The sequence below is a fragment of the Sceloporus occidentalis genome, unplaced genomic scaffold (genome assembly GCF_023333645.1).
Source record: "Sceloporus occidentalis isolate IW3139 unplaced genomic scaffold, rSceOcc1.0.p SCAF_3, whole genome shotgun sequence".
NCBI lineage: Eukaryota > Metazoa > Chordata > Lepidosauria > Squamata > Phrynosomatidae > Sceloporus > Sceloporus occidentalis.
In genome coordinates this window covers 23,401,801-23,473,889 of record NW_028316983.1, presented here as the reverse complement: position 1 = coordinate 23,473,889, position 72,089 = coordinate 23,401,801, and the positions used below count along the sequence as shown (strand labels likewise).

Below are 72,089 nucleotides of genomic sequence, written 5' to 3'. Positions count from 1 at the left end.
GAGCCACCTTTTTAATTACATAAATTTCTTTTTTGTATTTCTAGAACTGGATGCAGACAAAGGAGTCATACCATTGATTACATTACAGCCATTCAAATTGCTGAGCATGCTGGTTCAATTACTCCCTGAGCCTTTCTGAGTTTAGTATTAAGGTTATACAAATCTCTAGACTCCAAATTAATCACTTCATCTCATCTCAGGAGAAGACAGGTGTCACAGAAAAACAGAGAGCTTGAAGCAGTTATGTCATCTATAGCATGAGCTCACTAATAGCATAAGTTTGGATTAGAGGTGTGGTGTAATGGTTTGAATATTGAACTAGACTAGGGGTGCATCTACACTGTAGAAGTAATGCACTTTGAGTTCTTTTCAAGTATTGCAAATGCATCCTATGGAATCTTGGGAATTGTAATTTTACAAGATCTTTAGCCTTCTCTGCCAAAGAGTGTTGGGGCCTTGAAAAACTGCAAATGCCCCCCATTCTCCCCAATGATGGTGCATGCACACAGCTGTGCCAATGCAGTTCTCCACTCGTCACAACAACATTGGGAAGAATGGGACTTGAGGTCTCACAGTTTTTGCTATCTGGTGGTTTGGAACAGAACAGAACCTCCACAGATATGAAGAGCTGACTGTATTTCTACAGTGCAGATGCACCCTAGGACCCTGGGAGACCAAAGTTCTGCTCAGCCACAGAAACTGGATAATAATAATAATAATAATAATAATAATAATATAGTTTATTTATACCTCCCGCCTCTCCCACGGTTGATCACACCCTCAGACTTAGAGAATGGCAATGGCAAACTTCCTCTGAATAAGAAGAGGAAAGAAAACTCTATGTTAGGGTTTCCATATATGTGTGTTGATTTGAAGCCATATAACAACAAGAACAACCAGGGAACTGTTCCTATTGGAAAGGAGTCTCCAGCCAATGGAAGAATTTATGCCACTGCCTGCCTTGCCCCCAGTCCCTGCCCTGATAGACAAGGTTGTGGTGATGACAGTGGTATTCCAGGACCATAGCTGTGCTTCTTGTTCCTTGCAATAAGCTATGCTTCTTGTGTGCATACTGGTAAAATGAATATTGGTTCAGCTGTCAACCATCCATTCAGCAGAGTGCAATGGCCATCTCAACTGGCAAATTCTTGAAGATAAGAAGCAGGCGCAAAGCATTTGGAAGACAGGGCTGTGCATGTTGCCTAGCCTGCCCAGCATAAGCTAAGCCAGCATCTTGCCCTGATGAGAAGTGGCGGGTGTCATTCTGGTGAGAGTGTTGAAGGTAAAATTTAACAGCCAATCCAATCAGCTCTTGTATGCTGAATAGTGGTGATCTTGTTTTTTCATCTTTGGAGACAAAATGCCTTTCTTTTCTTTCCCTTTTTAAAAACTCAGCATGGACGTTTATGGACATATATATTCATTTTGTGCATGTGCATTCAAGTCATCTCTTGAATGACCCCATGAATTTCTTAGGGTTTTCTTAGGCAAAGAATACTCAAAAATAGGCTTGCCAGTTCCTTCCTTTGAAACATAGCCTACAACACCTGGTATTCATTGACAGTCTTGATGTTATCTTTTTAAAAGAGTTTTTTTCCCCACAGAGGTCCAAAAATGCTGCAGAAGTTGGACTACGTGATTATTTGAGACATCATGAGGGTCAGCCAATCATCCTGCAGGCTTAGTTTCAAACTGATTTTCAAATGTGCAGAACATTCCCATCCCAAACTTCCAATCTCTCTCATTTCTAAAAATGTTTTATCTGTCTTCACCTAATGATAGAAAAATTGTAAGTGAAAAACCTGACTGCATGACTGGTAAACCTACCAGGCCAAAAGCAGACCATCAGATATGGCAACCATGGGAGAATGGATTATCCATTGTTTTTACTGCATGTCTGGGGTAACAAACACAGAGGAGTTGTTAACCACTTGGCAGTGTGTGTGGTGGTGGCGGTGGTGGTAGTGTGTGATGTCTGCATGTAGATGTAAAGTGAGGTTCCCAAGGGTAGAAAGTTTGAGTACCACTGACATAGAATTATCCCTGGCTTTGTCAATATAAAAACTGTGCAATTTCTTTTCACTTTTGTTTTGCACCAGATATGTAGCCTTAGGTGTTTTGCTAGTGCATGGTGACAGGTAAAAGCTGGATTTTCTGTTCTGGGAATCAACCATTGTTTGTTTCCCCAGTTCATGGATGCTCTCATCACGGCCCCTAAAGAAGCCTAATTGGAATGTCTGCTACCTTCTCCCACATTTCTTCTTAACGCGTGAGGAAATGCAGTCAGGAAACTTCAGACTGTTTCACTTCTCTCTCTCCTTTTAGTTTACAGTCTACCCCAATGAAGAGTTCTGGGGAGCATAAAACCTTGCACATTGTTTTTGGACATTTGGTTGGTTGGGTACAGGTATTGCCCTAATATAGAATTTGGATCCCCTCCCCCTATTAATAGTGACCATGAAACTGGTAACAACTGAGATATTTGGTTACATTGATGTAAATGTCCTTTCCCCTTTATCATTATACAAACATCATCCTAATCTATTTCTCTCCTTCACATTTTATTTACAAGACTCCCTTTGTCTTTGAAGATTGTCTTTAAGCTTAGTAGCTAACGAAGCAGCTTGATTCCAAGGGTAAATAACATATTTTACGTGCATCAGAGATTGTTTCATCTGCAAGGCACCTCCCCCCCCCCCCCGGCTTTCTGAGGCAGCTGTCTGCATTGTCCTTTCTCGATTAGTAACACACTTATGACTTGCATAACTTCAGAAATGTAAAAACCAATAATAATAATAATAAAGAATGAATGCATCTAGTTCATTTTGCATCCATTTGTAAATGAGTTTTGGATCAGAAGAAAAGATTTGTGCAAATATTTAAGAATGTAAGGCAGTTGAATAACCAGATTCTATTTCATCTACTTCTCTTTATAGCAAAATTGCATAATGCTATGATACCTCCAGACTAGGAATAGATATTATTTTTCATTTACAATATTCTTATTCTTGTCCTTTCCTAAGAATATAGGGCAGGTTCTTCATGTTATCCTCATGGCAAACCTGTAAAGTAGATCAGGCTTAGGATATTTCTTCTCTGCACATTTACACTAGAGTTATAATAACACATCTTAGAAAAGCTACTTTTCTGAATTGCAACTTTCCCAAGTTCTTGTTTATATCAGTTTCATTGGACTTTCCCCCAAGGAAACTTCAGAGTCATAGTTTATTAAGAGTGCTGACAATTCTTTATTGTCCAAAGTTCCCTGATATTTCTGAACAATCTCTATCAAGTGACCTCTAATCTTAAGCAAAGCCATCTTTATTTCCATCCTAGAGTACATTTCTATTGTTATTTGTTTTTACTGATGCCCAGTTAACATTCCTAGAGGATATTACAAACACTCCAAACTGGGACCAAAAGTGATAAACAGGCTCAGCAAACAATTCTTTAATTGCTATTTAAAGAGGCGTATTTTAAATTATTTTTTTACCAAACTTGTCCCCCTCTGAAAGCTGTTTTATGACTCATTGTATGAGTTGCACATGGGTTGCACATCCAGTACCTAACCTTGGTTGTATATCCAATGTTCAATTAACCCATGACATAAGGAGCTCCCTGCATCCAATGTCCAATGAAGTTACAGATTTGTGCCAATCCAGGAAGATCTTAAGTAGTGTCTAGAAGAGAGTGGGCTTCGGTTTGAAAAACAAGGCAGTTATCCAGTGGTAATCAATGATGGCCAATGTCTTGCTACAAAATATTTTATGACTGCATTGAAATAAGAACAATCTAAAAACATATGATGATAAGAAATCACATTAAAGTCCATTAAAGTCCTATGTCCTTTTTTTTAAAAAAATGTTTGTGATATGCCTTAATATCTTATGTAATCCTGAGTATGCAGATTCCTTTCTCATATGCAGGATCCTTCTGCACATGGGCACATGGAAAATGTCATGTCAGGAAAGGAGGGATCACAGACGGGACAGAACTAGAAAAGTTACATTTTGCATTCCAACTCCAGATCCCCCTTGTAACATGGCTGCTGGGCAATTTATAAGAGCTGTAACAACAACAACAACAACAACTTTTCCAAGCTTTGGCCAGGATTACCTGGCATGCTCTGGCAACCCAAGCAGTCCTGGGAAAAGAGCGGGATATATATAAATAAATAAATAAATAAATAAATAAATAAATAAGGGTTCATACACTAAAAAGCTTGGTGGTAATTATTTTGTTCCTCCCAAGCTGGTACAGGAAGGATTCATTCTAGAGCTCATACAGGTTTTAACCCAATCATATATTAGAAGAAGCTATATGTTTCTTAATTTACGCATGTTGGGAATGATGCACCATGCAATGGAGACTTAACTGGTACTGTAGACCACTTGGGGAGCATTGCTATTTCTCACCTTATATCACAGTATACCATTGTTATATCCCACCCCCCATCACAAGATCTCCTGGTGGAGTGTGTGTAAAAGCAATATAAACAGATTAGAACAATTTAAAACAAGCAAATAATTTAAATAGATCAAAAGCATATTAAACATGCTGGCAGGTTAAAACAGGTGGAAAAGTGAAGTTTGCAAGTTTAAAAAGTATGTCCAAACATTTAATAAACAGCCTAACTGAAGCTGATGCATAAATGAAGCCAATGTATGTGCCAATCAGGCCTCCTAGGGGAAGACATTCCAAAACTGGAGTAACTTCACCACAGAGAAGCCCCTTTCCCATTTCTTTACACGAGTCATTGGTTTCACCTCAATCCCTCACCTACAAACTTCAGGCCTCAGGGAAAGTATATACAGGGAGAAGTGGTCCCTCAAGCAGCACATCAGCACCATGGCACACCACACAACATAGGGCCCCTTCTCTATACTTAGCATAGTTCAGTACACAAATACACCAACATGACTGAGACAACGTACATCCAGTAGGTCACATGGGGCCCCTAGGCTGTTTTTTTGGACTATACATACTTGTCATCTTGCTGCTGCCACTGATAGACTAAAAACACCCACAGTGACACTACAGCAGTGCCACCAGTGCAACCAGCAGAGTGCTGCCCTCTGTTGCATCTATTGTAGAAGACACAGAGGAATGGGAAGCAGGATTGTACTGGCTGGCCCAACTTTCTGCACATTCAACTGCAAATGGGAATATGCTCTGCACATGTATATACAGTTAGAAATCTTGATGTGGGCTCTCAGTTTCTCTGAATGCATGGAAGTTATGGAAATTTAGGGCAGAATTTGTATTCTAGGAATGCATAGAAGAGAAGGTGAGAATAGAGTCAAGGCATTCTTCCTCCAACTAGCCACCCTATGGATGTGTTGGACTAGAATATCCATCAATGTTTTGCCTGCATAATGGGTGTTGCAGTCTGGTACATCTGGACTGTGACAAGTTGAGGGAAGAATCAGACTGGAGACTCCTTTTCCAGCTTGTTGAAATGTTAATCTTTTAAATATAATTTTCTTTAGGCTTGGTGACATCACCATTCAAATGAGGAGAAACTAGAGCAAAACAAAATATTTTAATAACTTTTTGTACTATCTTGTATTCTCAGTCCACAGGTTGCCAAGTCATAATGGAACGTGTGAGGCCAAGTTGCAAAGCAAAGCAAACTATTCAGCAACTTATTTTCCCCCCCACAATGTAAACTCACACAGGCATTTGCATCTGAATGGAATCCGTATTCTTTTAGGCAGAGAAACTGAACATGTCATGTGGCTTATCTCAACAAACACAATTAACCAGCACAGCTTAAAGGAGAACTAGCAAGAAGCATTCCTGGTAATGAGATCTCTATCACTCCAGTAAACATTTCTACATTTTAATAAAATCAGTGTAAGCATGCAAGATAATCCAGTAATTCTCATTCTGATGTTGAACAGAGGTGAGAGCTGGATCTTATTCTTTCTTTCAAAATGGGAAATCTTTTCAGATTTAAGTGGAATAGGGGGGAGATTTTCCATGGGAAGGAGACGCAGGACTGGGCGAGAAACTGGACTGACATCGGAGCTAAAAAGGCCTCTTGGAAATATTCAAGATTCAATTTTTTAAAAAGGCATTTGTTGTGGTTAATTTTCCCTAGTAGAATCAGCACAGGGTATACAGTCTCCCCCTCTCCTCCCGTTGTACACACATTCTCACTGCTTTGACCAAAAGCAAAAAGGTATCTTTCTTTGGTGTGCATACCACTGGAACAGTGGACAACTTCAAGTATCCAAGTTGCTGGACCTGTAAGGCTTGGCACCTTGGATAGGCCCTTCAAAATTTAGACTCAAATCCAGAGTGGATTAATAGCCACCCCACCTCACTGACATGAAAGTCAATCAGCTGCCACTGGGCAATATGTCTATGAATACTAGTCACTGAACAATGAAAGCTGGACAGAGGAATTGCCCTCATGTCCAGCTTGTGGACTTCCCATAGGCAACTGAATGGACACTGTTAGAAACAGGATGCTGTAGTCGATCAGCCTTTTGTTCTGATCCAGGCAGGTTCTTCTTATGTTTTTTATATTCTTATACAATGTCTGAAACACTGAAGGGGCGAGTGGGGGGCGGGATGTGCCTTCCACTGTTTCTGAATGGAAGCCTCCTTGCCAAGTGACAATACCGCATCTCTTAAATCCTTTTATGGGGAGCGAAGAGGTAATTTGTGAAGCCGCTCCAATATTTATTCCAAGCAACAACAACACTGAGCATAATAAGCCTGAGATTAAGGGAAACAAGGTTGTCAGACCTGTGTCTTAAGGCTGGGTTGCCACCAGACTCTAACAAAGCAAGGAGAGTTTTAAAGCTCAGTGGGGTGCTGGGCAGGAGGGGAAGCTGCCCACCCCAGTCACTTCCCTATTGAAAATATGCTTTAAAGCCTCTTCTGTCTACTCTTACAGTTATATGATTGGAAATAATCAGGAGAGAGAAAATGGCCCCAAATTCATTTTTTTCGATAAGCAGGCATGTGTATTTTCCAAGGGGAAGGGAAAGAATAAAGATTCATGTTTTCTTTTACCTCTTACCCCACATCGTAGAAAGTTGGTACCACCAAAGCTGGTTATGAAATGGATGAAATAAGTGGATGAAAAAAAAATCAAAATGGCTTAAAAAAACTCCAGAGTTAGTCATCTTTCTGCTACCATTACTATCCATTTACTATACACAGTTTTCACAATCTGTTTATTGCTGCAACCATTAACATGTGGACTATTGTCTATGGCATGTGGAAATATATTTCTGAATCAGAGATTAGGAAGATCTGAGAGAGTACATTCCACTTCTGTCTGCTACCTGTCTACCATTTGTGGAGCAATTTGCCATCTACTGCTTGTGAAAATTATTTTACTGCAATAGAGGTTGTCAGTACCAGAGGAAGCACATTGACATAGTTTGGAATATATACATCACTACAGCACTTTTTATTATGTATTATGCATTTTACAGTATTATTGCAACGTGGTTACTACATATACATATATGATGGTTTTATTCTTTTGGTACAGTGTTGTGATATAGATCATTATATTGTCAGTTTCTCCTTGCTGTTCTTTCTGTGGATCTAAAATTGCCACTGAGATTTTTTGAGGGGGTGATTGTGGGCTAGCTATTTTTTAAAACATGTTTTTAAAAGTGTATAATATTTCTTATGGACCAAGAGATACATCTGTGCTGTAGAAATAATGCAGTTTGACACCACTTTAGCTGCTGTAGTTCCATCAAAGGGAATCCTAGAATTTGTAGTTTTTACAAGGTCTTCCGCCTTCTCTGCTAAAGAGTGCTGGTGCCTCACAGAACTACAAATCCAAAGATGTTGTAGGATGGAACCATGGCAGCTAAAGTGGTGTCAATTTGTATTATTTCAACAGTTTAGATACACCCAAGGCGGCATAGTGGTTAGAATGTTGAACTGGTCCTGGTGGAATCTGGATTCTAGCTCCTCCCATGCCATGAAACTGCCTACACAACTTTGAACTAGACACCCTCTTATGCCTTGATCAACCTCGAAGTGCTCCTATGACAAGGACAGCTATGTTTGATACCTGGAACTACTTTGGGGGCGGGGGGAGGATAGGTATAACAAACTGAAAATAAACTTTGATATACCATCTGGTTTACTTTCTCTTCTGGCTTGCCTCTGATTATAAGACCAGACAGTCTGCTTATTTGCTGAATTTGCATACAGGCAGCCCTCCAAAACAATTCATTGTTTATCCACAAATTCCAGCATCCAGAGCTTGAAAATATTTTTAAAATTTATACATTCCAAAAAGAAAACCTTTATTTTCCCATTTTGTATAAAGGACAGCATTTTATTATGCCATTGTATTTAATGGGACTTGAGCATCCACTGATTTGGGTATCCACTAGGGAGGTCCTGGAATCAAACCCCAGTGGACACCAAGGGCCCACTGTATATGCATATGTAAACTCACATCACATATGAAAAATTTACAAACAGATCTTTTATAACCTTTCAACCATATATATGTGTGTGTGTGTGTGTGTGTGTGTGTAATTTTGCTATTATGTTAAATCAGCTTTAAATCACTGGCTGAAATAATATGACACCCAGTGATATACAATAATGTATAAATCAGCTTTAATATCTTTATTACTATGACATACAGCATTAGGCTACTTGTGGGGGCAAAGATATCACAAATAATCTCAACTATAGACCTTCAGCTGTTTTATAAAGCTACTTCTCCCAATTCAAACTGAAACACCTCAAAATCCAGGTGTCTATAAAATATTCCCACATTAATCAGTCATGAAAAGAGGAATAAACAGATAATTTCTAAGTTAAACAGATCATGTGTGTTTTTATTCAGAGCCTGTGCCCTTTACATAAAGCTATGTTTTCAACTAGGCATTCTATGGGTCAAAGGAGTTCCAGGTTCCTCTGGTAAGCATGGCAGGCCTATGACCTCTTGCAAATGCAGATATGCATATTTTATTGCCTTGTTATACCAAGAGTTTATTTTCAGACCTGAGGCTTAAAGGGCTGCAATGTATTTGGGTGTGGGCAGAATTTTTTTTTTAAAGGTTAAAGGTATCACTCTTAATGCACTGCATGAGGAGGAACACCTGGCTTTAGCAACATTTTAGTAAAACTTTGTTATCCTCTTGTTTGACAAAAGGGCACAGTAACCCCCCTGACTTTTTTGTCATGACCTTTGCTTTCTGAAATGAATTAAAGGTTTATGTGCAGGAATGCAGTGAGCAGGAAGACAGGAAATAGCTTGGGAAATGACTTTCCTGTCCCATTTCACTGGTTTACGTACTGTAATGTCATCAAGGACAGCACCCATGAGTTTATGGTGGCATCAGTTGTTAGAGTTGCAGCAGCTGCATCATCACATGCAGAGAAAAAGAGGGCAACAATTAAAAAACCATTGAGCCCATTGTATTCAACTTGTAATTTCTTCCAATTCCTCTGCATGTCCACTCAGAAATGAAACCCTCTGAGATCAAGAAGGCATGCTTCTGGATAAAAGTGTTAAGAAGATGAAGTTGAGAAAAACCCCTGTTGAAAACAGTCAGTGAACAAAATCCAATTGCTAGTATCAATCAGAATAGATGGAAACTAATGGTTGTTTTTCTTGTTTGCCTTCAAATAGATTCCAATATATGGCAAACCCATCATGGGATTTTCTTGGCAAGTTTTCATCAGAGGAGGTTCCCCTTTGCCTTCCTGTGAGGCTGAGGGTGACATGCCCAAGGTCACCCAGTGGCTTTCATGGCCAAATGAGGATCCAAATCTCGGTCTCTAGAGTTGTAGTCCAACATTCAAACCACTACTCCACACTGGCTCTCTCTACACCACACTGATTATAGTTTTAGTCAAAGTTTCAAAATGTAGTTAATTACTTATGTGGTAAAAAACTTCCAACTTATGGCAGATCTAAGACAAACCTATCATAGCATTTCCTCGGCAAGATTTATTCAGAGTATGTTTGCTTTAAATTCCTCTGAGGCTGAGAGAGTGTGACTTGCTCAGAATCACGCTGTGTGTGGGGGGGGCACCAAATGGGGATTCAAACACTTGTTTCCAGAGTTATAGTCCAGCACCCTAACCACTATATTATGCTGTCTCCCTGGAACAAATGGACAGTAATAGAAAGAGAGTGCTCTCTGGCCAGATAATTTTACTACTATATCTGCTGTTATTAATATTGACTAATCAAAATGCCCCAAATCTCTACCTTTGCTTAAAATTCACTTAAGTAATTGAAACAAGCTTTAACTTCATCATCATCAACAATAGTATGTATGAGTGTATGTTTGCTTGTGTTTATAAAATTTAAAAAGCTTGAACCTTGAGCTACTTAATCCAGAAAGTGACCTCTGGCCTCACCACAGTTCCCCATCCTGCTTTTCGATATTACACACACATACACACACACTATATATATATATATATATGGTGTCTGAATGGATCTTTACTGTTATGGTTTGATGGTTCTTGAACAGGGATACAACAGTTTTCTGAAATGGATAGGATTCCATTTTCAGGGGAAGATTTGCTGATTTTTAATCATTAATTTCATTCTCTTTTACTGCAGATTTCTAGGTGTGATGAAGAATTCATGAATGATACTAGGAAGTTTCAACCCTATAAACTAGCTTAATATCTTATTCTAATTGTCACTGACTGTATGGAATCAACACATCAGCAAATTTCTAAATAATTCCAGTGCAACAACTTGTTTTTCAATATGTTATTTAGTGAACAGATATTATAACATTGGGACAAGACATGGATTGTTGTTGTTGTGTGCCTTCAGGTTGTTTCCAACTTATCTTGACCCTAAGGTGACCCTCTCTTTGGTCTTTCTTTCAAGATCTGTTCAGAGGGGTTTTTTCTTTGCCTTCCTCTGAGGCTGAGAGAATGTGACTTGCCCATAATCCCTCAGTGGATTTCCATGGCTGATCAGGGATTTGAACCCTGGTCTCTAGAGTCGTAGTCCATAATTCAAACCAGTATACTACTATACCACACTGCTTTCAGACAAATTCCAATAAAGCCAATGGATGGTTCCCTAAAATCAGGACAATATCAAAGGCTGTAATCAGAAATTCATAGCTAAACATCCCATGGTTTCTGGTTTAGAAAAATTAAATGTGTTATGTGTGCATGTTCTTCTATCTTCCCTGCCTTTTTTGCACCCAACTTCAGAACATATACTCTGGTCTAAACTCTCCCCAAGCCAGGACTGCAAGTCACTGTTTCTGCAATCCTAGTTTGTAGAATTGGAGATTATGAAACCTAAATGCAACTGCTCTCGAAATTGATGTCTGGTAATTTCATGATCAGAGGCTTCATCAGAGAGTATCCCAACCATTTGGACTGACTTTTCAACGAGCCCAAATCAGAGGTTTGAAGTAATTAAGTACAAATTAAGTCGGGCATAATTAATTCCTTCTCCAATAGCAGTAACTACATTGTGATTGTGGCATAACGAGGGATAGCGTTATTCAATTTGTGATGCAACTTCTCAGTTATCTTTTATAGTTATGTGTGAATGGACCTCTGAGTGGTAGAAGAGGAATCTCAAATGGTTCAAGCGCTGATTCCAGCTTCTGTATCTTAGTTATGTGATGGATGTTGTGGCAAAAGCTTGATGGAGGGGAAGAGAGTATATTTTGCACCACATGCAAACAGCTAATAGTATCCAGATATTTCACAAAGCAACTAAAAGTAATTATTTAATTGCTTTTAAAAATTTGAAAATTGATTATATTGCGATTCTAATGGTAATGAATTTTGAGGCTTTGGAGCATAACTAAAGCTAAGCTAAGTAAGTAGAGCTGGTCCTTCCTTGTGCCCATGGTTGTTAAACACAAGCAATGCAAAAGAGATTTGATTTTAAGAAAAAATAAGTTAAAAAGTAGCTGTTTAGTTACATTTGAGAAATATAAAGAGTTACATTACAAATTTCTATGACAGAAGTAACTAACTGCATTCTGAAACTTTGCTCAAAAACTATGACTGATTATATTTAAAAACAACTTTCCAATATCTTGAACAAATAAGGATGAATTAAGGGATTTTCAAACAGTCACAGATGCTGCACTTTGCGGTCCTATACTACTTAAAGGTTTATAAAAATCCTTGAGCTGCTTCTGCAGCCTAGAATGTCGAAATATGGACTATACATGGAACCATCCTTTGAAAATATTGGTCTTACCTAATATCAGGCTGAATCCATATCAGCAGCAAATGTACAATGATTTTTTTTCCTGGGGGAAAAAAAACTTGCTGAACAGGGAGAACTTGGTCTCCCACACATGTTCATTATAGGGATAAAAGGGCAAAAATTGAATTTTAAAGTTAGTATAATAAAGTAAGCAAATTATTGCTTTGCTATCTATTTAAATGCACACTACATCACGACCTTTCCCACAGAATTCCTCTGTTCTAATATTCTACCAAGTAGTTCACGGATATGCCAGGAGAGTGATTTCATTTCTCATCCCCTGATATAGAAGAGTGAGCAGATACTGCCTGGTTGCCCCCCTCCCTCCCTTGACCAGTAAATGGCTGTGACAGTGCCCCAGGGGTTACCAGATGTCTGGAGGGAGAAGCACAGGAGAACATTATGTGTGTGGAACATTATACTTAGCACACTTTGATAGAGGATCTCAGTCATCTTGCATACACTGTATTTCATATGTGCACTTCTACTGATGAAAAATGCCAACAACTCGTTTTTTATAGTATAAGAGAGTTTAATCAAATTATGTAAATGGGAAACTGATACTGGGGAACATATTCGATTTGAACAGTGGTCTTAAGATATGGCAAAATGTACCTAGAATTTTGATTAATGTCAGATCTGAAGGATTGTGTTCTGAAGCAGCAATTCCATTGGAATTTGATATAGCCCTGAGATCTTACTGATGCACACTCTGTCTTTCTCTCTCTCAATCCAAATTGTCACATTACCATTGTAGGCATTCCTGCCTACCACATTTTCACCACTGTTTTGAGCTTTATCAAAGTTTTATGGGAATAAATTTTAGGGGATAATTGAGAAAATTATGAACTCTAATAGTCTCACTCAATCTGCAAAAGTTCTTTTGGGATATTTGACAAATGCTGTCAGTGTGGATGGTTTGGAATTAGTTACTTATTAACAACTGGAAAATATTTATTGCTTCATACTGGAAATGTGTAACATCACCAGCATTAATAGATAAGTATAAACCCATTTGGAATTTTGTGTACCTAACTAAACAGACATCTTATAGGAATAAAGTAAAGAGAAGAGAACCCTAACCTAACCCTAGTATTAATCCTAACTCTAACTCTAACATGAACTCTGATTTATTAAAAAGATACTTTATTTACTTTATTTATAGAGCACTGGACTGATAATTTTCCATTTGGAGTATTCTTTTATAGTTTGCTTTCCCCTTTGAAAACAATACCTATTGTATTGTTTTGTTGATCTAATAAAATGTTACCATTAAAGAGATCTTTATTATTAATTTACAATTTTGATGAATTTTAAAGACAAGTGCCCATCTGTCATGTTCTATTGGTTTTACTTCTTGTCCCCTTCATCAAAATAATGCTAATGCAACATAAGAGGGAATATGGATTCAAAAATTAAATTAAAGTAGTATAAAAAGGTTGTGTGCAAGCAAATCCACATTAGAATAAGATATTTTAGTTGTTGTCCCAAATTAGTTTCAGCTCTAACTTAAAACCCTAATTGTTACCAGGCAGGGAAAAGTAGAACATTAAGAGATAACATAACTAGTCCAAACTGACCTCAAAAGGTCAAAAGAGAACTAAACAATTTTGCCACAGAACGTGCTTTTTTATGGCAAGGCAAGCCTAGTTTCTTTCTTTTCTTCTCTGTGGCATGATTTTTGGGTTCAGTATTATTCCTCCTTGATATCCCTTCCTCCCAGTTCTCCCCAATGCACACAGTCCCAGTTGCTTTGGCATAAACATTAGAAAAAGTGAGGAGGAAATAAATATAAACAAACAAATAAACAAAATCCATACAAAGTATTTGGCAAAGGGAATGAAAACCAGTTACATCCAAATGCCATCAGCAAAGTACTAAGCTCAAATACCCACCACATTATATTAATTTATAACCAGATTTATGGAGGTCACTGCCTATTGAAAAATGCAAGTCAATGAAGGAGAGGGTGGAGGGGGCTGTGATCAAGGAGAAAGGGAAGCTTTCTCCAAATTGAAGGATATCTTTTAATTTCTTTACTTTTTTGCTGGGCATTTTGGGGAAGTTAAATATTTTAAATTTTTGGCTGAGAGGTCTGGCAAAGTTATTTTCCAAAGAATGTATTTTGTGTGAAAGAAACTATCCTGAGGAATATTATTTCTCTAGGCAGGCTTTTCCTTCTGTTTCAACAGTGAAAGGAGAACCAACTCTTTCCTATCATCCAATTTAAGCTTCAAATTACATTATACAGAAGGGATTAGTGAGAATCTCCCACCAGGATGGGACCAGTTTGCTTGCATTTTTTGTAGCTCTGCCTGTTTTGACAGTAAGCTGTGATTTTATTTTATTTTTTAAAACAACAACACCTCTTTGCCTTTTTACATTAAAAAGTGTCGTTTTTGATGCCTGCACATGTGTGGATGTGTGTAGGGGAGATACGATTATAAAAATCACTTAAAGGCTCAGGAGGGGAAACGATGCTTTAGTGACAAAACAAATTTGCCGCAAATCATTTTACAAAAGAACAGCAGGACCTGGGACTAAACTGGGGGACTGTTCCTATTCATCATTCATTTGTTTTGGAAGCTCCACCTTCTGCCTGACATGTTCAATATCTAATTGGCATTCTGACATTTGGGGTAAGTAAGCATCTGCTGCATGGATGCTTCTAGGAAGGCTTTTGTTCTGCAAAAAAGTTGGAGTTCAAGGGATTCAATTTAGCCAATGCACTAGATTCAGGCTATTGTTAGAGCAGTTCCTCTTTGCTGCAGTGAAGGAGGGAGGTGTTGTTGAAAAGACAAGCATGAAGCTTCTCTCCTTTGGGGGCCTCCAAACTCAGAGAATAATTTGCTTCAGGCCATTTGCACATGCCAGAGGTCTTTCCGTACATGCCAGGGGCAGGCCTGTTTTAGAGGTGATTAAAGCTAAAAGCCCAGTGGGCATCTTCCTACAATTATGTTCTAGTCTAATCTTGGAAACTAGGCTGGGTCAGCCCTGGTTAGTACTTGGAGGGGAGGCAAAACAACCTCTGAGTTCTCATTGCCTTAAAAAAAACCATAAATTCATGAGGTCATCGTAAGTTAACAGGCAACTTCAAGGCATGTTCTTTATTTTTAACTTTACAATTTTAGTTTAGTGAGGCTTATTCCCAGTCCTTGGAAAGATTGTAGCCTTATGTATACGTATGTGCTTTCAAGTCACCTGTCGACTTATGGGGGCCCTGTCTGCCATCCAATTACTAACCAGGGATGACTCTGCTTAGCTACAGAGATCAAACCCTTAGGGTATTTAGACTAAATCACACACTAGTTAGACTTACAACAAAATAACAACAGGAACAGCAATCAAACTAATCCACATTTAGAAGCAAATACTTTGCACTGGGCATAGTGAGTTAGGCTCAGATGTTGTAGGCATGTTTATTTCATTTCATTTAAAAGTTACTATGGCATTTTACAGACCGCCCAAAAGGGCGGTCTGCCGCCACCCTTCTTTGCTGCATGAGGGAACCGCAGCAGACAAACCGCACGGTTCCCCGGTGCAGCAAGAAGAAGCTGCAAAAAGCGGCATCTTTTTTCGGTGCCGTTGTGACGCCGCAAGGCGCCAATGGCACCCTTGCAGCATCACAAGGGCATTGAGACGTGCGGACACTAGGCGTCCGTCACATCAAAATGGCGGCTTCCATCTGTATAGGGTGCTGCCATTTTGACGCCCTCGTTACGTGTGAGGGGCAAGGCGCGTCAGGAAGTGCCATCCCTCATGCGTAACGACGGCGCCCGATTGAGGCCATCTGGAATGCACCTATGATTCTTTGAATTCCCAGCTGCAGGATTCTGAGAGTTCTGGGAAGGGGATTGACCTCAGTTCCAGTTCACTATAGACATGTTTGTTTTTTGCAGCATAAAAAGAAAGAAGGGGAGCAGGGAGAAAGGAATATTTCAGCAACTTTAACAAATATTACAATGATAATAATAATAATAATAATAATAATAATAATAATAATTTATATCCTATCCCATCTGCACTCAGGCAATCAGGGTGACTTACAGCATTAAAAATTATACAAATCATATCCGTCAACCCTCCCAGACTGACTGGTTTTTATTTTTATCTGACATTTAAAAACAGGTGTAAAGATGCTTCCCTATTCCTCTTTTTCTCCCCCTCCCTTTCTCCCTTTAAGTCTCAATCTAGTGATCATCTCTTTGTGCATAGCCACAGACTCCACAAAGATACAAGATGGATCTGATAGCCTGGATTTTTCAGGAAAAAACCAACTTATGATAGACCCTATGTACATTTGACCTGCAGTCCTGTAGTATCTATGCATGCTTCATATAGCCCACATCTAACACATGACTTATTCTTATCTGTCAGCTAGTAGTTTGTCCAAATTTTAAGATTAGGTGTACTCAATGTACAATATAATCCCAGATGCAAATGGCAAACAACTTCTCCAAGGACAGATGCTTATGAATCCAAAACTGAAGCACAAGAGGGAGGATTAGCAGGGAAACCTCTCAAAGCAGTTTTTGAGAACCCAGCATACTTAGCAGGACAATGAAGAAAGCTGATGGTAAGAAGTCAATTCATTTGAAATAATAATAATAATAATAATAATAATAATAATAATTTGTTTTATTTATATACCACTATTCCAAAGATCATAGCAGTGAACAGCAAGTAAGCTAATTAGCAAGTAAGCTAATTTGCCCCCAACAGTCTGGGTACTCATTTTAGCGACCTCAGAAGGATGCAAGCCTGAGTCGAGCTTGGGCCCTTTTGCTGGTCTTGAACTCGCAACCTTGTGGTTTTGAGTGAATGGCTGCAGTACAGGCATTTAACCACTGCACCACCAGGGCTGGAATGTGCTGGAGAACAGTTCTACAGATACCATGGACTGATAAAAAAAAAGTGAAAGGCAGTAGAAAAAGATTAAGGTCATTGTGCAGATGTATTGATCAAGTAAACCATACTCCTGATTTTGCTCTGAAGCTTCTAGTACTGGAAAGAAACTAAAAAAGACTGGTTGCTGGATATGGGGGTTCAAGTCCAATGCTCAAACCACTACACCACACACAGCTAACAATAGTTATGAAGATGCATATCTTAGGGAGAATCTCTGTCATGCCAGACAAATCTAATCTCTTTCTTTGATAAAATTACCAGCTTGGTAGATGAAGGGAATGCTGTGGATATAGTATATCTTGATTTCAGTAAGGCCTTTGACAAGGTTTCCCATGACATACTTGCAAACAAGCTTGTAAAATGTGGGCTAGACAAAGGAACTGTTAAATGGATCTGTAATTGGTTGACCGGCCGAACCCAAAGGGTGCTCAACAATGGCTCCTTTTCATCCTGGAGAGAAGTGACCAGTGGGGTCCCACAGGGCTCTGTCCTGGGCCCAGTGTTATTCAACATCTTTATCAATGTCCTGGATGACAGAATTGGGAGCATACTTATCAAATTTGCAGATGACACCAAATTAGGAGGAATAGCTAATACCCCAGAGGACAGGATCAAGATTCAAAATGACCTGAATAGACTAGAAAGCTGGGCCAAAGCTAACAAAATGAAATTCAACACAGAGAAATGTAAGGTATTGCACTTAGGGCGGAAAAATAAAATGCACAGATATAGGATGGGTGACACCTGGCTGAATGAAACTACGTGTGAAAGGGATCTAGGAGTCCAAGTAGACCACAAGTTGAACATGAGTGAACAGTGTGATGCGGCAGCTAAAAAGGCCAATGCTATTTTAGGCTGCATCAATAGAAGTATAGTGTCTAGATCAAGAGAAGTAATAGTGCCACTGTATTCTGCTTTGGTCAGGCCCCACCTAGAATATTGTGTCCAGTTCTGGGCGCCACAATTCAGAAAGGACACTGAGAAACTGGAGCGTGTCCAAAGGAGGGCGACAAAAATGGTGAAGGGTCTGGAAACCATGCCCTATGAGGAACGACTTAGGGAGCTGGGGATGTTTAGCCTGGAGAAAAGAAGGTTAAGAGGTGATATGATAGCCCTGTTTAAATATTTGAAAGGATGTCATATTGAGGAGGGAGCAAGCTTGTTCTCTGCTGCTCCAGAGAACAGGACCCGGAACAATGGATGCAAGCTACAGGAAAAGAGATTCCACCTGAACATTAGGAGGAACTTCCTGACAGTAAGGGCTGTTCGACAGTGGAATGCACTTCCTTGGAAGGTGATAGAGTCTCCTTCCTTGGAGGTCTTTAAACAGAGGCTGGATGGCCATCTGTCAGGGATGCTTTGATTTGGATTTCCTGCATGGCAGGGGGTTGGACTGGATGGCCCTAGTGGTCTCTTCCAACTCTACGATTCTATGATTCTATGATTCTATGATTCTTCAATTAAGTGACCTTGTGTCCATTAACAGTTTCCAGAACTGCACCTGTTAGACAGCCCCAAAAACAGAGGTGTTTATCACATGGAGGTTTCTGCAGCTCAGATTTGGGGTGACTCCTGGTTCAGCTATGTGAATTCACGTTATAATGCACATGTTTTATCATACCTCGTTGCCCTTCTGTTGCCCTTCTGGATCGAGGGGGAATGAAATCCAAGGCAAGTCATGTGATGCGGATTCACGCAAAGCAGAGTGAGTGCAAATTGTATTACCACACCGGTGCATGCCAGGCAGATTCAGTGATTCGAATCAGCAACCTTGTGCATGCTCATTGGGGGTCTGAACGCATCGTAGTTTTTAGTATTATTTACTTGAATGCAAGATTAGTGATATTGAATTTGATGGAGTTTAATTCATTTTGCAATTTTCAATTTAAACTGACATTAATGACATGTTAGCAGTGATTAAGAAAACACATTAATTTTATCATTTTTCCCTAATGTTCTGTTAATAAATTAACTTCATTCAAGAATTTAATGTTGACATAGTGGCATAAACCTAGCAGCTTCCAAGGCCTGATGCAAAGTTCAGTTTACTACAGTATAAAATCTGAGAATTAAAGCCAAGTTCAAACTGAGAGCAAGAATGCTTTATGGAGAAAAAAGAACATAATACAGAAACAAGAAGAAATAAAAAGACACTAGAGGCAATACACAGGAGCGTTATACAAAAGAGATGAGGGAATGAATGATATTTGGAATGAGGAGCCATATGAAGATGAACTCCAGATTCTAAGAAGTAATTGTAAATTGTAATTGTAATTTTTTTACAGAAGTGAAGTGGAATCTGCAATAAAGGAAATGGGAAAAAATAAATCACTGGGAACAGATGATATCCCAATTGAAATGCTACGGTGCCTACAGACAGATACAACTTCACCACTAATTGAAATATGCCAACAAATATGGAAAACAAAGTGGTGGCTAACAGACTAGAAGTGCTCGTTATACATACCAACCCACTGGAAAGGAGATAGAAAAAGACTGCAGTAACTATAGGACAATATCACTAATCTCGCATTCAAGCAAATAATACTCAAAATTGTGCAGCATAGATGCCAACTATACACGGAGAGAGAAATCACAGCTGTGCAGGCAGGATTCAGAAAAGGAAGGGGCACTAGGGGCCACATTGCAAACATGTGATGGCTAATGGAGCTCACCAAATAATTCCAAACAAGAATCAGCATATGTTTCATAGACTACAGCAAAGCATGTGATTGTATAGCTCACGAAAACCTATGGAATGCATTCAAAGACATAGGTGTGCCACTACATCTGATAGTCCTAATGAGGAATCTATACTAAGGACAAGAGGTCACTGCCAGAACAGAATTTGGGGAAACAGTGGTGCCCGACAGGCAAAGGGGTCAGGCAAGGCTGCATCCTATCACCTTTATTGTTTAACATATCTGCTGAAAAATCATAAGAAAAGCAGATTAGAATTAGAAAAAGGAGGAGTGAAGATAGGAGGAAACAGCATTAACAACCTAAGCTATGCAGACAACATCATAATATTAGCAGAAGACATTCAAGAATTGGAATAGTTAATAAGAAAGGTCAAAGATGAAAGTGCAAAGGTAGATCTGATGCTGAACATAAAGAAAACAAAAATAATGACAACAGAAGAAATATACAAATTCAATCTAGACCAGGGGTAGGCAATCTTTTTGAGCCGGGGGCCGGGTTGCTGTCCCTCAGACAACTGGGGGGCCGAAGCCAAAAAATAAATAATTAAAAAAATTTTAAAATTTAAATAAATAAATAAACCGGGACAAATGTAGGACAAAATTTTCAAATAGAAGACACTTTTTTTAAAAAAAAATGGAGGACACACGAAAAAATTTGCTGATTTTTAAAAAAATGTTAATATAAATGCATGTTTCTGAGGCTTCTATAGACAATTGCCCCCCCAAAGGCCCCGGCGGCAATCGGCAGCAGGACCGGGCTGGGGCCGGTCCCAAGGCCTCGCTGGGCCGCATCCGGCCCGCGGGCTGCAGGTTGCCTACCCCTGATCTAGACAATGAAGAAATTGAAATAGTTAAAGAATTCCCATATCTAGTATCAAACATTGACCAGAATGGAGACTGCAGTCAAGAAATAAGAAAAAGGCTAGGAATGGGAAGAGCAGCTATGAAAGAAGTGGAAAAGATACTGAAGAGCAACTGAGCACTAAAGTCAGAATCGTTGAGGCCACTGTATACCCAATTACCATGTACGGATGTGAGAGTTGGACAGTGAATGAAGTAGACAGGAAAAGAAAATAATTCATTTGAAATGTGGTGCTGGAGAAGAGTACTTACGATATCATGGACAGCCAAGAAGACAAACAAATGGGTTCTTGAACAGATCAGACCAGGGCTCTCCTTGGAAGCCAAGATGATGAAGTTGAGACTATTGTTCTTTGCCCACATAATGAGAAGGCACAGATCACTAGAAAAAACAATAATGCTGTCTGGGAAAGCAGCCAGCAGAACTGCTGATAAAGGCTGCGGCCAACTTTACAAACAAACAAATATTCAGCACATTGGACAATTCATTTAAGGCTACACAAAACCTGGTCTGAATTCACTGCCCCAGTGACCTGGGAGCCACCAGCCACTTTTGGCTTTCAATGGGGATTCTGAACCTACTGATCCTGAATGGAGTCTCCCACTGAACTCACATGAGCTGGCCATACTGTAAGACAGAGTGAGATAACCACCTCAGGAAGCAGATATCAGGGGCAACCAGGCCTGTCCAAAGACCTATACCCCATCTGGGGACAGCAGGCCAACTTAAAATTCAAGACAGTGAAGCTTTCTGAGAGAAGGGAATGGTAAGGAGAAACCTGAACATTTATCATCACTCTGTACTACATGAGAAGAATGGGGTTTATATCCAATAAAGCTCATGCAAAATTGGTCTTAAAGGTGCTGCCACAGTCCTTTCCCCCGCCTCCTGTCTTTACTGTTTTTACACTGCAAGAGACTAACAGAACTATTGCTTTGAAAATTGTTCACATCTAGAATTCTTCTATTTCTAGTGTCTGCATTTCCTTGGTAATTTTACCTGCCCCCTTTCTTTGGATGTCTAAGATGTATTTCTAAATACTTCTGCTACAATGCTAGAAATTTGAGGGCTGAAAGAAAATTTCATTTACCAGGTCAGAATTCTTATTTGGGGAGGCAATGCTTTCATCCCCTCTTTAACTACATCCTTGAAGAATTTTAGTCGCTCATGTTCAGCATTCTTAGTAGTATCTCGCACAGCCTGTACAGCACTTGAAGAAGTGGTTTTATATGCAGAAGAGCTCATGTAAAAATAAAAACCAGTTAGTCTTAAAGGTGCTGCCATATTTCTTTTTCCCCTCCCTTTCCCCCTCTTTTTAAGCACTGTATTAGAATCTTTAAATGTTTTTGGAGGAGTGTGATGAAAATGAATTTAGTCCTAAGTGTGTGAAAAGCAGGTACCAATGTGCATGACTGGGATATTTATCTAATCCATGATGAGTGACCACATGAATCTCTGCAGACAAGCTGTCTTTTTTTGGTCCATCTGTGGCTTTGGTCCATCTGTGGCTTTAGTACCACTAAAGAATTGCAGTTGTAACAAAACTCAATATAATTTTCTTGCCTTGGAGGAATAAGGACCACATAAAGGGCATGAGAGAAAAGGAAACAACACCCTTCTATTTTCCTAGTTGATGATACTATCATGATTGTAACAACTGTTGCTTTTCTTCTGTCTTGCTGAATGATGATATTGGGGTGGGTGTGAGTCATGGGCGATTGGCTGCTATGTCAAATACAAAAGGGAGATTGGAACAAAGGAAGTACTGAGGAATTTTTCTTCTTTTTTATGGTTTAGAGAGAATGCCAGAGAGTGCGTGTAACAGAGGATCTTCTGGTAACACTTCCTGTAGAATTTTCTCAAATTGCAGACAGGTAGATGGATAGATAGGTTTATCTGTGCTGGCATTTGTTGCGAAAACAAGTTCACAAGGTTTAGTAAACTATTCTTGTATTAATCAAATCTATTTAGTTTACAGCACAGAGTGGAAACTACTGATATACTGACCTGCCTCCCCTTTGCAACTCCCACAATGCCTGCCTGTGTTGTTTTTAAACTTCATTTATGAAATCATTTCATTATTTTTGTGCCACACGGTATCCAATGATTTGAACAATGTCACATATTTCCATTAATCATATATTATTTAAAAAATATGCACTATAGCAAATAAAAGCAAAATGTGTTTCAAAAAATAGAATTTTTCTATATTCTTCATTTCAGAGAGAGAGATTGGGGGATTAAACTAGTCCATATACATATACATATACATACATATACATATAAACTCTATACACACCTATCGCCAACACCTATGACTCCTCGAGCGCTTTCACCAGCACTGTTTATGCACAATTCTAAATATACACTTGACTGACTATGTGACAAATCTTGCTGTCCTTGAGCAAGCAGGGAACACCAGCACTGAGGCCATGCTATTGAGGACACAGCTGTGCTGGGCAGGACACGTTTCTAGGATGAAGGACCATTGCTTCCCAAAATAGTATTCTATAGTGAACTCGCCACGGATCAGCGTAAGAGGGGCACCCCAAAGAAGAGCTACAAGGACTCCCTGAAACAACATCTCAGGCTTGGCCAAATTGATTACCAGCAATGGTCCGCCCTGGCCTCGCATCCGGAGGCATGGAGACGCACTATCCATGATGCTGCAGCCTTCTTTGAAAGCTCACGCCGAATGAGTCTCGAAGAGAAATGACAACACAGAAAGAACCACAACCCGAAAACATCACCCAAGGAAACTTTTTGCTGTGCTTTCTGCAACCGGACTTGTTTATCTCGGATTGGCCTTTTTAGTCATCAACGCGCTTGTACAAAGCGCAGGATGAGTCCTTCCTGAATCTTCGTTCGTGAAGTAAAGCCAGAGAGAGAGATACTTGGAAGGCCTTTGCAGCCAGACTCCAACAATTAACTAGTGGAAGAGAAGTCTGCAACATGCAACCACTATCTTGCTCTACAGCATAAGTGATTTAACAAGACAGTTGGATAGCATGCAAAGCAAATCTTTAGGAAAAACATTACAGAGAGGAAGACTTTTATGAGGTCAGTTCACATCACCTCCCTCAGGTGTTCATTCAGTGTAGTGGAAGACAGTATTCTCACTGACATAAATGCCATCCCTCTTTCCTAGTGGTCAAGTATACAAGATTGAGAAAATTTGTTACATATATATGGAGTGTGTGTGTGTGTGTGTGTGTGTGAGGGTTCATTGCAATTGTCAACTTTGGGTCAGTCAAGTTTCTTGATTTTGAAGATCTATATACGAGTACAGTTGTACATGCACATGTTCAGTTTCAAATAAAAACTAGATTTATGGCCACTCGAGGTGTGGCCAGTGGGCACCATCTTCTCTTACACTTGTGGTGCAGCCCTATGTGCTAAGTTAAAAATGAGTAATCAATATTTAAAGGTGAAAAACCTACACAGCACATGTAATGAAATGAAAAATAAGAAAGAATTTGAATCCAGAGCTATCAAATAAGTATGTGATGCTGACTTGTACTGAATTAGTATATTGGTCCATCAAACCCAGTGTTGTCTATCTACTATGAGAAGCAGAAGCTGTCTGGGATATCAGGCAAAGGCCTTCCCAACTTGTGGCCTTTCAGATGTTATCTGACTACAGTTCCCATTAGCCCTACCTAATATAGCCTATGGGAGTTCAAGTCCAAAAACATGTTGAAGGCTACAGTAATGGGAGATCCTATTAAAAATCCACCAAGCAGTGGTGTGTTACAGACCGCCCGTTTGGGGCGGCTTGTAACTGGCCCTTTCCCCGCCGGATCGGGGCCTCAGCTGCCACAGCGGCAGCCTCTGAGGCCCCGATCCGCCGCTTTCCAGGACGCGGGGAAGAGGCAAAAGGCCACTTCCCCGTGACCTGGAAAGGGGTGTCCTTGGGGCTTCAAGCCCCAAGGACACCAGGCGGTGGCAGGGACACAGAGAAAGGGGCCGCTCGACCCCTTTCTCATTTGCGTCACTGGCACAGCCATGTAGAGGCTGCGCCAGCAACACAAATCATGGAAGGAGCTCCAAAACGGAGCTCCTTCTGGGGCCGCAGAAAGGGCACCCCAGGCACCCTCTTGCGGCCCCACTACATCACTTCCGTGCCACCTTGTTTGGAGGTGGCGCAGTCGTGACTTAGTTATGGCGCCGCCCATGTGTATAGGGTGCTGCTATTTTCTACGCGCTCCGCACGTAGAACAGGGTAAGGGGCATCAGGAAGTGACACCCCTTCCTAACCGTAGTATGTGTGGAGTGCGTTCTATAGGCCCATGCAGAATGGGCCTGTGATACCTATATTGGCCAACCAAAATGCACAATATACATGTTGCAGGCTTTTGAAGTTTCACCAGATAGCTTTATTGACCAACCAAAATACACATGTATATTATGTATTTTGGTTAGCCAATTAAGGTGCCACTGTTTGGTGGATTTTTGACTGGATTTGCTATATGGCCAACACAGCTACCCCTGGACGAGCAATGGGAGATGTCATTGACAGAAAGTGGAACTTCTGCATGTTGGATATATTCTCTCATCCTGAGCTATGTCCATTCTCCATATTGTTTAAGATGCACATAGAAGCAATGGGATCACATACCCCTCCCCAATATTTCACAGATTAAAATTGAGAAATGTGTGTCCAGGCAACATCAGAATGTAGTCAAGATGACAAAAGTTATTAATGATGAAGAGCACACAGTCTAGGATTGGCTGGAGCAATTTAATTTTTCCTGAGTCTACAGGGAAGGACAAGATTCTGTCCCCTCCTCTTGTCTCTCCCCACTGAACTGAGTACAAACCCCTTTTGCACTTTGAGCTCAGTTTGCAGCAACTAAAGAAAACTGAAGACAAAATGGGAAGGAGAGAGACAAACTGGGACTTTTTTGAAGCAGCTGATAAAAGGGAACACTAGGGGATTAATCAGGATGCTCCCTGCCAAATCAGAAAAGTTGGAGGATATGAGATCATTTTCTTTTCTCCCTTTCTCCACTTGCCTGGGATCTGAGATCTTACTGCAATAATGGATGTGAGCAGAACCTTTTAGTGCTTTGTTTTCATAATCAAAGCATTATATAAGGAATGCAATTAGAACTATCCTGCATTTCCTCTTCTATAATATTAACTAAACAAATAAAAAAGATATTTTATATCTGGAGTACAAGGTGAGATACAAAATGGAAAGTTCAATTGAACCTTCAAATAGATTTTTGTCATCTTGGGCATTTTTCATGGCTTAGTTTTAGAGGAGAGGCATATCTTATAATGTTTCCCCCACCAAAATAAATAAATAAACAAATCTCCCCTTGAAATGCCTCAGAAGAGATATTTCATCTCAAAATTGTCATCTGGCACTCTTATTCTCTTCAGGATGTTGTGTTAGGTGTGATTCAGCAACTAATGGCTCAGCATTCTTCTCATTTCCTCAGCCATGTATGGTCTATGAGTTTGGCCATACAGCCTTAGCATTTCCTGGACATGCCTAGTGGGGCCAGCTGCCTTCACCCTAACCCACTTTCTCTTTTCCTTTTTTCATGGGGGGGGGGAATGACTGAAGGATGAACATCTGTGTCAATGGAACCTTGACCTACATAGGTCTCAGTCTAAAGGATTCAGGATAATACATGAGATTAAACAAAGCCAACAATGGAGGAAATACTCCCATTATTGTTTGCTCTTTTGAAGTGCTCTGCTAAAACCTTTGCACTTTCAGAACAGCTTCTCTTCTGAAAAAGTTCTAGGCTGAATTTACAGCTTTGAACATTATTTTGAAGACTCAAAATGGATAGCTATACAGGGAGTCCCTTTCCTCCCAGCTACAATTCCTAAAAATTATAAGAGGAAGAGGAGATGTTTCTTGACCTCCTCCAACCTTTTAAAGGTATTGTATGCTTGAATGGACGTGACAAACTCAGTTCCATTGAACATAATGGAATCTGATCACCATTGCGGTTTCTTTCATTGGCCAGAGTTTACTTGTGCTCTTCTTGCAGCACATAATTCTTGGTGAAACAACAATTGTTTTCTAGTATTAGTAACCTACATTGTCATTGGTTATTAAGGGCTGAACCCTTTGTTCAGGGTTTTGTCACCACAGCCCTGAAAGTACAGGCAGATGTTTCTGTACTTCAGAAATTTCCACTTTCCCAGATCTCACAGAATGCTCATCAAATCAACGTGTTCGATATTGAATACTGGAAGCATCACACTAAAGTCTATTTCCCACTACAAGAGTTCTAGCACTATGATTCCACCTAACTGTCATGATTATATTCAAAAGAAATCCTGGGTTTTATAGTTTCAGGAGGTATTTGAAATTCTCTGCCAGATGGCCCTAGAGCCCCAACAGACTACAAATCCCACAATTCTGTAGGATGTGGACATGTCAATTAATGTGGTATCAAAGGACTATAATTATGTCAGGGGAATCAGACTGTTTGACAAATTATAAAAATTCTTTAAATTGCTGGATATGACACAAGAAACCATATTTTAATTTGCTTCCTAGAACAAGCTATTGACACTTAAAATTTGCTATTTCTACATTTGCTCTTTGTTATAACCCCAGTATCCTGATTCAAAAGATATACACCTAGGATTACATTGTTTTACCGAAGTACTGAATTCTTGCACTTTGTTTGAGAGCCAGACATTAATTGAATGCCAGTTCTGCCACACCATAAGCCTCTTCTAGTTACGCCAAGGTTTCTTAATTTCAGCAGTATAATGTTGTCATTGGGCAACAATTATAGACAGATCCTACATCATGCTTGCTTACTGTAAAACTGACACTCACATAGCTGCACACTGGTTGTGCTATGCTAGCGTTTTGCTGAAAATTAACATTGTGCAATTGATTAGGTGCCTGTCAGTGTGCCTGCCTATTGGGTCATTGTGCAATGGAGAATACATAGCGGCTGCTGCTACAATCCCAGTATAAAGTAGTACACTGAAGGCACTGACAAATAGTTATGTACCACCCAAGAGCGTGCAACTGCAGGCTGTAATCCTATTGGTTAATCTCAATTAGAGGAGAGCCACTGAAACCATTTTTGAATGGTGAATCAACACATAAGTAAATGCAGTTGGTTCAATTATTCTATTCTATTTCAGACTAATAACAGATCTTGATTTGGTTATTCATGTGCAACTCAAATTATGCAACTGTGAAGTGAGTGAGTGTGGTGTTCAACTGGGAAAAAGGTACAACTCCATGTATAAGGGAATTTACACATGTATGGTGTAATGCATACCCAAACCACAATCCTTTTCTATGATGACAGGCAACTGGGAGTTTTTATTATCCCACCGCTGCCACCAAATTATGTAACGAACAACACTCCTTCTCGTTAGGGAAGTTCTATGGGGTTTTCTTTTCTCACCCCACTGCCACCCAATTTATGTAACGAACCCCCTTTCTTATGTGGCAGGTTCCCAGTATGATATAATATAGTAGCGTGGATAGAATATATATGGCAGACCAGCCTTTGGATAAAACAAAATATGAACTTTATTTAATAAAATGTTTGAACAGATATTTCTTGAACTAAATGATATTCAACAACTGTTAGTTCAGGCACGTGTTACTTCTTACTGGTTACTACATTACCACAGTTCAACTTGCTACAGAGTATTTCTATGACCAGCTGTTAAGGACACTGACACCGTCCTTATTGCCTACTTTCCTAAGTTTAAACACTACCGTATTGCCTCGCAGGCTTACTATAATCCTTCTTTCAATGAGAGTCTCTAACTGGTTAAAAGTCCCTCTCTCTAGACTATAACCACGTTCCCCTCTGGAACAGACTCTTCCCCTAACTGTCTCCTCAACTCAACTCCCGCTTCAACCCTCAGGATTCTAAAATCCAACCTCATCTCTCAACATTCTAACCCCAACTGACTATGGCCAACTGCCAAATGAAATCTTCAAATTCCTAAGCCAGCACCTGATTGGCTTAGGGCCTCTGGCTTCTGATTGGCTGGTTTGTAGTCAGCTCGTTAACAGATGGCACCAATAAGATTTCATACTGTCCAACATTTCACAGATAAAAAACAGGATAACTGTGGCTGAACAAAAGTATGCATTTTCAGCAAAGGGAGGGTGAACAGATGAGAATATCTGGAGATTTGTGCAAGAAAGTGAAAATAGTTAACCAGTAATGTGAATATGTGAAAATGCACACCAGTTTACAGTTCACTTACTTGTAAACAAGCCCCCAGTTAACTGAGTCAAACTACTTTTACATTTTGAACTCTGCAGCAATTGAAATAAGCTGAAGACAAAGTAGGAAAGTGAGAAGATTTGAAAAGCAGCTGGAAAGGTAGGATGACAAAGGATTAACCGAAACTGTCAATGCCAAATCAGAACAGTTGGAGGGTATGTAATGGTGAGTCAAAATATATGTAAATCCCATTGGCTTTATTACTTGTGCTGGGACTAATAACAGGATTCAGACCAACATTTCTTGGTGACCATCATATTTATTTTAATGACAGTCATATCCAGAATTCAAAGCAGCAGATCATTTTAAAAGCAGATTAAAAGGAGGGTAACAGATTAATTTTTATTAGTCTTTAGTTTTAACAGTATAAATTACAATCAAAATAATCTACAATCAAAGATAAAGAAAAAGATAAGTGACTGGCTTTAAACTACCTCTGAACTTAATGTCACTGTGGTGAGTAGATCTCCCATGACTTAGTTCAATACTCTAACAACAGCAGCACTAGAAATTATATTCATTACAGAATTCAGAACTATGGTTGCCCCTTAGGTAGTCATCCTTCCTTCACTACTCTCCCTTACCTCTTATCCTCCCCTTACCAGGGTTCCTGTTGGACAGTTATTCAGAGCATGATATTCCTTCTCCAAATTTTGAGCAGTATGCCCCAAGATGGCTATCTATGCAGGTCAAGCTTACTGATTTTAAACAGGTGACCTTAACAATCTGGCTTCAAATCTCCATCCCCTTCCCCTTTTCATTTCCATGGTTTGCATTATAATATCCTGCAAAACTGATGTTTGGACATACATAAAAGGCATAAAATAGTGGTGTCAGTCTGTATTTCTACAGCACTATCCCCTGTTGGTATAGCAGTGTACATGTTTCTTTGGAACCACCAGTCTCTCAATGAGACATGCAACAATCATATTTAGAAAACACATACTATACATCCCTCTTAGGGCTTTTGCTCAGAAAATAGGTCTCTGTTACTTTATGTCAAAATGTACATGCCCATAAAAAACTCAAGACATAAAGCTCTGCATTTCACTTGTTCACTTTCTATGTGTGTAGTTCTTGACAAGGAGGCCGATTAAAACATACCTATATTGTGGGGGAGAAATGCATCCCCCAGCAAATTAAAACTATGGGATTTTTCTGAATTTAAGTGTAGATCATAGATGAATTTTTTTATGTAACTCAAAGAGTTTGCAAAAGAAAGTTACAGCCCTTGTTCTGTGCATAAATAACTGGCCTTCCACTGGGGAAGCCTAGGTTTAAATAACTATTGCAACTCGAGAAAGAAAATTAAATTATAAAATAATTTTGTAAAATGCAGACCAGCAATCTTGCAACAAGTAATAATATAAACAGCACATTCAAATAAGTTACTCTTGCTTTGAAAATGACTTGTCAGTTGGTATGAGGTACTGGTTTCAAGAAAAAGAAGCTAAACTATATTCCCTTGGGGATATGAAATGGTTTGTGTAAGTCTTTGGATCTTGCCCTAAGTATCTTTTCATGAATGGAAATTCCTGCTTTCTCCCACACTTCTCCTCCCAGTTTGTCAAAAAAGGCTGTTTCCGAAAGAACCACTTCCAACTGTGTTCTTACCTATGATAAAAGAGAAATAGAAGAAAGATAGTGCCAGAAGAGAGCAGAGCAACCTACTGACAACAGATAGCTAGATAGATAGACATACAAATAGATAGACAGATAGATAGATAGATAGATAGATAGATAGATAGATAGATAGATAGATAGATATTCACAGTATGACACAAATTCTTTTGCTTGATGTTAACATAACATCCAGATGTTAGGCCTCAACCTCACTTCAAGAACTGTTTATTGCCATTGCTTGCATTAATCCCTTCTGTCAGCCCTGTCCACAAGATGCTCTCTGGAAGAAAGATCTGCAAAGCATCAGAAATGTCACATTCTGCTGTACACTCAATCTTCCCTTCACACTTGCCATGACTACTTCAGTTGGTATGCCCAGAAATATTTTTAAAGAATGGGTGACTATGAGCAAGATGCCAGGATTATTAGAGGAATCATCATTATTCCTAATATTATGATATTGTGATTATTTCCTCCTCCTCCTCCTCCTCCTCCTCCTCCTCCTCCTCCTCCTCCTCTGTTTACTTTTTGACAAAAATCATTGTAGATCTGATAAGAATTTTAGGATATCCAATTGCAAAGCAGATCTCCCAAGAGCCATGCATTCATTAGTAGTTATCCTAGTGTTACAGGAAATAAACAGCTCTTTGGAAGTGCATTTTGCATTCAATTACATCAGACTGAATTGGTCTTGTCAAAGGCATGCTGTATTTCAAGAAGATACAAGGAAGACAATAGTAATGATGATGATTTATTTCTATTCTGCTTTTTTCTCACGAAATCAAAGTGGATTACAACAAAAGCATTACATACAAAGTATACTCCCCACCAAATAAAACTTAACTGCCATAATAAAAATAAAAATTAAGCAGAATAAGTATAGAAAATACAGTGAACATAGTCAAAATTACAAAACATAGCAATGCAAAGTAAAAAAACCAAAATTCATGACTTAATAATAGTTAAGATATCACATACCATATTAATCTAACTAACAATATCTCTCTCCTGGCAGCAAAAATACAGTACAATGCAAAATACAAAACAGCAATCAGATTTCAACAGTGTCTGGGAGGCCCAAACTTAGTAACTTGGTTATTAACCTATGTTTTAAATAGCAACCCAAAAATCTCACATCAGGCCAAAATATGCATGTAACACGATTTAACTGTGTGGATCTGTTCAAGGACACATGATGGCTAATAGAGCGTACAAAGGAATTCGAGAAAAAAATCACTTTATAGAGTACAGCAAAGAATTTTACTGCATAGATCACAAAAAGCTATGGATGTGTCTTAAGGTCATAGGAGAGCCACCACATCTGATAGTCCTGATTAAAAATCTGTACTCAGGACAAAGAGCTATAGTTATAACAGAATACAGAGAAACAGAATGGATCCCAATTGGCAAAGCGTTCAGGCAAAGCTGCATACTATCACCCTATGTGTTCAGTTTATATGTAGAAAATTTTATAAAAACAGCAGGCTTAGATTTAAGGAGGAAGGAACAGCACCAGTCTAATATATGTGGATGACACCATAATACTAGTGAAAAATATCACAGACTTGAAAATTACTAAGGAAGATCAAAAATGAAAGTGCAAAGTCGGGGTTAATTATGAACATAAAGAAAGCAAAAATAATGACCACAGAAGATATAGATAAATTTTACTTAGACAATCTGGAAACTGAAATAGCAAAAGAGTTCCCATACCTAGGAATATTGATCAGAATGGAGATTGCAGTCAAGAAATTAGAAGAAGACTAGGAATGGGAATGGCAGTTATGAAAGAAGTAGAAAAGATCCCAAAGAGTAAAGATATACAAATGAAAACAAAAGTTAGAATTGTCAAAGCTATTGTATTCCCCATCACCTTGTGTGGATATGAAAACTGAACAGTGAAGAAAGTGGATAGGAAGAGTATCAATTCAGTTGTGAAGAGGTGTGACACTAGAGAAGAGTGCTGATGATACCATGAACACCCAAAAGGACAAACAAATGAGTCCTTGAACAGATCAAGCCTGAAATCTCCTTGGAAGTCAAGGGCGGGTTACACACCGCCATGAAAGTACGGAGTCAGTCCGTACTAGGGTTAGGAAGGTGCGGTGCTTCCGCACCCCCCTAACCCTAGTACGGACTGAGTCCGTACAAAATGGCGGCTCCCCTTCCACATGGGGGCCGCCATGACGACGTCACGACCGCGTCGCCTTTATACGGGGTGGCGCAGATGTGATGTCGTTGGCCCATGCCAGGGCGCTTAGTGCGCCCTTTCCGCGGACCAGGAAGGAGCTTTGTTTCGGAGCTCCTTCCTGGTTTGTGGCGCCGCTTTGCGTCGCTGGGCGCAGCCTTCAGATGGCTGCGCCCAGCGAAGCAAGGGAGAAAGGTTCTCCTTCTCCCCGCCGCCGCGGGGTGTCCTTGGGGCTTTTCAGGAGTGAAAAGCGGCGGATCGGGGCCTCAGCAGCTGCCGTTCTGGCAGCTGAGGCCCCGATACACCGGGGAAAGGGTCGGGTACTGCCCGCCCCAAATGGGCGGTCTGTAACCCACCAAGATGATCAAATTGAGGCTGTTGTACTCTGGCTACAACATGAGAGGGTACAACTCATTATAAAAGGTAATAATGCTAGGAAATGCAGAGGGAAGCAGAAAGAGAAGAAGGCTGCTTGCCAGATGGATAGACTCAATCAAAGAGGTCATGGGCATGGATTTGTAGGAACTAAGCAGAGCAGTGGAGGACAGGGGGTCTTAGAGATGTCTTATCCACAGGGTAGCCATGATTCAAGGTCGACAGGGTAATTAACAACAACATTTTTTTTCATCAATTTGTGTTCAAATTCTTGAATCTATGGAGTATATAACACGGAACGTTTTGGAGATTTTCCGGCTCAGTTCCGATGTGACTGCGCTTCCAACGATGCACATTCATGTCGTAACGTGAATGTGTTATCAGATGCCATTCTTTCTATGGGAGCTCCTTGCAAGGTGCTTCCGCAGTGATTCCAAAGTGATCCCTCATTTTGGTAAAACCGGAAAAAAAGTGACTTCACAGAATTCGCTTCCAAGCTCACTTCGATTGCACTTCAGATTGATCTGGTGTGGAAAATCACTCCGATGTCACCCCCCCTTGGCCCCCTGCATCCTGCTCCGTCATTCCCCTCCTCCTCCTTCATGCCATCTCCTCCTCTCTGCCAACCTGCCACTGATCCCATCATCCCCTGCATCCTCTTAGACCCCGATCTGCTCCCCTCCTTCAACTTGCCGCCAATCCCATCATCCCCTGCGTCCACCTCAATGAAAAATGATAGCTAAGGAGGGGGCAGGGAAGGAGGACAGCTTCCAGAGCCCCACTGAGCATGTGCAAGGGTGCTGATTTGAATCGTTGAGCCCTCTGGTGTGGTAATACAATGTATTCAACCTTTGCTTGAATCCGCATCACATGACTTGCTTGGAATAGAACTGACTTCGCTTCCCCCTCAATTCGGAACGACAATGGAAAGGCAACCAGGTGTGGTAAAACATCATGTTTTAACGTGAATTTGCATTGCTAGACAGGAGTGACTCCGGATCTGGTGTGAAAAAACATGACATTTTGCATTGTGAGAACAGGCGTAACTGCAGATCTGAGATACAAACCCCCCACGTGTTATAAGGCTCTATATCAGTGAGACCAAACATGCTATGGTGCTCCTTTCTCTGTTAAGTATTCTATGTTGTTGCTGTTGTTGTTATGTGTCTTCAAGTCAGTTTTGATTTATGGCAACTCTATCCTTGGATTTTCCTGGCAAGAATCATTAGAGGAAGTTTGTCATTGCCTTCCTTTGAGGCTGAGAGAGTGTGGCTTGCCCAAGGTCACCTAGCAGGTTTCCATGGCCGAGCAGGGATTTGAACCCTGGCCTCCCACAGCCATTGTCTAATATTTAAACTACTATACAATGAAGGCTCATGAGTATTCTAGTTGTAGGGATTTAAAACAAACATGGGGGAATATGTTTTATCAATCTGCAGTGGTGACATCCATTCTATTACACCTCTAGTGGCCACTTATGCATTGCCAAAAAAGAAATTATGTGTCACTAAACAAGGTGCCAAAGCTTTGCATAAAATCTTTTTGTATTACGTGATTGGCATAGAAGAAAATGAATAAATATGTCAAGACCTCTGTTCTCCCTTTTACTATTCTTTATCTTTGAAACTGACTGGGAGCAGTCAGCTGTTCAAATAGAGAATGCCTTCAAATAGAGGACTGTCAAGGGTCACTTTACACCAATGCAATACCATCTTAAATATGAATATAAAAGTGGGTAAAAACAGATTAGAAATATTAGCAATACAGGGCCATATATTTATCATGTACATAAGGTTGCCAAGACCTATGGACCTATGTTACAGAGAGTGAGGCCTCAGGATGTCATTAAATAGGATATATTCAACAAGTGTTGTGTAGATCATTCATTCAAACAGACAAAAACAAACCAAAAATAAAAAACCCTACACTCTCCAGTCCTCTTTACCATTTGATGGCACCAGTTTTTTCCCCTCTAATCTTTTGAAAGTTAATTCTATGCCCCTGTCTAGCACTGATGAAATGTATGTTTTTCATTTAAAAAGAAGGGGAAAAAATGGTGTTATGGTAAATCTGCAGAAAAGGATAATTCCCCTTTTATCAAAGCTAGCTGCCCCTTAAGGTAAGCAATCCTAGCTTGGACAACAGTTACCACTAAGGGGCCTAAATACTCTAAATGTACCAGATCCTGTCTGACCTTGGAATTTAAACAGGATCAACCCTGGTTAGTGTTTGGATGGGAAACCACCAAGAATACCAGGTGCAGTAGCCTGTATTTCAGAGGAACGAATTGGCAAAATCACCTCTAAGTATCCCTTGCCTAAGAAAACCCTATGATATTCCTGGGGTCTCCATAAATCAACAGGTGACTTAAAGGTGTACACACACACACACACACACACACACACACACAGAGAGAGAGAGAGAGAGAGAGAGAGAGAGATTTTTACTTCTAGATCAACATCCTAAAACTAAAGAGGGATTTTATGTTGTGCTTATTTTAAAACTCATTTCTGTTAGTGACAACACAGAATTAAATGCCAAGATGGAAAACTATCAAGTTGTAAAGAACACTGAATTTAAAAGATCACCTAATCTGCTCTCACAGTTAATCTATTATACTCTTTGAGTGAAGTTTGTTTTGTTTGAAAAAGGATTGTATGAACTCATAACTAAAACTTCATTAACTTGGAGTCAGTCATGGCATGCTTTTTTTTAACCAGATGTTTTGCTGCAGCTGATAAAAACAGGGAAAACAGCATTCCTCACCATTTGTTTTGTGAGCTAGGCAAGGATGACGAATATTAAATATACACAATTGCACTCATTTGCTGATGTGGTAGTGATTGATCCACTTATCTGATCTGCAGGAAACCTGAGTACCAAAGAAGAGATAAAGAGAAGCAAAAAAAGAGGAAGAGGATGCAAAAGGACATGTGATATTTTTTCCTCAAAGAAACATAGGGGTGATTCATATGGTTTTCTGGTGGTGTGGTTGCCACTTGCATTTCCCAACTTTGTGAGTGGCTCTGAATGGGTCAGTACGTCAATATCTATCTATCTATTATATTTATTTGGATTCCACTCTTTTCCCAGAACTGGGACTCAGAGCAGCTTCACAATATTAAAAAAGTACAATTAAACACATAGAAAAAAGTATGTTAAAAAGGAATTAAATTATTACAAAATTAAAACAGATAGTTATTAAAAGAATAAAGAATATTTTAAAAAGATCAGACTATATATATAAGAAAACTGTTTCAATTTTTTTGAAGTGGTACAACATCCCAACCTGTCCTTATAACAATTCCTTAAAAGCCTGTGTGAACAAGTAGGTCTTAATCTGCCGGCAGAAGGCCATCAAAGAAAAAGCCATTCTGATCTCTCTAGGCAGGGAGTTCCAGAGTCTAGGGGCTGTCACCAAGAAGGCCCTCTCTGACATCCCCACCAACCATACTTGTGATGGTGCTGTGATGGAGAGAAGAGCCTCTTCAGAGGATCTCAGAGTCCAGACCAGTTCATACAAGGAGATATGGTCTGCCAAAGAGTGTGGACCTGAGCCATATAGGGCTTTATAGGTAATAACCAGCACCTTGAATTGTGCCCGGAAACAAACTGATAGTGCCTGGAAACAAATAGAGGCAAGGACTGTACACGCATATATAAGTGAAGAAAGAACTGTTCATGTATCTACTGCAAATACGTTCTTCTTTCATCCTACATAATTTTAGTGCTATATTCACATAATGCTTATGAAGTGCAAATTACTAAATAAGGCTGATGGTACTCCCTTTCAGCCTGGCCTTTGAAATCTTTTTTTCCTCAGGGGTGGAGCTGCCCATAGACCAGCTTTTGTATGATACTCATGAAATGATCATTTGAACAAGGAAAGTCTTCTCAGTTGTAGTGTCCTCAACATGGAAATCCTTATGTATGAAGGTGCCTCAGGTGGGATTCTTCAATAACTTTGTTTTGCTGATGTGCTTCTTCAACCAAACTATTTGGTCCTTTTGATGATAATGAAGGATTTTTTTAGTCTTCTTTCTGTTGAACAGTCCATGATATGCATTATGTTGTTGTGCATCAATATGATCGTTTTAAAATAGAGTTTCAATAGTATTATTTTATTAGTGTTTGTTTTTATATTTTCATTTGTATATCACTTTTGATTTTTTTAAAACCCACAATTAAATATATTTAACAGATAAATAAAATTTCCTGCAGTTCTACTGATATTTCTCCTCAGATTGGGGAGGAAGGGCAAGGGATATACAAAGAAAGACTAAGAATAACCTCCAGTGGACCACCAGTTGGCTACACATAGTTGTGACTTTTTAGAAGATTCTTTTATGAATTTGGCAGATTTGGGCCCATTGGAAACATTCTTTTGGAATCCCAATTGAAGTAAATGGAAGCTGGACAACAGTGCCAGACTTTAAAAGCTCACCAAAAAGAAAGGAAGAAAGAAAGAAAGGAAGAAAGAAAGAAAGAAAGAAATGTCAAAGCTTTTCTGAGTTGAACTTCTTGTAAATAGATTAATCATTTCCAGAAACAGAAAATGCCAGTGAGATAATCTTGTTTGCCTCAAGATCAGCTTTCTGCAAAGAAGGCTAGTGGGATGTCAGATGGAAAGATAAAACAATGTATTTCCACTGTTTGAGTGTAAGAAACAATGATCTGCTAGAGGGCATTTGTAGTATTAGTTCTGAAGACACACTTCAGCTTCTTCGGAAATGAACTGGAGAGGATGGCTTTAAAACTTTGATCAGAAAGATTGACTTGGTGTTCATGAATAAATTGCCTGGATTCAGGCAAGCAAGAGAAACAAACAGGCTGTGTCTTCCATTTCATATGCAGTGACTTTGCCTGGACACCACTAGGACATAATACCCAACAACTCTTCTCCATGCCCCTGTGATATTAATTCCCTCTGGTGGTGATGGTGATTGTTTGGTTCTAAATTTCATAACAGAGATGGAAAGAATATTTGATTTTCTTTTTCCAAAAATGGTTGTAAAATGAATTTCTTGAATTTCAAGAAACTCTAATAAGGACACTCTGAGATGGGTGAGACTCTTCACAATTTGGGACTTAAGCTGTGTGAAAACATGTTTTGCATATAAACTTCATTTTCTTTTTCACCTGCTTTTAAAATGTCCCAGTTTCTGTCTCCTCATCCAACTTTCCTCTTTGTCTTCATATTATTTCAGTTGCTACAAGCCGAGTTCAAAGTGTGAAAGTCGTTTGCCCTCAACTCAGCAGAGAGGAGAGGAAGGAGCAGAATCTAGTCCTTTGCTCTAGACTCAGGCAAAAGCAAACTGCTGTAGCCTTTCTTAGCTTGCCTGTCCTTCCTCATTAATAGCCTTTGCCATCTTGATCACACTCTTATGTTACTTGACCGCATGTATCTAGTTTTTATTTATTTTATTTAATGTTGTAGGGCATGCTATCATAGGGGTTTCATCGCAAGATTATTCAGAGGAGGCTGAGAGTGTGTGACTTGCCCAGCTTCATCCAGTCACTTTCCATAGCTGAGTGTACATTTGAACCCTGATCTCCTTGCTTTAGTTCAACACTGAAACCACTATACTATGCTGGCTCTCAAAGGGCAGCCTATCTTTGAATACATTATAGATCAAACATGACAAGCAGAGCTTTCATATCCCCACAAATATTCTGTTAAAAATTAAAAGTGGACACAGTTCTGGAAAAAGTACCGTCCCTCACCCATTTAAATGAACAGGACTGGATATTATTATTATTATTATTATTATTATTATTATTATTATTATTATCCCACCTTTCTCCCAAGACTGGGACTTAGGGTGGCTTACAATATTAAAAATAATACAATTAAAAACATTCAAAAATAATACATTCAACTGAATTAAATTACTACAATAATTAAAGCAAATCGCAAGTTAAAATATCAAATAATTTAAAACGATAAAAATGTTTAAAACACATAAAAACAATATAGCACCCCCAGCCCATTCTTCTTTTAGCCTGTCAACAGAAGGCCATTCTGATCTCCCTAGGAAGGGAGTTCCACAGTCCAGAGTCAGCCACAGAAAACGCCCTCTCTTGCATCCCTGCCAACCATGCTTGTAATGGTGGTGGGATGAAGAGAAGGACATCTATGTCACAACCATGTTGCTTTCAGTAGGACTTAGATACAACTAAGGGGGGGATACAGACAGGCAGAAAGGGGCGGCGAGATGCCACCCCTTTCTGCCCCACACTGAGGCTGTGGGTTCTTTTTAGGGCATGCACCGGGTGCCATTGGCGCCCTCGCATGCACTGATGATGTATGTGTGGTGCAGTGCTGTTTAGACGCTGCACTATGCATACGTCATCATGGTGGCCCCCATGTGAATGGGGGTGAGCCATGATGGCGCCAGCGGTGTACAGTAGGGCCCAGGAGCATGCGGACACTCCACTGTCTCGAGCCCTACTTTTGGCTCCAGGCTGCCACAAAGCAGCAGTCTGTACTGGGCCTAAATTTCATGTGATTGTACAATTTTCTCTTTTTAAAAGTTGGTCTTTTAAGGTCACACATTCAACTAGCACAGGTCATCAAGGTGTGAACAATCACGTAATATGAAACCAAGTAATGGACATACATGTGTGAACCTGTGTTTAGCTTTGGATTTATATGTTGTCAACATGTGTGTCTGTATGTGCCTTCAAGTCACCTGTCAATTTACAGTGACCTCATGAATTTCATACAGTTTCCTTAGGCAAGGAATACTCATATGGGCCTGTTACAGACTGCCAAAATAAAGCTGTTTCAGGTCTCTTTGGAGGCATGCTATTTAAATGATGCATGGGTCCTAAGAGTTCGGAGGTCGCAGCAAAGCTACACTCCATTCCTAAGCACTGGAGTGCAGCTTTGGTGCAGCTTCCAGATTCTTAGGATGCATGCATCATTTAAATAGCATGCCTCCAAAGAGACCCGAAGCAGCTTTATTTTGGCAGTCTGTAACAGGCCTTGGTGGTTTTGCCAGTTTTTTCCTCTGAAATAAATAAATAAATATAGACTACAGAACCTGGTATTTATTGGGATATGTTGCATTTTACTTGCATGTAAATCAGTTATTAATCCCACAGAAAACAACGGAGCCACTCTCATTTAAGGAGAGAAAATATGTAAACTGTAAAGAATCCCCTTCCTTTAATTCTGATCACAGTTCAATGCCCATTTATGTGCACTTCACTGTATCCACTATGTCTACTGTGTAGCTTCTACATTTTATGTGTTAGTTATACAGTGGATCTATCCTGTTTTTCTAATCAGTAAATAAATACATACAACAGATAGACAGATGACAGATGGATAGAAGATAGTCATGTTTTCCTTCAAAAAAAGTTTTAAAATTAATTCTCTCTTTCTGTCTGCAGCTTTTCACTTTCTCAGATTTCTTTACCTGTGACTTGTTAATCCATCAGCCTTGTTTATCCAAGCTGGTTTATTAATAACAAATGTTGCTGGGTTTGTTGAGTTATGACTGTAAACTGAAAGAATATGAGGGCCAAGGTGAAAAGGTGATTTCTTTATAACAGCTGTAATTTATCCTGAGCTTTGGCCTAGCCTTTGATTTCAGGCTAGCTTTGGATATAGTATTCCTACTGATTGCATTAGAATAGCCCTTAGGGGTCATGCTGAATTCCAAGGCCCTGGAATCAGTTAGATGAATGGAAGATGACCATATGTGCAGGGTTAGAGGATGATAATAAAGTGGAGCACAATGCAGCACAATGAATGCTACTGGCCTTGGTGTTTTAGAAATTCTCTAGCAGGCCTTGATTATGCTGTCATTCATCTAAGCCTTCTATATGGGAAACACAGCATCACTTATGAGTTGGAAGGAAAAGAAAGGGACAGAGGCAGGACAAACCATGTATGGATCAATATTATCAACATATTTACTCAGAAGGAACATACTTTAAATTCAGCAAGCATACTTCCCTTGTAAATGACTGGCCTTCATCAGATGGTCTGGATTTATATTCAGAGAGATAGAATTAGAACATTTTTTAATTCTCCAAAAGGTTTTCAAAACAGCTTTCAGTGATGAATATTAAGACAATTCTTTGGAAACCAGAAGACATGATACAAAAGGAAAACAGATTGGGAGGGAGAAGGAATAAAGCAAACACAGGCACTAGTTCTTAGTAAACAAAGTTCTTCTAGGAGTTATTTCCAAAAGAGAAAGAAGAGGCATGTTTCTTGCATTTCTTCCTTCTTTGACCCATACATAGGATCAGGCTGGTCCCTCTTTGCTCTGATTTATCCATCAGTGGTAGGCGCTTCCTCCTATGGCTGATGGATGAGGCCAGATTGTGCTGCTCCATAGCGCTGTATGCCTTTTGCATGCTCGCCACAGACAACAGCCCTCCTCCTCCACTTTAGTTCAGTAAAGATCCCTCTATCATCTTTCTCTATCATTTGTCTGTCTGTCTGTCTGTCTGTCTGTCTGTTTCCTCCCCCTGTTCCTCCCATCATCCATTATTTCTATCTCACCCTTACTAAAAATTCCAGGATGGGTGACGCATTAAAACAACCATTTTTTTTTTAATTAAAAAAGAGCAAATCCACAAATAGGCATGTAAAAAAAACAACAACATAAGAAGACAATAAGAGCCTGGAGCAAGAATTGCTTGCACTAGCAACAGCTCCCTGCTTAGAAATGCCTCCGTAGAAGGTTGTTTCTTAACCTGGTATCAACATATCAATGAATGTGATAACAACTGTATAAACTTCTTTAGCATAGGCATTCCAGAGTCAGGATATCACCTTAGAAAAAGCTCAAGGGCTTCATCTACACTGCAGAATTAGTGCAGTTTGACACCACTTTAACTGCTTTGGTGCAATGCTATGGAATTCTGGGATTTGTAGATTTATGAAATATTTAGCCTTCTCTATCAGAGAGCTTTGGTTCCATAACTAACTACAAATGCCAGGAACCCATGGGATGGAGCCATTATAGTTAAAGCAGTGTTAAACTGCATTAACTCTGCAGTGCAGATGCAGTCTATGTTGTGTCCTTCCCCAATTATGGTTGGATGGGATGGTACAGGGCAGAGCTTGGAACAGTTACTTTTTTGGACTATAACTCCCAGAATTTCATGCTGGGTTGTGGGGTTCTGGGAGCTGCAGTCCAAAGGTCCCCTACTACCCCCAAGTTTCAGTACAGGGATAGACATTCACTGGTTGTAGAATTTAACTGGAGATAGAAGATGAGAAGGTTCACATGAATCTCTCAATTCCTGAAATGTTCTGGTATGCTGACTTTATGCATGTTGAGAATGGGAAGAGGCAAAATTGTCCTATGGAAACCTTATAAGTGTGAGTATTGCATCCAAGCTCGAAAAGATCATACACAAAGATTTTAAAAATCAGATTCAATGTGGAACACTTTTGGACTATGCTTAAATTTAATACACCCATACACCCTGCCTGCTATTTCATACACATTAATAGGCTCTGGGGAAATTGGTGGTAGACTTATTCCTACTGTTGTTTTACTGCTCTATAAATCAGCGAATTACCCATTTTGCAATAAAGGGGAGTTGGCAGTTCTGTTCCTATATATGTGTTTGCCAGAAAGAATTGTTCCTCTTCATTTCAAAAGTAATTAAGTCAAAAAGGAATCTGTAGACTTGCCCTTTGAAGTGTATGTGTATTAAGAATCTGCATTTCAAAGACAAATGGCTCATCTAAATTCATGCATATATATTTTTTCTACATAGCCGGAAGCATTGCCAACTATGTGATAATGTAATGAAAGGAAGGAATGGGACAGAATGAAACAGTATCTTCACCTTCAAATCCACACCCCCTTCATTTTACTTGTTTTGCTTGTCCAAGACTGATCCTTGAAGATATGAAACCAGGAACAAAGCACTTCTGTCCATTTTGCTCTCTAGAAAATCATGATAAGCTGCATGAGGTGATGGTGAACTGTGGATGGCTATAACTCCCTTGTTGCAACAGCTCCACTGGCTGCTGCTCCATTTCTGGGCATAATTGAAAGTGGAAGTGATGATCTATAAAGCCCTATATGGTTTGAGCCCAGATTTGAAGGAACATATCTCCTTTTATGAAAGCCAGTGAGGCGTAAAAGTTTGAACAGTAGACTACAACTCTGGAGGCCAAGATTTGAGTCCACTTTCAGCTATGGAAACTCATTGTATGACCTTGGGCAAGTCACACACTCTCAGCCCTAGAAAACCCCATGATAGAACCTTAGAGTCACCATATGTCAGGAACAACTTGAAGGCACACAACAACAATCTCCTTTTATTGGCCCATTAGAGCTCTAAGACCATCTGGATGTGATGGAGAGGCTCTTCTCTATGTCCCACCATCTTCTCAGACTCAGTTGGTGAGAACATGGTTGAGGGCCTTCTTGGTGGCTGCTCCCAAACTTTGGAACTCCCTCCCTGGGATGTCCCTCTCCTTGTTCTCTTTCTCTCAGCAAGTTAATGGCTAGCCCTTTTTTATTTTTTCTCCTGATGAAAAAAGGCATTTTGTGCAAATTACAATGTTGCACATAATATATTTTCTTCACATAACACTATATTTTACACAAAAGACACCTTTAAAAGTCTGCCTCCTTAAAATGCTGAAGAGATGGTTTGAATGGTATGAGGCTCAGTGGAAGGAGAAAGGAGACGACCCAAGTTAAAAAACATTTTTTTAAAATGTTAATATTTTTTGAATTTTTTTTATAATTTTTCTTTTAAAACATCCCATCTTACCAAATTTTCACTTTAACCACATGAAACTATGTACTTGTTAATACATTTAATCTGTACATATGATACTGCAATTTAAAAGTATAATTTTAAAGTTGCTACTTGTTTGCATCACAACTATTGCCATTGCATTGTAATGGGAATTACAATTTACATGTAACCTTAGTACAAAAACTATTACTAAGGATTCTGTAAGGTGTGCTATGTGAGGTGTTCGACATCATGAGTTACCTCACCAGGTGACTCCAACTCTAGTGAAACTACTGACAACAGCACAACAACATATATGAAAGCATATATTCATGTCAAATACACCTCTCCCAAAACAATATGGTTCCAGCTAAATTCAGAATGTATGTCTACACTGAAAAATAAGCCAGTCATTGGTCTTACATCATATAGTAGGTGGAATGGTTCTAATTCAGCCTCCAGTTTCTATCTTGCATTCAATTAACTGAAAAGACTTTAATGGCTTCAAGAGGGGCTGGTTAATGGAGCCATGTTAAGAAGATAATAATATAAGAGCCATGGTGGATCAAACAGAGGGGTAGTTTCCAGAGCTTCCATATTAGTAGAGTGCTTGATGGCTGCTATAGGTTTTAATCTGTCTTAAAAGAGCTAACCAAGGTGCTGAACTTATTTCAGTGATAGCATACAACTGCTTGGCTAGCTCCTTTAAAGTTCAGACTACAAACCCTAATAGGTTTACTGCCCCATTGACATGGAAGCTATCAACCACCATGGATCAAATCTATCTGATTTAAACCAGTGCCCTGTTTTCTACCATAATCAGCCAAATGGTTATAGGTTGACCAACACGAATGCAATACTGTCCTCCTCAAGCTCATGTTTCTTTGAAAATGGAAGCAGAATACCACTGTTGGTACCAATAGTCTTATCTTCCATAAATCTGTCTGATCTCATTTCTAAATTGTGATGAATGGTGACCACTGCTACATCTTGTGCTATTCAGTTCCAGCATGTGAAGAAATGCTTTCTCTTTGTCAGAACATACAAATGCAAAAAGAGAAAGAAAGAGAGAGAGAGAGAGAGAGAGAGAGTATAATACAAAACACACATTCCCAACATACACATATTGTTGGAATAATCAATTGGCCTTAGGTTGCTAGTTAAACCTTTCTGCTACCAGCACTGTCTTTTCTGCCAAAATTTGACAGTGACTGCAGCAACTTTATAACTTAATGAGCAAAAAATTCTTCACCAGGAACACAGCATTTACTTTACAGAAAGCTTGTGTGTTTACCAAAGATAAGTGTTATGGAACTCTGTATCTTGTTTGTTTGTTTGTTTATGCATTTTAAAAAAATCTATTGGAATACTGTAATGCAACAGATACCTGGAAAATATTACATAAAGACCAGGGTTTTGTATTTAGTTAATCAATATCCCACCTGTCTCCCAGTTTGGGGCCCAAGGCTGTTCACAATGTTTGTTAAAAGAAAATAACAGTTAAAACGATGTGTAGTACACATGGTGGGTACTTGGGAAGTCCCTGCCCAAGGAAATTAGACTGGTCCCATCTCTTTTAAGTTTCCAGCAGGCAGCCCAAACAGTGCTGCCTTGCAGAGCATTCATTATTTCAAACTGCACTGTTAACTGTTTAAAAACTGGATCATGGGATGGATTTTAGACAGCTTTTAAGAGTTTCTAAAGAGCATTGTTATGTTCTTAAAATGTTTTTTTAACTCTATTGTTTTAATTCCAAACTTCCAGACATTAGACAGAAAATGACCCAGTGTGTTGTAGTAACTGAATGTTGGACTAGAACACTGGAGGACCACATTTCGAATCTTCACTTGGTAATGAAACCCACTGAATGACCTTAGGCAAGTCACACTCTCTCAGCCTCGGAAGAAGGCAAAGGCAAAAAGCTTCTAAACAAATTCTGCCTAGAAAACCCCATGATTACTTTGCCTTAGATTTTCAATAGGTCAGAAATGACCTGAAGGCACACAACGATAGTTGTTTTAATTAGTGGGAGCCCTTGGGATCTGGGAGACAATACAGAAATATTATAAATAAACAAATAGTACATAAGGCAAGTCACACTGTCTCAGCCTCCAAGGATGGCAATGGCAACTCACTGCCCCCCCCCCCCAAGAAATTTGCCAAGAAAACCCCATGACAGTTTGCCTTAGGGTCATCATAAGTTGGAAATAAGTTGAAGGCACACAACAACAACAACAACAACAACAACAACCCCCACAATCAGGGTAAAACATTAATTTAAAATAGTATTTAAAGACAGTTGAAGTATAATAATTTTATCAGCCTGTTACAATTTATAGTATAATGCAATTTATAATTTAGAAGACTCTTCAGAGTATTTCTTATCTGAAGTGGTGTGAAATGTATTTTTCTTTCTTTCTGGAATAATGCCATTTATTGCTTTACATGCCAGAATATTATAACACTCACTATGACTGAATTAGTCTAATCTTATTAAAGCTTTTCAGACAGGGTTTGAATGGGCTGGCTGGTGTGTTTACTCTTGTACAATATGATCTGATTTTCTGTCTCTCATCTCACTTCTATCAATCATTTATCTTTAAATGTTTACATTTAACTTTTTTCTTTGGGGCTTGAATTATTGCCTAGGCAAACATCTCGATCCCACCGTTCCACACAATACCAGGTAGTCTATTTGTGACTCCAGCTGCTGCAGCGTACCTTTTGTGTTTTCAATTTAAAGCTTCGATAGCTCACATTAACGTGGAACGAAATATACCACTCGTGTGTTTGGGAAGCAGATTTTTCCTCATAAAACCTTTGATAGTTTAGCCATCTGCTCAGAGTGAAAGAGGCTCATAAAAGAGGCCCAAATAAGGTTAAAGGTCATTTGCTGCATGGGTCAAGGGGGATCGGGAAAGGTTGGGTATAGTGGACTTTACTAAAAACTTGTCAGGAAGGGTTCTTTGACAAATTATGGCACATTCCATGGCTTTTGGGGGGGAAAGTATTTGATTACAGTGGGCTAGAATGTTGTTGATATTTGCAAGGATTGGAAGAAAATGTATGTTTGTGCTTGCATTATAATTTTTTTAAAACAAATTGAGAAATGTCAGTATTCTGTTACAAATGCATTCCTGCAATTAAATGCCAGTACGTGGGAGACATTATGATTTTGGTGGATTTTGCACACCAATTCAGCAAGTTATGTTATGCAGAAAGCACATAGGGATTGACCTTTGAACCTGACCATTTTTTAAAAGGGGGGCACTGAATGAACATGTTCTTAGCAAGTCCACCTCCTCCCCTTCCTTATTTTGAAAGCTCAGTTCCTATTATGGCCCCACTGATCTGACTATGAAGTAGTAATACTTTATCTCTAAATAGCTGTGGCCAACAACATAATGAAACGAGGCATTTATTTAGTAAGACAGCACTGTGATCAGTAGCCTGCCTGTAGATGTGACACAGGGCTCATTGGATTTAAAGAAGAGGGTAAAGAACACAACTTTGAGAAGAAATATTCATTTAAAATTCTTTCTTCAGTGCAGCAGAAAATAAAAAAATTGTCTTAAAATTGTGATTTGATTGCAATCTTTAGCATATTCATTTGGAAAAATTATCTTTCAGATTAAGGGGAGTTACTTCTTTTTAACAGTGAAATTTGTTGTCTGTTTCAAAAAAGACTCACTGAGTTCAATGGGAATAATTCCCAGATAAGTACATAAAGGATTCACTCCCAAATATGTTTGCATAGGACTACAACTTAATGTATACTGAATTCTTAACAGTTTTGTAAAGCAGTAGAATAACTCGCACAATGAAATCTGGCTGTGTTGAAGAAATCTCAAAAAAGAAAAATTGGACTCAGTTTAGGATTTATCTATTTACTTAAAAAAAAATCTCACTGTATTGTGGTGCTTAAAAAAGGAGGAAGAAATGGGGCCACACAGTTTGAATTGTGCTTGTCTGTTCCTTTAAAGAATTATAATAAAAGTAAATTTATTCCAATTTTGGAAAGTTAGCCTATATAAATGAAGTGCCACACATATTAAAAAGATCTGAGTTCGACTTCTAGTATAGGTGTGATTTCATCTCTGTCTTCACACTCTTTAAACTGAAAATGTTAATAGTGTCTTTTTCTGGACTGTTGGAGTAGAGAATACAAGATAGGAAATGGTTTTTCAAACTTAAAAGTATTATAGAAAGTTATGTGATAGCTTCAGTTTTGACTATATATTTTATTGAAAACAAAATACTTGTTAATGTCTGTGGCCCAGTGATCCATAACCACATCTTGGAGTTTTTGGTTACATTTCTGTGCCACAACCTCTTTACCATTCAGTGCTGAGCAGCACATCTAGCTGAGCTTTGACACCATCCTCTACAATACAGCAAGGGCAGACAACTATGCCCCCCCCCCCCGATGTTGTTAAGCTGCAACACCTAGGTATCTCACAATTGGCTAAGGGAGACAAAAACTGTAGGACAAAAACTTCTGGAGGGCCACTATTGCCCACCTCCACTTTGTATACTGAGTGTGCCATAATTTTTCAGGACTTTCTAGTTTGGATTGCTTGAGGGCTGATTCAGAAGAGAATGTGATATGTTTAAAAATGAAGTCCATTCTCACTTCAAGCAGCTGCCTGACATTCCCATCTACTCTTGTGAGTGATCCCAGGTGTGACAGGCAGAAAAATGACTACTATCACAGATCCTTCTCATGCTGGGGATTACTCAGATGAGGTAATGGGTGGGAACATTAGGCAGTTCCTACATAGGGATTGTAAATACATAGCAGTTACAAATGTGTATCTGTAGGTTGTTTAATCATAACTGTTCAACAGGATTCCAGCCAGTTTATTTACATTTTAAAATTAGTCAGAACTCTACATCACCTATGTAACTACACAACTAAGTAGAATTTCCTGGCCTACTTTTCCAGGCAACCACCACATTGAGTGAAGGAGGTCTTCTCAGAATGGCAATAAGATCACAGGAGGAGGACATTTTCAACCCCTTCCACCAGATAGCAAGGCTGTGATGAGGATTTGTGAGAGGAGGTCTCCTTCTAATGGTTACAGCCTAGATCCCTTTCACATGCACTGCTGTCAAGCCAGGTGTCCTCCATCCTATCTTGGTGCATTATATTTTTATATCTTAAGTGTGCTAACCTACATGATGTATATATTTTCATTTGTAATCTGTCTTGAGTGCCAGTTTTGGGAGTAAAGGCAGGATATTAATATCGACAACGATGACGACAAGGTTTTCCTGATGTTATTATAAAATCATCGAGTTGGAAGAGACCACAACGGCCATCCAGTCCAACCCCAATCTGCCATGCAGGAAATCACAATCAAAGGATCCCGGACAGATGGCCATCCAGCCTCTGTGTAAAGACCGTCAAGGAGAGAGAATTCACCATTCTCTGAGGGAGTGTGTTCCACTGTTGAACAGCTCTTACTGTCAGGGAGTTCCTCCTAATGTTGAGGTGGAATCTCTTTTCCTTAGCTTGCATCCATTGTTCCGGGTCCTATTCTCTGCAGCAGAAAACAACCTTGCTACATCCTCAATATGACATCCCTTCAAATATTTAAACAGGGCTATCTTGTCATCTCTTAACATCTCTTCTTCAGGCTAAACATCCCCAGCTCCCTAAGTCGTTCCTCATAGGGCATGGTTTCCAGACCTTCACCATTTTAGTTGCCCTCCTTTGGACACTCTCAATCTTGTCAACATCTTTTTTGAGTTGTGGTGTCCAGAACTGAACACAGTATTCCAGGTGCGGCCAGACCAAAGCAGAATACAGTGGCACTATTACTTCCCTTGATCTAGACACTATATGTGTATTGATGCAGCCTAAAATTGTTTGGCCTTTTTATTTCCAAGGGGCATTTAGATAAAGCCAGTGGCCTGATAGTCCTGGCTAGTATTCATTGTTATTGTGTGCCTTCAAGTTGTTTTTGACTTATGGTGACTCTATCATGGGGTTTTCTTGACAAGAATTTTCTTCAGAGGAGATTTGCCTTTCCCTGAAGCTTCTAGAACATCTTCAACATGGAAAGAGGAGATGCAATTTGGTCTTTAATCTTAGGATATGCAACAAAAATAAATGTGTTTTCTCTCTGTTTTTGCATGTATTTATCTAATCCTCAAAATCCTCCTAATACATTAGCCTCAGTAAAATATCGTCATGCAGGAAATTCCACAGGTTAATAATATACTGAGTAGAACATTCTTTGCTTTTATCCATGACACTGTTGATTTGTCTTTCAAATTGAATCAAGCCTTTCTCCAGTTGTTGTTCTATTATTGATATTAAGAACTTAGGGAACATGTTCGCCCTACCACACTACAGATTTGTTGAAGGACACCCACAGGGTATAATTTTATTAAATAATATTAATTGAATATGGTTTATATTCCATCAAGCCTTATTCCCAGTTGAGAAAAGTTGCATTAAGTGAAGTTATAGTTGTCCACACTGATTCTCCTTATCCTTCTCTTGTTCTCCTCCCTTTGTTGTTTCCTCCATTGTCTATTGTAGATAGTCATTGTTTCCTTATTTATTCAATCTAGTTCTTAACTCTCCCACTAAAATCAATGAAATGTGTAACGGCTTAACTTGGCAGTCATTCTGTTGGTCTTGCTAACAGCAGCATCAACAAGCGACGTTACATGTGTGAATGAGCCATTATGGTTCAGCAGCCACAGGTCGAACTTTCATATCTGTACAATCCACAAAGCGAGTTCCACCTCCATTGATTGGATTCACACATTAAGGTATAAGTCAAATGTAGAATGAAAAAAATGGAAGAAAAAAACCCATAATGATGCCCACACTCTGCATTATAAATTTGTGAAGGAATATATACACAATTATCCCTCCATAGCCACTGATACTTTATCACTTATTCAAGCATACATAGCTTGAAAATATTTTTTAAAAATCCACAAAGCAGACCCTGATTTTGCCATTTTATATCTGGGATACCATTTTACTATGCAATTGTATTTAATAGGACTTGAGCATTCATGGATTTTGGTATCCACTGGGGTCTTGGAGCTAAATCCCAATGGACACCAAAGGCACATTGTATATGTCTGTCTGTCTGTCCACACACATACACACACATTCCAAATGTAAGTGTATACAGTTGGCCCTTCATATTTGTGGTGGTTCGGTTCCAGACCCCCCCCCCTTTAGATGGCCAAAACAGCAGGCCTTAAGTCTTGTTGGTTTTAATGGCAGTGCTCCGTGCACGTGGCCACAGTGGCACAACTGTGTGCATGTGCCATCATTGGTGTGAATGGGGCAGGGCCATTTGTGGATTCTCAAATCCACAGATGGCAAGCCCGCAGTTGGGGCAGGCAGACTATGTATGTAGCCAACCAGAGACACTGAACTGAAATGCAGTTGTACCCAAGCGGGATGCTGGCTGCTGCCACACTACAAAATTAATGCAATTTGACACTGTTTTAACTATCATGGTGCCATGCAATGGATTTCTGGGATTTTTAGTTTGGCAACAGAGCTCTCTGACAGAGATGGCTAAATATCTCACAAAACTACAAATCCTAGAATTCCATACCATTGAATCATGGCAGTTAAAGCAGTGTCAAACTGCATTAATTCTGCAGTATAAATTTATCCCTAATGGTGGCTGATCAGCAATTTGGGGGATTCGGGTTCAAATCCCCTCACTGAGATGGTGAAACTCACTGAGTGACCTTGCAGAAGTCTCTCTCAGTCTGATCATTCTTGCAACATGACCAGTAATCTCTATTCTTATTGTGAATATAATGTGGGAAGGAGGTAGCTATGAAAATTGCTAGAAAATTACCATTGATAGAAAACTAGGACATAAATGAAAATTATCATTATCATCATCCCAGCATTCCTTTTTCTTTGTAGCTTAACCAGGTTTTGAAGGAATAAACCCAAATGCAGAGAGGGCAAAAATGATTAATGTAGCAGATATAATTTATTTGGGGATTTATCTGCATGTTTTTCTCATTTTTTTCCTATAATGTCCCTAAGATTTGTTTCCTAAAGGTTACTGCTTCATTGTACAGTTTAAAAATAGGGTAAAAGTTGGATACCCAGCTCCACTCTATTTCCATTCATTATATGTAAAACCTGATGAATTAACCAACTTTGTCATCTGTGGAATATTAGTTGGTTTTATCGGTTTGCTCACTCAATCCGATTTGTAAGTGCTTATTCTTGCACTTCTGACCTCTGGATTGGATTATTGGAATTCTTTGCTGACAGCTCTTCCTGATAAGGTCCTTCATGAGATTCTGTTAACCCAGCATGCAATGGGACCTTGACACAGGGGTTGGTAAAATACAGGGCCTCAGCATTTGTGGTGACCATTTCATAAAAAACACTGGACAACTTGCAATAATATTTATTTATTTATTTATTTATTTATTTATTTATTTATTTATGGTATTTATACCCTGCCCTTCAGCCCTAAAGGATATCAGAGCGGTTTACAATTATTAATTAGATGGTTCCCTGCCCTCAGGCTTACAATGTAAAAAGACACAACACAAAAGGAGAAGGGAATGGTCATGGGAAAGGGGATTATTTATTTATTTAAACATCTATCTAAAGATCTCATCATGGCATACAATAAAATTAACTTGATTAATTTAAAGCAAACCTAAACAGTGAAAATGATTTTTTTTTGTAAAATCATAGAATTATACAGTTGGCAGGGGCCTCATGGACCATTGAGACCAACCACCTGCTCAATGCAGGATCTCCAGCTGAAGCATCTCCAGCAGGTAGCTGTCCAGCCTTTTTCTGAAGAGTTCCAGAGAAGGAGATCTCAGCACCTCTCCAGGCAATTGCCAAACCACTCTAACTGTTGAGAAGTTCCTTCTAATCTTCAATTGAAACCTACCCTGTTGTAACTTAAAACCATTGTGATAGCCCCTCATATATTGAAAGAGTGCCCATACCCAGCATCCTCAATCTTTTTTCATATCTTTTATTCTCCAGACCTTGTTGCCCCTCTCTGAACCAGTTCTAACTTGTCTGCATTCTTCTTAAAATAAAGTGCCCAATACTGAACACAGTACTCTAGATGAAGCCTCTTGACTTGAAAACTATGGTTCTGTTAATACAGGTTAAAACAGTATTTGTCTTCTTTGCTGAAGCATCACTCTGTTGTGTGATATTCAATTTAGGATGAACAATAATCTCAAGATTTTTTTCAGAAGCAGTACTGCCAATCCAGGTATCCCCCATCATATATCTGTGTATTTGGTTTTTGCGGCTTAAATGTATAATTTTGCATTTGTCTTTGTTAAATTTCATTTTATAAATCCCCACCCATTTTTTTAGTTTATCCAGTTTCTTTTGAATAATGTTTCTATCTTCTAATATGTTAGCTACCCCTCCCAACAAATTTGATAAGGATTACCTCCACCCCATCATCTAAGTCATTGATAACAATGTTGAAGAGTAATGGTCCTAGGATAGAAGCTCCACTTGAGACCTTTATCCAGTTTGAGGTGCAGTCACTGATGATGACTTTTTGAACATGTTTTTCCAACCAATTATGGATCTATCAATTGATCACCAACAATGGTCTGCCCTGGCCTCGCATTGGGAGGCATGGTGACGCACTATCCACAATGCTGCAGCCTTTTTTGAAAACTCACACCGAACGAATCTTGAAGAGAAACGACAATGCAGAAAGAACCGCAACCCGGAAACATCACCCAAGGAGACTTTCCGCTCTGCTTTCTGCAACCAGACCTGTTTATCCCGGATTGGCCTTTTTAGTCACCAATGCGCTTGCACAAAGCGCGGGATGAGTCCTTCCTGAATCTTCGTTCGCAAAGCAAAGCCAGAGAGAGATGGATCTATCTGATCTTTCCATCTATTTCATATTTAATTGGCTTGTGAATCAAAATATCATGGGAGACCTTATCAAATGCTTTGCTGAAATCCAGATAAATGATACCCATAGCATTTCCACCGTCTACTAAACTAGTAACCCAATCAAAAAGAGATATCTAATTAAGTTTGGCAGGATTTGTTCTTGATAAACCCATGCTGGCTCCTACTAACCACTGCATTGTCACCAATGTACTTGCAAACGGAATCCTGTATAATCTGTTTCTCATTTTTTCTCATCCATGCAGCCTTTATTATAAGCACAAACAGTTATGCCTGCTGGAATTTTGTAAGTTCTTTGGCATTGTTTTCCTTTGCTTCATCCTTTACATCCTTTGTTAGATGCCCCCAAGTTTTACCCTTGACATATCCATGGGTCATATCAAAATCCATAATTTTGGTCCCAAAAACGTGCCCATGAGGTTGACTTATAGGCGGGTATATATGGTAACCTTCAGGACTGCTAAATTCTTAGATTTGGCCTTATGCCTGTGGGTAAAGACCAATAGTGATTTTGTACTATTTTTTTTTTTATAATAGCTGATTGCTAATTAGGATAAATCTTGACTGACTGGCTGGCTGTTGAGGCATTTAGAATTCTCTGGTGGAGAGTTCTAGTGAGCAGGTGAGAACAAAACCAGGGCCTCCTATTTTTCCTATGACATTAATATACTCCTGGCCCAATCATCCAAATATTCCTTCCATTATGTGATACTCCCTTGTGAGACAAACCCACATTTAATATATCTGATCACAGTGCTCACTTCTAGTGAGCTAATAGGATTTGTTTCTCCAACAGGACAATACAAGATTATCTGGCCAACTGACTCTCTTTCCCCTTCCTGGCAGAAGTTCCTTCTGATGAAAATGGAATTGCTCCTCTAGCAGTGCTCAAAATATTGTTCAAGGGAGCCAGTGTATGCTCCCTTCATGTATCCATCCTTCCAAATTATGTGTCTTGACATAACAGATAATGTGGCATCCACAGGATGCTTTGGGCATTATCTGATATGGGGCATGCTGCCTTATGGGAACTGGAGTCCAGAATATCTGAAGGAAACAGAGTTGCCCTCCCAACCTAAGAGAGTGTAACTAAGGTGCTCTGGTCAGTTTCTCTTATTTAAATTTAACACCAGCTTTATCACACTAGCGGGCAAATGGGATTTAAATGAGAGTTAAACTAGAGAAAACCAGGAAATGCCTGAAGTTTCTAACATGACATTTCCTGGTTTTCTTTAGTTTAACTCTCAATTAAATCCTGTTTCCCTGCCAGTGTGATAAAGCTGATAGAAGTAGGGTATGCTGCTCTGTGATTGGTGTGTGTTGGTGGCATTCCCATGGATGCTAGGAGTTTGAGTGTCCTATGTTTTGTGTGCAAGTGGGTAGGATCCCAATTAAATGAAGCCAATATTTCATATATACAATCTGAAGAGAAACCAGAGTATATGACAGCAGGTCTTAGAATCTAGGGAACTACTCTGTAGATGTTCAAATGCTTAGTGGCTTTAGGTTTTTGGTCCCCATTTTGTTGAAAAACATTTTGTTGGGAACCAGCATGATGTAATGGTTTGAGCACTGGACTATGACTGTAGAGAGCAGGGTTTGAATGTGGACTCTGGCATGAAAACCCACTGGGTGACCTAGAGCAAGGCAAATGCAACTCCCCTTTGAACAAATCTTGCCAAGAAAATGCTGTAATAGGTTTGCCTTAGTTTCACCATAAGTCAGAAATCACTTGACGTCACACATCAACAGAACCCCATCATGTCTTGTGCTAGTCTTGATTTATTAAATACTTAGGGAATCAGAAATTTGTTGAGGACCACAGAAAATATAGATAGGTAGTTAGCTTTACTACATTTATATCCCACCTACATTTCAAAGAACTCAGGTTGTATACTTGATTCTCCCTTTTCTGGGTGGACAATAATCCTGTAAAGTACATTAGACACACAAAGAGAGAGTAGGGCTCATAGTTCTTCAGTGAGCTTCATGTCTGAGTGGAGATCTGAACTTGGGTCTTGCTAGTTTTCATGCAGGACTGGGCAACTCTGCTGGCCTCAAGACCCTTCAGGAGCTGAAAAGATAGAAAAGCAGCACGTGAAGTGGAATATTGCCCTTCCTAGGAGCTTCAAACCAAAGCAAACTACTGCATCCCCTCTTAGCTTGCCTATTCTTCTTCATTAATAAATTAGACTCTTGACCACACTTTTTGCTTGGCCACATGTGTTCTGGTTTTCATCTGTGGAATATTGGAGGGTATGCACTACTAGTATGAAAGATGAATATTGTTTAATGTTAAATATGAAACACAGTGTATTTAGTGTGTGTAACATACAGTATTTAAAAGGCAAATTGCCACTCCTGGGTACTTCCAGAACAGTCAATTTATATTGACCAGAAAAAGGGATGGAGAGAACCAGACAGAAAATCCCACAAACAACCCAGGCTCATACTTTGTCTACCCTTTTCCTAATGCATCCCTCTAAACCAACCTTGCCCAAGCTGGTGGCTTTGAAATGGGATGCACCAACTCCCATCACCAACACATCTGGGTGGCAGAAGACTGGCAATACTATATTGCTTCAATTGACATGAAGCAAAGAGATGCTCCCTTACTTCAAAACTTTGTAAACCAATTAATGCTTGCAAGCAGCCATGCTTGCACCAGAAGGGAAAGACCAAAATATTTGTTACACCTGAATAGAAAGAAACAGTAATCACTGCTGTGATAGGAAAACTAATTTGGAAATGCAGTGAGAGGCCATAAAAACTGGGGATTACTTGAGTCATTTATTTGTGAGAGGTAAATGTATGAATTTAACTTCCAGAAAATGGGAGGGTAGAAGAGGTTAAAGAGTAGGTCCTTTATGATTTTTTTTTCAGGGTTATGGATACATGAAACAATGGGTACTTCAGGAAGGCAGGAGCTTTAGGATTAACCTTCCCACAAATTTGTGAGTAACCTATTGACCCACTCAACGATTTTGTGATGTTTGCTATCAACAATATGTCAACATTTCGCCATCTATTTCAAAATGAAAACTGGAAAATAATCACACACCATTATAACCAGTTGTTTGCACTGCACAACTTAGCTAAGCATTAATGCCAGAATTCTTGTGCAACAAAACTGAGTCTTGTTCAGTCTCAGCTGACATGATCAGGTTTTTCAAAAACCTAGTTATTTTGGAAACACACCTACAACAGAAAAGCAAGATGGATACTCCAGATCTAATGATTTGCGGTGGCAAATGTGCCTGTGGGCACAGGCATAATTAAACACCATACTTTGATGGCACTGATGTTAGAATAGGTTAGATCCAGAGGAGATCCTGCTGTTTGGGCAGATGGGCCACCTATTCCAACCAAATAATAGATAACAGTGTATGTTGTTGCTGTTGTGTACCTTCTAATCATTTCTGACTTATGGCAACCCTAAGGTGAACCTATCATGGGATTTTCTTGGCAAGATTTGTTCAGAGGATCTTTTAAGTGAGTTGAGTAGATGTAGTTGGCTCCAACTCAGGCAACTGCAAGGCTTCACCTGTGATGACTGCCTCATGTCCAGAGAACATGGGTTGTCACTACTGATTTCCTGGTCCAGGAAGGCTCACCAGTGATAAGTGATGGAAAGGTGTCTGGGATATGACAATATAGGAATGTGTATGTACATCAAGACATGGGTTGTATCAGGTAGGGGCATGGATGTCAGATGTAGGGGCTCCCTAGGTCTTTTTCCTGAATTTGTGATCAGCTGCACATACTGTATATGTGACAGTGGTAGCAATGGTACCACAGGTGAATATTGAGCACCTTGGACCTGCATTCATATTTCTCACAAAACTCTGGAATGAGTGAGACTACAGTGAAAACTCTGTGGTAAATTAAAATGGTGGAGGGCTCCCAGTTGTCGCCAATTCATGTGAGTGGAGCCAGAAGAGGTACCACCATAAGGGTGGCTCCTGTTGAGGTGTTGGAGCCCTGATTGCTACTTCAGCTTTCTGCCTGATGAAACTGGTGCTGGGATCAGGGGTATCCTGGAGAGAATCTGCTTTGGAGGCACAAACCATAGAAAGACCCAAGAACTGAGATCTATACCCAAATCTACTTCTCTATGTCCTGAACTGTTGCAGTGACCACGGATGGCGTCTCCCCTCTGAATGCCTGCCTGGAGTCAGTAATGGGCTGGATGAGGGAAAACAAACTCAGGTTGAATCCAGAGAAAACAGAGGTACTTGCGATAGGAACCCCTGGTCCTGGGATGGAGATTTGCCAACCAGTCCTGGACAGGGTCACACTTCCCCTGAAGGATGAAGTTCGCAGTTTGGGAGTCCTCCTGGACTCGTCTCTACAGTTGACATCTCAAGTTGAGGTGGTGGCCAGGAGTACGTGGTACCAACTTTGGCTGAAATGCCAACTACGCCTGACCCAGAGGGACCTTAAAGCTGTGGTACATGCACTGGTAAGCTCTCGCTTAGATTTCTGTAATGCTCTCCACATGGGACTACCCTTGTACCAAGTTCGGAAGCTTCAATTGATCCAGAATGCAACAGCCAGATTGGTCATAGGAACACCTAGATTGGACCATATTACACCAGTGTTAAAATCTTTATACTGGCTGCCAATCAGCTTCCAGACGCAATACAAGATGTTGGCTGTCACCTTTAAATCCCTACATGGCTTGGGCCTGAGTTACTTGAGGGAATGTCTCTCCCTACACAATCCACCCCGCACTCTCAGAACATCAGGGAAGAATTTGCTTGATTACTCAAAAGCAAGACTATCAACAACTTCCCATAAGGTATTTGCGGTCACGGCCCTCAAATTGTGGAACAATTTACCGGAAGAGATCTGTCTTATTGCCACCTTGGAAGCTTTCAAGAGGGCACTTAAGATGGATCTCTTCCAGCGGTCCTACCCACCTGAAAGAACCTCACCCAACTATGACAAGATGAAAAATAGGCGACAAGCTAGCTTTTAGCAATATTAGTGATATTGTGATATTGTGATTTTATTGAATGTTGTAATGTGTATGTTTTTATGCTGCAGGGAGAGGTGGGAAAAGATAAATAAAATTTTATTATTATTATTATTATTATTATTATTATTATACACATCTCAGTTTTGTATAGCTCTGTACAGGTTATCTGATAGGGCATATTTCCCAATATGAGCATTGCTGGACCCTGAAATCCATAGAAGAGGCCTTTTTCCCAGTCCCACAACCTTCACAGGAATGAATGGTGGGAACGCAAGAAAGTGCTTCCTCGCTGGCTGCCCCTACACTTCGAATCTCCCTTCCAGGAGAGGCTACAATGACCTCCTTCTTGCTGTCCTTCCTTTAGTAGGAAAAACCCTTTTTTATTTAGGCAGGCTTTCAGAATAGAAAGCTTTTAACAAAGTGCTGTAAATGCTTTTTTAAAAAAAAGATGTATTGGGTAGATGCTGCCATTTAACTCAGGATTGGGCAGAAGAGAAAAGGGGCAGGATCTTATGCTTCCCTATAGGCGAGGCAAAAGCAAAATGCTGTCTCTGTCCCTAGCTCATTGGTTCTTCTTCATTAATAACTGTAGCCATCTTGACCACTCTGTGGTGTTGCTGGGCCATATGTGTCCCTGTTTCTTTTGTGAAATGCTAGGGTATATGGTGATTGAACAGGTATATGAACAAGAGTAATCTGGATATTTAAACTAGGAACCTCATCACTTGAAAAGATGGAATATCTGTTTCAAAGACTCTGTGAGTTTCCCTGGAAACATGATAGATAATTTCAGCAGGTACTTCTAGACTTAGGGATATCTGTTCTTCTCTCTTTGACTGACAAGTACTTTGAGGAAAGTTGATAATTTCTTTGAAATGTTGCCATAACCCTATTCAAACTCCATCTTGTGCCTGCTTTTGACAAAAGGAAAGGAACATTGGGGAGATCTAACCATGGTTCTCTTGTGTTACATGCAGTTTGGCCCTTAATTTACAGAGATGTCCTACTCTGGTACTTGCAGATATGTGTTATGTCTCATAAAACATAATCTAGGATAGATTTGGGAGCGAATAGCATCCAAAAGTGTGATTACTAGACTGGAGTCCTGATTAGAAATTAAGTCTGTTCTCTAGTTAACATTCAGTCTTTTAATTCATTAATTGATTAAGATTTGTTGACTTAAAAAGTGCACTGACAAGCAGAGTTTGCAAATGGTACCTTCCTAGACATTTTTTCTTGTCTCCCTAAATGTTACACAATGAAAATTTTAAAGAATAAAGGAACACACACACACACACACACACGATTCTGAAACAATTGTATTGACATCTCTTATCTACCTAGTGAATATTATCTGTGTATTAATACGGTATATTCCTAAGATATATTCAGTATTAAATATGACTGAGGTAAACTCTGCTTTCATTTATAAAAGTGTTACATGGATTCTTCCAACTATTAAATTCTTACCCAGACAAATATACAAAAGATGAAGAAAGCTGGGTATGTATGTATGTATGTATGTGTGTGTATATAAAGAAAAAAAGTGTATATGAAGCTTATACAGGTTCAAAATACTTGCAATACCAGCCTTTCAAATAATACTTTATACTGGAAAAAGCAAATAGACATCTTAAAATGTACATACCATTTTGGGATATACTAAATCCAACATCAAAAGGAGCCTTATCTTCAAAAGCCAACAAATATGTTAACAAGTTAAAGCTTAAAATACAAAGAACTGACTTTACACTGTAGTTCTAAGACAGATTAAAAAAAAAAACCAAAAACACAAACAGCCTAGTCTCTCACAGTCCTAGTTAATAAAACAGATGCTCCTGTGAATGTCCGGACCACAGCTGGGCTGAGGTAATAATTGGCACTGAATTAGTTGGGACTAAATTTATGCAATTCATATTCTAAAGAAAGCCGCTTCTAAAAATGTTTTCCCCCTTTTCCTATATGTGCATACACAATTTTCATCTTTTTCTTCATTCCAAATATTGAAAGAGGGCCAAGGAGTGTCCTGTAGCCTTTCAAAATTTTAAAATGCTAGAAATCCAAAGAACACATGGATGTTGGCAGGACTTTTGCATTGTTAATGGGCAGAATTGTCTGGAAAGGGGAACCTATTCCAAAGTTTACTGCTAATTCCTGTGGATCTGCATCATAATGGATCAGCCAGATCCCTATTTACGAAAGAAGGATGTGCTGTAAGAACAAACAGTACATAGAAATTGTCCCCCAAGAAAAGACATGGAAAAAATCCAAGGCAGTTTACAACATAGATTATGATCATTCTCTCCCACCATGTTATTTCATCCTAAAATCTGATGTTACATATATTTCCTGGTCCATAGTAATTTTGGAGAGGAAGTTGTTGCAAGCTGTTCATTTATGATGAACTGAGTTTAGTGTAAGCTTACTAATAATGACTCCTTTCCAGCCTCCCAAAAGAGGTCAGGGAGGTGGGGACCAAAAAGGAGAGGGGAATAAATTTGACACAAAGAAATTAAGCCTGCCATAATGTCTGTGTTTCATGTTAACAGCCTTCTCTATCCTGCTGTGTTGGCCATAATACTCTATCACAAGTACTGTCAGGGGCCCATGCTGAGTAGCTAATTAAAACAATTACAAAGACAAAGAAGGTATCGATGGCATTCCAAGCTGCAAACAAAGAGATAAAGATAAAGAAAGAAATTATCAATGGTTGATCTCTTCAGTCCCCCTCTTTTGAAGTGGGGGACAGCTTTTGCCCCAGAAATGGAAAGAGATGTACTCATATTTAACTGCACCATGGGGATTAGTCCAGTTGGGGCTGGCTGCATCTCTGGAGAATGTGGAAGAAACCAAATATACACAAAGGAAAAAGACAGGACTGTGTGTCATTTCTGGAATGTAATATCAAAGTATATGTGATCTGCAGAGCTCGGAAGGGTACTTTTGTACTTATAATTCTGGGGAACAAAAAATAGTTTGTTACTGGTAGTTTTTCCAAAGTCATTACTTTACTATGCCTTAAAAGTAACTAAATAGGTACTTTTTAGTTGTCTGAAAAACAGAGTTTTATAAGCTGCTGGCCTATGGTACCAGAAACATTCTTCTCCTGTCTACCTTGTTGATGCCTCAATACCCACAACATAACATGAAGCAGAAGCTTGAAGCAGCAATTAAACCATGTGGAATATTAAAATATATATATAAAAGAATATGGTAGCCGCTTTGAGACTAATTAAGAAGAAATTTCTAACATTAGCTTTCATGGACTCAATCCACTTGGTCAGGTGCATCTGATAAAATGAACTAGAATCATAGAATCATAGTTGCCAGAAATTTCTTGTTTCTACTTATTAATGAGGAAGAACAAACTAGAAGAGGCAGCAGTTTGCTTTTGCCTGAGACTACTTGAAAGGGCTATATTGTGCCCCTTCCTCTCTTTTCTCTCTGCTGAGTTGAGTGTGAATGACTTTGGCCCTTGGAATTCAGTTTGTAGCAATTGAAATAAGTTGAGGATAAAGGGGGAAAGAGGGAAGAGGAGAGAGAAATGGGACTTTTTTTTAAAAAAGTAGCTGAAAAAGTGGGATGACAGAGGATTAATTGGGACTGTCCCAGCTAAATCAGACAGATGAAGAGTATGCTTTCATGTTTAAAAAGATTGGCACATCTATATCTCTGAATACTATAGTGAGGCCACACTAGAGGACTCTATAACAAGGAGGCAGGGGACCCAGACCCACTGAGATTAAATATAGGGGACTAAGCCTCTCTGAAATGATCAAGCAAAATTGGACCACCAAGAATCCTATGTTGTTGAGACCCTTCTGGAATTATTAGTCAAAATGCAGTAAATGATTCAGAGAAGATGCTAGCCACAGATGCTTGCAAAACATCAGGAATAAACTCCCCCAGAACGCAGCCACATAGCCCAAAAAAACCACAAAAATCTATGCATTATGTAGACTTTACATACATTGTAAAATGTTAATTACTGGGTCACCAACTTTGCTTGATGATCTGAAACCAGATCTCCCTTATATATTCCATCTAGTTAAGAAAGTGTATATGCATGAACATTTATGACTTTTGTTCGTATTTTGAATTGATAACACACAAATTGTTTATGCATGACCCAAATACCTTGCATTTTAAAGATCACAGGCTTCCAAATTTGTGTCCCTGAAAATTATGCCAATTTTATTGAAAATTAAATCTGTGTGAACTGAACATCTGTGTTGGCTTGAGGTGGGAACAATTTTGTGCATTGGTTTTTTTCCAGATTACTTTAGCTACTCTAACTTGAGCATGTCTAAAGAAATTGCAGGTTGCTTCACAAAATGCCTTCCCATTAACAAGTTACCATTTTTTACTGGAGTAATTCTCCAATTTCAGTTTGTAGTCCTAGATATAAATATGTGTCTTTCTGAGGGCAGCAAGTAATACGTTTGGAAAATTGTCTTTTATAGTGAGGCCAGCAAGCACTTCTAGGCATTTTCAGCCCAAATGGTAGATATTCTTTAACAAACATGCTAAATTGTGTAAATAATTTTATATAGAAGTTAACTGGCAAAACCACCTCTGAGTATTCCTTGCCTAAGAAAGCCTTATGAAATTCATGGGATAGCCATAAGTTGACAGATGACTTGAAGGCATATACATATATTTGTGTACATGTTCTTAAGTCTAATGTTCTAAAGGAATTTTCATTAATTGCCAATTTGTGTCTGCAAAGAAAAGTAATTAAAAACTCCTTTTTGAATTTAAAAACAACCTTGTCTTCTTTTTCAGTACTACAGTAATACTCTTATCACCTCTATTATTTGCAGAGAGCTCATTTAGAATTACATAATAACATAGGATTGAATAGATCATTTGTTTGTTGAATTAATCAGTGTAAACTGAACAGCAAAGTTATCATGAATCAGTTGGGCCAGATCTGTAAATGGACTTTGAATTCCAGCTGGCTATGCTTTTAATTGTCTTTCTGCACAAATAAGACTCCAATTAACCAAGAAACAACTCTGAAAAAAAGAAAAGAAAAGCAGTCACCTGACCATCCCATGCATGAAAATGACTAAGACTGCAATCCTGTACACAGTTTTCTGTCATTACGTTGCATGAAACACAGTGTGAAATAAATTCCAAGAAAGCATGGATAGCACAACAGCTAGGAAAAGTTATTGGTCATTCTTGTTCTGGGATTCTGGAAGTTGCAGTCCAAAACAGAAAGTTTTATAAATACTGGATAGGATTGTGCTGTAGGACTGAGAAGTCCATCTCAAGAAGAAATGGCATTCACAGTATGTTTCCTCCAAACAAGGTACCAAAAATGCACATAAAGGTTTCACAGTTTGGGAAATTAAAGTCTGCTAAAACTTTGCAAATTGAATAATCAGGTAAAAATTTGCATAAAAATACCTAAGGAGTCTCTGTATTGTTTTGCAGGTATATTAGCAAGTGTGACCTCTCTCTTTCCCATAAAAACTTGCAGCAACTGGTTGAAAGCCAATTCTTTATTTAAAAAATTGCACAATCTATCCTGATTCCCTGTGAGAGCCAGTGTGCCATAGTGGTTTGAATGTTGGACTATGACTCTGGAGGCCAGGGTTTGATTATCTGCTTGGCCATGGAACCCAGTGGTTTCATGCTCTCAGCCTCATGGAAAAGCAGTGGCAAACCTCCTTTAAATAAATCTTGCCAAGAAAAACCCATTATAGCTTCATCTTAAGGTTACCATAAGTCAGAATTCACTTGAAGGCAATATCATCCTGACTCCCAGGAGCTGAGGAAGTATACCAATGAGATATCGAGTCAGTTTTCTGGCCTGAGATTTTGCATTGCCTATGCTGAGTGACCTTGAACAGATGGTAGGACCAAAGTTTGGAAAGTTACTTTCAAAAGAAATTACACGGAGACACAATAGTCATTTTATTTTCAGTGATTATCACTGATAAGATTTCCAAGTAATCCTCATTTGTCAAAAGGAATGTTTAGTTGTTTTTATAAATCAGATGTTACTGGGCTGTGACACAAAACATATTTTCTTCCTGTCCACCTCAGTGTTGCCTCAGTGCCCACCACAGAGCATGAGACACAGCTTAACTTGAACCAAGTAATAAATCTGTATGTCTGGATTCTTTATCCAGAGAGTCAAACATCCAAAGATATATATTCTAGGAGCCTGCATGGATACCAAAATCTGTGGATGTTCAAGACCCATTAAATACAATGTGATAGTATATAAAATAGCAAAATCAAGGCTTGCTTTTGGGGATATATATATATATATATATATATATATATATATATATATTCTCTCTCTCTCTCTCTCTCTATATATATATATATATATATATATCCCCAAAAGCAAGCCTTGATTTTGCTATTTTATATACCATCACATTGTATTTAATGGGTCTTGAACATCCACAGATTTTGGTATCCATGCAGGGTCCTAGAATCAAACCACAGAGGATATCAAGTATTTCTTCTTCTCCATTTACTAAGACCATCCCTTAAAAGAATTAAAATTTACACTTACACCCAAGAGTGTAGCTGTGCATGCGTGCATGCATGTGGGTACAAAAAGGATTTCCCCCCTCTCCAGATAAGAATTCTGCCCTGCCAGGTAATTTTCCTATAGTCTTCTAGAAATGCTACAATGAAAATTGTTCACACTTAGAATTCTTTTATTTGCAGTTTTTCCCCCATTTGAAAAGTTTTCCTGCCCCTTTTCTAGAAATCTGGGGACTGAAGGAAAATTTATGGAGGGGGAAATTCCTATTGGGGTGGGAATGCTCTCATTCTGCCTCCATAGCTACATTCCCACTTGGACCAGAAAAGGAATTACAGCATCAGTTGTTAAGTTGTACTTGTCATGTAATTTACTTATATCTGAGTTACTGGGAAAAGGGGTTACGTTATTTGCGACTAGTTATTTCTGAGTTCCAGGTAGGATAGACTTCTTATCTTTTTCCCCATTCATGGGAGTTTCACAGCTTTTATCTGAAATATGCCTCTTATGGTCCAAGTTTCTAAAGCCACCTCTCTCTCTCACACACACACAGACATGCACGCACACAAAGAACAGTAAAGCAAACACCAGAAGTTCTACTTCCAAAATGCTAAGCACAAAAAACAGATTACAATCAGAGTTGGAGGATGGGTGTCATTGCGCTCATTTCCTGCTTGTGTGATTCCCCTAGGAAATTGTTGACATGGTATGAACATCATGTTTGACTAGATAAACATCCAGCCTTATCCAGCATGGTGCTTTTTTATGTTCTTAATACCATCAGCAACCCCATAAAGAAAGAACACAACTCAAGAGATTCCTTTATTTTCCTTGGCCATCTCTTGAATTGTGTACTTTCTTTACGGGGGTGGTGATGGTATTAAGAATATGAAAAAAGCCATGCTGGATCAGACTGGAGGTTTATCTAGTCAAACATGATGTCCAGTACTTTGGGCCTAAGGCCTGAATTGATAGGGCTTGACAGAGTACAATCTTTTCCTGAGAGGAGAGAAGAGGCAAATGCAACTGGGGGGAACATGTCCCATGACAGTAGGGTGGTGAATTCACCCAAGCTTTCATCAGAATTTTTCATGCACTGTCCAAAGCACTGAACCCTGTTCTCAAAATGGATTCAACACCTTTGAAGTTCAGAGTGAACCTCACAGCAGGTTTGCTACCCCACTAACATTTCAGTTCCCAGCCACTGCTGCTAGAGAAAAGCCCCAAATCTGCCCTCCCATCACTTAAATGCTTTTGGGAACAGAAAAGTGAGATGTTCCTCTGACTTAGGCCAGAATAACGTGCAGACTGGGTCTCTGGAAAAAAGAAAGTAGATTGCTACATGCCAGGCAGTATCCTGTGATGAATATGCATGCATGAAAGCTTGGTGGGTAGTGAACCGGTCCTATTGAGAGTCTTGTGGTGAGTGACTCTGCATGAGGAAGTCTGTTAAATAATTAAGTAATCACGATTCCATGACTTAGAAATTATTGACAGAGATAGCTAAGCTGAGTCATGTAATGGTTTAAAATTACAGGAGGGTATTTTTTATTGAACAATAGAAGGAACATCTTGACAGTAAGAGCAATTTGACAAAGGAATCAATTGCCTAAGAGATGGTGGGGTCTCCTTCTCTAGATATCTTTCAAAAGAGGCTGGACAATTATCTGCTGGGAATGCTTTAGCTGGAGATTATGAACTGAAGTCCCTTCCAACTCTATGATTCCAATAGTTGAATTGTGGAGATATGCAGTGGTCATATCCAAGAGGACTGCTGTTACATAACTATCTAGCAGAGTTGGCAAAAGGACTGATGAACAATGCAGACTGGACACTCATTCTTGTGTCCTGTTATATGCATCTTCACAATTCAGTAACAGGATTTCTTAGCACCTCTGCAACTTGGTTAAGTGTATGCAAATTTACACTGAGATAAAGGTCATATGGGATTCTGGCAAATGTTAGGTACAAAATAAAGAAATAAGCATAGTAAATGTTTTTTGTTTGCTTGCTTGCTTGCCTGCATTCCACCTGATTTTGACTGTATACAAAAGTAGGCCATTGAGTCTATCAGAATTCCTTTCTTTGACCCTGAGCACATCTGATACTGCCTGATTTTGATAGGTAAGTAGGGTCAGTTCTAGTTAATGCTTAGATGGACAGTCGCTGGGGACATCTGCTAGGACCTGTCTCAGGGTTCTTCCAGATGGGGCAATAGTATCAAGAGGTTGTAGAATGTGTTGCTGTAGTTCTTAGGGTTTGGCAAATACCCAAACACTGTTTCTATTGTCCAGGCCTATTTTATGTCAGTTTCTGTAATAAACTGCAGTTTTATTTGCACCCTCAAACAGGTTTCTTTTTAATTTTGAGATGCATCAAAACATTATGTTATCTTACCTTCCTAATAATAATAATAATAATAATAAGGTATAGTGTTATAGTGCATCACGAAAACAGCAATTTTGCACTAAATTATATGACTAAATTTTAAAAAATCCCAAGAAGAAGAAAAAATGCCCTTCTCAGCAAAAAAGTCCTTCTCATGTCCTCCCTTAAAAACCCCCAAAACAAAACAAAACATTTGAACAAGCCCTAATGAAGATCTGAGAAATCACCACAAAAGAATGGAACAAGTGGACACAGAGGTAACAACTTACAAAACCCAAGGAGCTATATATTAAACCAATATGGAAGAGCCTTCAGTGTGAGGCAACCTGGTACACAAGCCCTTGGAATCCACAGGGAATTTGTTCCAGGACTTTCAGTGGATACCAAAATGTGTGAAAAGGGTGTAGTACAGGCATTCCCCATATATTTGACAGTCAGGGAGCTGGCAGGGGATGGGGAAGCAGGGAGAAATATCCTTTCCCAAGTGCCCTGCCAAAGAAACATATGCAGGTGGCAGGATCACTTGATCACAAGACAGAAGCCCTGCACACAGCATGATTCTGTCCATAGCCAACCAAGCCACTCACTGGATCAGGGCATCCTGATCCACCCTGGTGGAGCAGTGGTTAAATGCTGGTACTGGAGCCACAACATTGTAAGTTCGATCCTAGAGGAGGGCTCCAAGGTTCACTCAGCCTTCCGTCCTTTCATAGGTCAGTAAAATGAGTACCCAGCTTGTTGGGGGCCATTAGCTTACACATTGTAACCTGCCTAGGGAGTGCTAGTTCATTGATAAGCAGTATAGAAATGTATTTGCTATTGCTATTGCTATCCTGCTCCTGGAGGCACAGCAGGCCAGAGAGGGTCTGTCGCTGGAGCAAAGGGGACCTGATAGAGGTGCAGTCCTGAATGAGGTGGAGGAGGAAGTAGCACTCTCACCCACAGTGACTTTCTGATTTTTCCCCCTCAAATATTTTCAATCTGCAGTTAATTGAATCTGTGGAGGTGAAACCAATGGATACGGAAATCTGAATGTATTCTTATTCCCAGTCAACTGAAATAACATCCCTTTCAATGTGGTTGTAAATTTTTGAATACTTTTCTTATTTATAGTCCAGTTTTCATCTGTTGTGTTATGGAACTCATAAAGGCATATTGGGGGTGCTGTTCAGTAGAGTCAGCCATGTCCTCAGCTGCTGATTTTGGCCAAAGTGGCAGCCACATGGCTCTCTAGAATTGGCTAGACTAAATAGTAATTGGCTCTGAGAAGCCGTTAAAGCCAGGTATTTGGGTCCAGCTTTGTCTGTGAAGAATACCACTGGCGTTTTCCTATGGTCAGTCCACACAGCCCATTCTGTCTTGCTCTCAGAGTGCCACAAAGGCAAGTAACAGTGGCAGTGGGGCATACACAGCAAGTTGATACAGAGGGTGGTAGCAGCACTTCTCCAACAAGTATTAGAAGAGCTGGGCTCACAATAGAGAGCCCACTGAACCACATATACTTTGAATTTGAGGATTTCCAGGCTGAAGGACTCTGAGTTTTATAATAATTTAAGTCTAATGCACGACTATGAAGTTTGCCCACGTGAGCCTAGTGAAATGAATGATGAATTTAGTTCATTTCAGTGAGGTGTGTGAATATAGGAGAACCTCTGGATGGACAATACCCAGTAGATTTATTAAAAAGAGAATACAGTATTTGTATTATTTACTACCCTCAATTCCCATAAGGCTTTTTAAAAAGGTGTTTGGAGAAAGAGGAGATTATTCACATAGCTCTTTGCTCCAGTTCTTTTCATTGCCTGTAAACATCAAAATGTAGTAAAGACTATTAAAAACTGACTCATCATGCCCTTTAGACCTCATGTTGAGTTGTGCATATTATAGTTCTTGGTCAGCAGTGATAAGAATGATGCTTCCTGTTATACTCCTAGATTTTTTTAAAAAAAATCTGTGCTAAATATTCATTAGTATTAATGTATACATTGGCACTGACAATATTACCAATAAACCACAAAAGCATAATTTATTTTCCTCCAGAACTTGAGACATCACTAGCTGATGTTACTAAGGAAAAACAGCAAGATTCATAGTTGGACAATATCTTCATTAGCACACAACAAACTGCTACAAAGGTGTGTAAGCTTTCAGGTTCTCCATAAGTCTTAAACAGGGTAGGTGATACAAAAAAAGAAGGAGGGGATAGAGGAAATCCAAAAATTAAGTTGAATTTTGTGACCATGAATTATCCTGTTAACCTAAGTCTCAGAATGGAGATTACAAACTAAAGATATCAGTTGTAGGTATGCAGGTATTAGGTTATACCAAGAAATGCATACCGGGAGAACTAACCAGTCTCCATTTGAAACAACAACAGCTAGGCTGGCTTCAGTTTGCAGACCTGTTTTTATTCTGAATGAAGAGACAGCAGAAGTACCAAAAAAAAAAAAAAAAAAAAAAAAAAGACTGTCTTTATATAAACAAAACTGGAGATTAATTTTAACTGGTGGTAGATCAGATGAAAAAAGGAATTATGGTCAATTGGAGAGTTTTACCTGTGCTCTTTCTCAATTCTTAGCCAAATCTCTCACAAAATTACATTTCCCAGAATTCCATAGCATTGAGCCATGGCAGTTAAAGTGGTGTCCAACTGGATTATTCCTGCAGTGTGGATGCAGCCTGAGTATACTTAATCTAAGCAGTTGATAGGGAATATAGGCTAATAGCCATATCTAGGCAGGAACCTTTTCAGGACCAACTGATGTGTCACAAAAGTGTTTAAGTTTTCAAGTTGTCTGAACTCTTCATATTCAGAAGGAAGTGGTATAACCCTTTCCATCACCATCCCATCTCAGTTTTTCATAAATAAATCTGTGTGTTTAATTGTACATGTCCTGCCTCAAGGTTTTCCTTGCCTTTTTGGAATGTTGTGATACCTGAAGAATTTTCTGAGTTGAAGCCTAGAAAAAGTGACTGTATAAAGCTCCTTGCTGGAGGATCCCTGACTTTAGCAGTAGTCTCTCTTTTGCTATATAGGCTGTCTGCCTAAATATCCTGAAGGTATCAGATCTGTCTAATTACAAAAGCTAAGCAGGATCAGTCCTTGTTAATTCTTGGAAGGGAGATCTGTGACTGTATTCTGTGGAAGGCAATGACAAATCTCTTCTGAATAAATCTTACCAAGAAGACCATTTGATAGCATCACCATAAGTCAGAATTAAATTGAAGACACATAACAACAATGGCTCACTGTGTCACCCCCTGATGCTAATTCTATCTCTGCAGAGAGAATTTTAATCTCCTGAAGCACAGAGATATTCAGAGAAATGATTTCACACATTCAACTGACAGCCATCAGATGCACAGTCATAAGCAATGCTGCACCAGGGATGAGCATGCCCATTGTTGCTTATTCAGTTGCCAGTGCCAATAGGAAACAATTGTTTCAGGAAATTCTTGGAACTACTTATTGCTCTTGCCTTTTTAAGTTTGCAGAGCATTTACAAATTTATCATCATTGTTCTTCTGCAAACCTAAGCAGTCTTTCTCTCGTACACATTGATTCATGATTTTAATATGGCATCAAAAACCAAACCAAACCCCTTTCTCCATTAAATAAACAGTACAGCCCCAATGTGACTCACTGGCTGAAAATCTGAAGACAGTCCCTTGAACAATAAAATGACTAACGGCTGCACAAATGAGTGCAACTATAACTCAGGTGACTGACTGAATATATGTGTCATCAGATGCATGAAAGAGGACTTGCGAGATTTTGCATGCCTTCCAAGAAATGTTTTGGGCCAGTGAATCACCATCGCACAGCGTTCATTTTTAGAATGTATCATTATCTATTTTCTTTTCCAGTCCTTTAATTTTTGTTAGCAAATGACAGTTCTCAGGGATAAACCACTGGCTCCTTTTGAGTATGGATTTATACAGTACTTATAAATCTATGGATATACTTACAAAACTCCAGGGATGGCAATTTTTTTTAACTGCCTGAGGTGAAAAATAAGATGGCACCTTTTTCTTTCCTTCTGTGTACAGATGTTGATCGGACTGAGCTTGAGTTTAAATCCTGATGATACATTGTCCTTCACCATTCCTGAGGGTAGGGAATAAAAATAACTGTAAGTATCGTGAACAATAAGCATGCTCATGAATGATAAAGTCAAGCTTTCCCCGGAATCCTGGCTTAATTGGGATAGTTCATTCCCTGGGGATCCAGATGAGAGTAATGCAAGAGTATACACTATTTATTTATTATCAAGAGTCACTCATTAGAACATGCCTATACTTTTCCTCAACCAAAATATGCCTCAGGGGCATTTATAGCCAAAATATACAAATAACAACATGAGTAAAGTAAAGCAGAATAAGATCATTTATAACCTGTCTTTCTGTAAACATGCACACTCTTTCTCTCAACGGTCCCCTAAGGCACATT

The 72,089-nt window shown here is 39.3% G+C and overlaps 1 long non-coding RNA gene across 1 annotated transcript; it reads left to right on the top strand.

Annotated features, from left to right (window-relative positions):
- Positions 1-28,711: 28,711 nt before the first annotated feature.
- LOC149315645 (uncharacterized) lies at positions 28,712-52,910 on the top strand. The gene is made up of 4 exons (XR_016280382.1): positions 28,712-29,022; positions 35,977-36,143; positions 45,602-45,687; positions 52,551-52,910. It is a non-coding gene; the product is annotated as an uncharacterized LOC149315645 (long non-coding RNA).
- Positions 52,911-72,089: the final 19,179 nt, after the last annotated feature.